Here is a 72089-nt window from a genome sequence, read left to right on the forward strand (position 1 = left end):
CCAGCATCAGTGACAAAGCAAGACCCTGTCTCAAAAAAGTAAAATAAAAATGTTTACAGAGGCCTGGAAAAAAGAGTTTTATCTGGAAATCTCACCATTAGAAATAACTTATCATAGCATTTTGAAGTTTTGTACATGTACCTCTAGGGGAACTAACATCATAAAAGCAAAAGCTGAGAGTTTCATTTCCCCCTTTCTAATCCCTAATGGTAAACTCTTAAAAAATCACCAAGACTTTCCCACTGGCTGTGCCCTAGCTCTGAATTCCTCAGCTCCTCACTCATGGTAAGGTGTTGTTCACCGGATGGAAGTAAGTGGCTAGAGGAAGGGAAGTTTTGTTGAAGGATATGCTTTGGTGATTGCTTCTCCCAATCAATGATTTCACTGACAGGAACTTCACCTCTAAGATGGCACCCACTAGCTGCTGGGTCAACAGCCATTCACATGGTTTTTTTCAGAGCAAAGCAGAGTTTCCCCAAAGTGTCTTGGATCTCCAACAAGACAGAAAAAAAATTAGCAAGGAGAAAGAACCTTCATTCTCTTTCCTCTTCCCTTTCCTTCTCTTCTCCCTTCTTCTCTCTCAGTAAGAATTATTTCCCTAATAATTGTTATTGCCCTAATCTCCTTCCTTCCATGTTTACAGATGCCATTTAGGCATCAGAAGACTTATGCTGAGTCCCAACTTTTCCGTTGATGGCCAAGTGATTGTGGGTAAGTCTTTAACTTCTGTGAGTCTCAGTCTTCTTACATACAAAGTTAGGATGAAAACATCTTACAGGATTATTGGAAAGACAAAATGAAATAATGGATGGGAATCTGTGGTGTGTAATATAAAATGCTGTGTAAACTCTAGTGGGTTTTTTTTTTTTTTGTACCTCATATGAGGGAAATTCTGCATTAATTTTTTTCTATCTTTTCCTGGGAGGCATTGTCTTCTTAATGCATTTAATTTAATAGAAGTAAGGCCAGAGAAATAATCACATTCACCAGCAAATAATTCCCTGGGTTTTTTTCTGGTTTGAGAAGGGAAGAGGTCGAGGCAACAGCAGAGAAGCTTTTCTCCAGTGGTTCAACAGTGGACATTATATGCAGATAATGAGCATAGGGCCAGGAGAAAAAGGCAGAGCATCAACATCTCATCGTCTAGGAGGTCAGTCAGACACTGTACATGCTCTGTGTCAGTCTCCTCTCTTCAGAATTAATAGCTGCTCTTCCCAAAACAAACCTTGTCAAAGGAGATTACAATGTATAACTCCCCTAAAGAAACTTTTTAGCCACTACCTTATAGAAAGGAAATGACATGCATCCTGGGTCATTTCTGGACAATTGTGTGATAAGACTAACTATGGAGGACAGAACAGGTTAGGCATTCAATACACTTATTTGTCATGAAGCGGTTGACTGGCAGAGTCACCTAGCACCATCGGTCAGTTTTCAAATAGTCACAGAGTTATCACTACTCATAGTAACCCTCCAGAAGCATCATCCACACAGAGGGTGAGCTGTGCATTAAGGGAACTGTTCCCCATTGTCATTGTTCATATTTCTCTTAGGGTGCATATTACTTTCTGCTTTGCAGAGTTTCTATTTATTTATTTATTTTTATTTTTTTATTGTACTTTATGTTCTAGGGTACATGTGCACGACATGCAGGTTTGTTACATGTGTATACATGTGCCATGTTGGTGTGCTGCACCCATTTACTGGTCATTTACATTAGGTATATCTCCTAATGCTATCCCTCCACCCTCCCCCCACCCCAAAAGAAGCCCCGGTGTGTGATGTTCCCATTCCTGTGTCCAAGTGTTCTCATTGTTCAATTCCCACCTATGAGTGAGAATATGCGGTGTTCGGTTTTCTGCACCATTTATTAAACAGGAAATCCTTTCCCCATTTCTTGTTTTTGTCCGGTTTGTCAAAGATCAGATGGCTATAGATGTGTGGTATTATTTCAGAGGGCTCTGTTCTGTTCCATTGGTCTGTATCTCTGTTTTGGTACCAGTACCATGCTGTTTTGGTTACGGTAGCCTTGTAGTATGGTTTGAAGTCAGGTAGCGTGATGCCTCCAGCTTTGATCTTTTGGCTTAGGATTTTCTTGGCAATGCGGGCTCTTTTTTGGTTCCATATGAACTTTAAAGTAGTTTTTTCCAATTCTGTGAAGAAAGTCATTGGTAGCTTAATGGGAATGGCATTGAATCTATAAATTACCTGGGCAGTATGGCCATTTTCATGATATTGATTCTTCCTATCCATGATCATGGAATGTTCTTCCATTTGTTTGTGTCCTCTTTTATTTCATTGAGCAGTGGTTTGTAGTTCTCCTTGAAGAGGTCCTTCACATCCCCATAAGTAGGATTCCTAGGTATTTTGTTCTCTTTGAAGCAATTGTGAATGGGAGTTCACTCATGTTTTGGCTCTCTGTTTGTCTGTTATTGGTGTATAGGAACGCTTGTGATTTTTGCACATTGATTATGTACCCAAGACTTTGCTGGAGTTGCTTATCAGCTTAAGGAGATTTTGAACTGAGATGATGGGGTTTTCTAAATATACAATCATGTCATCTGCAAACAGGGACAATTTGACTTCCTCATTTCCTAATGCTTTGCAGAGTTTCTAAAGCTTCACTGCCCAACATGGTAGCCACTAGCCACATGGAGCTAAACTTAAACTTAAATTTGAATTAATTAGTATTTTAAAAAATTTGAAATTTAGACTCTCAGGCAGACTAGTCTCATTTCAAATGCCCAGTAGTTACATGGTCTAGGGGCTACTGTACTGGCCAGTGTAGACAGAGAATATTTACATCTTTGCAGAAAGTTCTATTTAATAGTACTGTTCCAGAATACTCACTTACCATTTCCATCACCCTTCCCTAGCTATTATACCATTCTTTGTAAATACTTCTTACTGCAGTTTGAATATCCCCTCCAAAACTCATGTTGAAATTTAATCACCAATATGGCATTATTGAGAGATGGGGCCTTTAAGAAGTGAGGGAAGACGTCAATGATAGACTGGATAAAGAAAATGTGGCACATATACACCACGGAATACTATGCAGCCGTAAAAAGGAATTAGTTCATAGTCCTTTGAAGGGACATGGACAAAGCTGGAACCATCATCCTCAACAAACTAACACAGGAACAAAAAGCCAAGCACTGCACGTTGTCACTCCTAAGTGGGAGTTGAACAATGAGAACACAGGGAGGGAAACATCACATACTGGGGCCTGTTGAGGGGTGGGAGGAAAGGGGAAGGATAGCATCAGGACAAATGTATGTGGGGCTTAAAACCTAAATGACGGATTGATAGGTGTAGCAAGCCACCATGGCACATGTATACCTATGTAACAAACCTGCACGTTCAGCACATGTATCCGAGAACTTAAAGTTTAAAAAAAATTGGGGCTTGGGAGGCTGAGACGGGTGGATCACTAGGTCAGGAGATTGAGACCATCCTGGCTAACAAGGTGAAACCCCTTCTCTACTAAAAATACGAAAAAATTAGACAGGCGCAGTGGCGAGTGCCTGCAGTCCCAGCTACTCCGGAGGCTGAGGCAGGAGAATGGCGTGAACCTGGGAGGTGGAGCTTGCAGTGAGCTGAGATCCGGCCACTGCACTCCAGCCTGGGCGACTGAGCGAAACTCCGTCTCAAAAGAACAAAAAAGAAAAAAAAATTATGCCGAAAAAAACCCAAGACTGTCAAATTTATGAATATAAAATTTCTGCTGAGTTCATGACAAAATAAAAATGTGTTATTATCTCAAAAAAAAAAAAAAAAAAAAAGAAGTGAGGGCAAAGCCCTCATGAAAGGATTAACTCATGCATGGATTAATAGATTAATGGGTTATCATGAGAAGGAAATGGGTGGCTTTATAAGAAGAGGAAGAGATACCTGGGCTAGCATGTCAACACACTCAACCTCATCACCAAATGATGTCCTACAAAGCCTCAGAAATCTTCAGAGAGCTCTCACCAGCAAAGAGGCTCTTATTAAATGTGGCCCCTTGACCTTGAACTTCTCAGCCTCCATAACTGTAAGAAATAAATTTATTTTCTTTATAAATTACCCAGTTTCAGTATTCTGTATAAGGAACAGAAAAGGGACTAATACACCTCTCTTTGTACATTTACCACATTGTATTATGATTATGTGTTTGCACATGTGACCTTCTGATGAGTCTGAAATTTTCCAAAAGAACAACTTTCCTTCCTCATCACCACATCTCCAGCAACAGAATATGGCACTTGGCAGGTGCTCAACAAATGCTAAATGCAGGGATGAATGAATGATTGAACTTCGAGCAAACAAGTTAAACACGTGTTAGGAACTTAAGGTGTCATTCATATCCCTCCCCCTGAAATTCTGACAGATGCATCACACACATGAAGAATAGGGAAAAAATGTAGAAACAAAATAGTTTTATTAATCTGGGCAGGTATCTGGTACCCACAAAACAGAGCTATAGTAAAAGCTGGGATAGGGAACTCTGGAAGGCCTCCTGACTACTCTATACCTCCTCTTCTCAGTCTATGCCTATTTTATCCCCAATCTCTTAGGTGCTCTTACCACAAGAACCTGAGGAAATACTAAGCCAAAGTAGTCCCATACGTTCCAGAGAAAAGGGAATGAGGCAGACAGCAAGAATGAGCATGCGTGCCCCAATATGGAGTGCATCACTCATCTAAAGGACCTATCCTCACACAGCACCAGTTTCTGGGTCCACAACCACCAATGTGTTTTTTTTTCTCAGAAAAGAGATTTTCTCCAAAATGTCTTGGATCCCTCCCTAGAGAGAAAAAAAAAATGTTTTGTCCGACGGAGCACCTCTAATCTATGGGGTATTAGAGAGTGCTCTAGACACTCTTACTATTCTATATAAGAAAACAAGCACTTTTTTCTAGATAAAATAATGTTTATTGCAATATCAACACATTTACAGAGATAAACTAGAAGTAACCATATTAGTAACCTAACACATCAATCCCTTCAGAGACCCTGGGCCCATACCTACCAGGATATAATATGTCCATCTCTTGTGAAGCTTGGGCTTGTCTGTCACATTAACTATCCCACTGCTATCAACACCACATCTGTGGCAAGCTGGATGCCCTGGAACATAAAAAGCCTCACTTTCCTGATGTTATTCCTAAACTAGACTCTAGGGGGTACCTGCAACAGAAACTGTCAGTTCCTGAAACTATAGCTGAAGTTCTCCCTAGATGGAATGATGTCCAAGTTGCATACAGAGAACTACGTTCTTCCCGTAAGAGTAGTTCTCTGTTAGATTCATATAACATCCTAATGGCTTTGGGAGACATTGATGATAAAATACCTACAATTTTAGGAGGAGTATCTTATTTAGATGTCAGCCCCAACCCTCTGTTCATAAGACTGTGCTCAAGCAGGAGGAAAAAATAAATTTAAAAAAAAAAGTAAAGAAAAGAAAAAGAAAGAAGCGTTTCCTTTCCCATCTGTGAGGAAACTAGTCCTCTTTGTCTCTTCTGATATGGCAAATGGGCAGCTGACCAAGCAAAACCTCCAGACCTCCCAATTTGAGGTTTTATTCCAAAGATTACAAAATTCATTGCTTAAAACTCATTTATTCACATATTTATTTATGTACTCCCTCTTTTATTAATCATTTTATCTTTGCTAGGTCCTGTGGCAAACACGTAAATGAGATACAGCTCCTACCCCAGAGGACTCCCATTATAGCTGGGCTGGTTGATCTAAATGAAAAGGGGACGTTGAGGTATGTTCTTCAAGAGGGCACAGAGTGCTGTGACAGTATTTTAGATGGAGAGCTTATTTCTCCTAGGGAAAGGGAGATGAGAAAAATAGAAATTGGGAAAGTCTTCACTGAGGACAAAAGACCTTGAGTAAGTCCTTGAAAATGAGAAGGTAGGTGAGAAAGGACATCTAGGACTGAGAAAAAAAAAATGTGAAGAAAGACAAAGAAGCTTGAAAATGCTCTATGGAGCCTGCCAAGGGGACTGTCACTGAAGTTGCTGAAGCTTGTAGATGGGTCACAATGGTTACCTCTGAAGGTCACATGGGTCTCCACACAACTCTCTCCTACTTGATCTCTAAGAACCTTCCAGTTCTATATTCTTATGTTTCTGTCTGTTTGTCTTCTTAGTATCCTCAAGGTAAAACTGAGTAGACAGCAAATATTTAAACATATACAATTTCTAGTTCCTTTCTTCCCCATACACCAAGGTTATCAAATTTAGAAAGACAAAATGAATAAATCTGCAAGGGGTCTACTGTAGTGTTCATTAATTCTTGGCCAAACTTCCCCCAAGGCAATGGATTGCTAGGGTTTTGTAACAGTACTTGATAGAAGTGCCTTTTTTTTTTTTTTTTTTTTTTTTTTTTTTTGAGACGGAGTTTCGCTCTTGTAGCCCACACTGGAGTGCAATAGCACGATCTCGGCTCACTGCAACCTCTGCCTCCCGGGTTCAAGCGATTGTCCTGCCTCAGCCTCCCGAGTAGCTGGGATTACAGGTTTGCGCCACAATGCCCAGCTAATTTTTGTATTTTTAATAGAGACAAGGTTTCACTATGTTGGCCAGGCTAGCCTCGAACTCCTGACTTCAGGTGATCCACCCACCTCGGCCTCCCAAAGTGATGGGATTACAGGCGTGAGCCATCGCACCCGGTGATAGAAGTGCTTTTTAAGATTCTCTTTATTGTTGCTGAGTGAGAGCTTTGATTTTGTTTGAAAAACATATGGTTCAACACATTTTCCCTTGAAATTCATTTAGACAAATTAAGAAAAAGGAATCTGCAAATCTCTGCAATCCATTTCACCAAATACCTTTAAGAAAAACGTGCAGGAGTTTTCTAAAGTCCTAAACAAGCACGGTTTTCCCTTCCTGCTATTAATAGAGGAATATCTTATTACAGTGCTGTAAACACAGCCAAACTGAAAAAAATGAATTTTAAATGACGTTAGGGTTTCCAAAGAAAACCACAAAACAAACTCAGAGTTAAGGCGATAATGCATCCCTGTTGTACCTTGGCACAGAAGCAAGCATTTTGCAGTGACCATCTGGGATATGTAACATAGTAATAAGTGTGAGGGCACCAACTCATAGAAAAGCCAAGAGGCAATGATTTTTTTTCCTGCCAACTGTGGTATATTGGAGTATGAATATATATTTTATATATATATATAGCCAGCAAACCAGCATTTCAGCTTTTACAAGATGTTCGGTTATACCAACAGTGTTCTTCACTGTTGTATCCCAAATGACTAAAATGATGCCAAGGAAATAGTCAATACTTAATATTTATTAATTTAATAAATACTGAAATTGCCAACCATTTCTTATGGTTATAAAATGTTTGTGATACTTTGGGATCCTTCTGTCTTTCTTTAAGATACTGAAGGAATCATTTATTTCTCCAAGAATATTCAGGTGTGTTGGGAAGAGGGGTAATTTATCAAGTACTATTAAATGTATACACCTGAAAAGTACCTTCGAAATATATTACTACTACTACTACTACTACTGCTGCTGCTGCTACTACTACTACTACTAGGAATGTCAAAAGGCCGATTGAAAGAGCTCATCAAAATGCTTTGGTCCTCACACCAAAGACATAAACAACAAATTTTTTTTAAAAGTAGATAAATTGGATCTCTTCAAGATTAAAAGCTTCTGTGCTACAAAAGACATCATCAATACAAGTAAAAGACAGCCCAAAGAATGGGAGAAAATATTTACAAATCATATATCTGATAAGAAGCTTATATCTAGAGTATATAAAGAATTATTACACCTCAATAATAAAAAGACAACCTGATTAAAGAATGGTCAAAGGATCTGTATAGATATTTCTCCAAAGAAGATATACAAATGGTCAATAAAGCACAGAAAAATATGTTCAATGTCATGAGTTATCAGGGAAATACAAATAAAAACAACAATGAGACATAACACCCACTAGGCTGGCTGTAATAAAAAAGGTTGATAATAACAACTGTCAGTGCAGATGTGGGGAAACTGGAATGCTCACACATCGCTGGTAAGCATGGGAAATGGTGCAAGTGCTTTGGAAAACAGTCTGGTGGTTCCTCAAAAGGTGACCTCAGAACCTTCCAATTCCACTCCTAGATATATAGCCAAGAGAAATGAAAGTGTATGTATGTCTATGCAATAACTTGTACAGAAATTTTTATAGCAGCATTATTCATAACAGCTAAAAAGTGGAAACAACCCAAGTGTCCCTCAACTAACGAAGAGATAAACAATTGTGGTATATTGATACAACAAAATATTATTCAGCATTAAAAATGAAATATTGATACATGCCACAACATGAATGAACCTTGAAAATATTATGCTAAGTGAAAGAAGTCAGTGCCAAAGACCACGTATTGTATAATTCCTTTGACATAGGTGCCCAGAACAGGCAAATCTATGAAGTCAGAAAGCATGTCAGTGGTTGTCTAGGACTTGGTGATAAGGAAGGAGTGGAGGGAAAAGGAAGGTGACTAATAATGGGCATGGAGTTTTTTTACAGAGTGATAAAAATGTTCTAAAATTGATTGTGGTGATAGTTACACAACTCTGTGAACATATTAAAACCATTGAATTGTTCAATTTAAATAGATGAATTACATGGCATGTGAATTGTATCTCAATATAGGTATTATTTAGAAAAATGTCTTGGTCTTTTTATTAAGTAATTGTAGTGACATAATTAATACGATTTTAAAATATGGACATAGGATGTGTGTGTTGATTCAGCCTTGTATAAACTCAGTGAATTGCAGAGTGATAAACTGCATCATATTATAGTATCTGAGTCTCAGTAGGAATAAAATCATTCAAAAAGACAAGTTCAAGTGTTTTCTTGAAGATTTAAATGTATTTTCAATGGACTTGGAATGATCTCCATATATTACAGTAGACTGCCATACTTATTTCAAAACAAAATAATTTAATGCCATGTAATTAAGAGCATCATGAAAAGGAAATTTTATTAATATCTTTTACTATTCACTATAAAGTAGCAAATACGTTACTAAGTATAGCTTTCTTCTAATATTAAAATACTAAAATTTATCCTATAAAACTAAAGCACAGTTCCATTTAAAGGATAAATTCCACAAAATTCAACAAATCAAAAATAATACTGATAGTGTTATGTTCTTTGTAAAGCCATACAGTATATATATTCAAAAATAAACAGAATATATTCCAAAAGATACAATAGTTTTATAAAACTAGTTTCCCAATAGCAAGCTAAATATTTATATAATAGGACCATATGAATTAGAAACTAAAAGAAATAGTAACAATTATCATCCCAGCCATTCCTTTCACACATACCAAAACTGAGACATAAAGCAGCTAATTTTTTACCCAAAATCATGATTGAGAAATCCATAGTTTGAAACTAAGTTCTCTAATTCCCAAGGCAATGTTGTTCTCATCATACCAAAGTTCAATGAAAAGATAGCACATTATTTGAAAATCTATCAGCATGTAGAGGGATACTAAGTTTATATATCTGTTGAATGTTTGTATACTTGAATATATTTGTCGATTTCTAGCACTGATAATTTTTAAAGTTTGAGCTCCTAGAATGTTGTAATCATGTATGAGTACTTAACTGCTCACATATTTAACCTTACTCTCAACTTATCTGAGCATTTCTTTTTAGAAAGGATGAACAATGAGATTAAAACACAACATGGTAATAATTTAACACAATTAGTTCTTAAGGGAAAGCTTAGAAAAACCTTCATTTAGATGAGCCAATAAATTTCTCATGAGGAAATAACACTGTGTTACACTTTGCAACAAAGCATTCTTTACAAATCTCTCTAATTAGATACAGCATCAGGGTAGCATCCAACAGCTCTACCAAGGCTCCTGAAAGAAGTTTATGAAATGATTATTTTTAATGCTCTGCACCAGGACTTCATGGGACACTGCAGAGTTTAGTTAGGGATCTCTCTTCTTGCACCTTCTCCTTCCCATACAAATCTTTCCAGAATTGTCCTGCTGCAAAAATTACTCTTTTTGTTTCTCCAAGTCAAACCTCCAGCTATCTCCAAAGCTGCTATTTATTAATTTCACACTAAGGTGTGAGTTACTGGTAGGATTAGGTCTGGAGAGGTGATGAAGAGCTATTTACATTTTAAAAGTGAGGTTGCTTTTCCTCAGAATTTTGCTAATTGATGTAAAGAGTGAGTATGATCCTTCCTTATATAGGTTACGCTGTGCCCCAACCTCCTCTGGGGGCCACCAAGGATTCCTGACCCCCTACATTCCAGAAATCAAGGGTCAGCAACTGGGTGCCTCACTTGTGAAAAGCTGTTGACCTCTGGAAGGCAGCTTGTAAGGAAGCAAGTGTTAATTTTCAAAATGTGACCGGTCTTGATAGCAGCAACCTCACCCCATCACGATGTCCCTTGGAATGTTTACTAGTCAAGGGGCATAGAAGTAATCTGTCATCACTAGTCAGTGGTGCAAGCCACTCATTCTTGTAACCTTGCTTTTCTCCCCTGGACTCAAAACAAAACATACCACCCCATCCCTTTCCTCTCACATTCAAATTTTCATGTGTTCAACATTTGTCAGGGCCTTCACCTTCAATGACATGGTCAACACACCAAGAAATTATATTTAACATATGAAGAATGAACAGCAGGCCCATTTCTTTCTGCCATGTGATTGAGAGGTACAGAATTTGCATTTGGGGTATGCATGTGTGTGCTTATTCTAGAAACAATATTTTTAGACACTAAAATGATTACCCTCGAAAATCATAAAAGGGTTTAATAACACTTTAATATAATTTTAAGTACTTTTTAATAAAATACAGATATATAACTATCCAGGTATGCATGTCATTTAATTCAGCAATAAAAGGCTAGTCTCTGAAGTGACATGGTGATTAATATTTACAGTAAAACCTAAAAAACAAACAGCATTTGTACAAGATTGCTAAAATTTTACCACAAAAAAAGGTTAATAAAAAATTATACTCATATTGTAGTATCATCTGAAATTATCAACAGCAAGAAGGAAAATGTTCTTATTAATACATATGGGTATAGAGCATTACTTTCCATGTTCTTTCAAGATGGGAAACTCTCTGTTCTTGAATTATACACCAAGCACTACGGCTGAGATGGACTCATTCTTAATGCCTTTCCCCAAATCTTTGTCAAGCTATTAATGCCATACCCAAACATCTTACATAGATCTACCTACTGCAAATATTTCATGTCCCTTCAAGCTAGTTTTAAATTTAAAAATTCAATACTAATTTGATGAACTGCTAAGGAATCCAAAAGGAAATTTGTTAGTATGTATAAACAGAATCACATCCTGTGCAATTTCAACAGTATATCCCCCTAAATATCTAACAAATTGTATTGTTTCAAAGTGAAACAGCAAATCAGGAGTTGTACCCTTTCCCCACCAAATCCAGGGATGAGTTAAAGCAATTCTGTTTAGCAATGAGAGGAAATCATGCTCTTTTGCTTAAGATATATGAAATGTAATGAATGGGTCAATGCACAGACATGTTATTTTACTTTCTCCTCAGAAGGGGAATGTGCCTCATCATGTATTCTTAGCCTTTTTCATTTATCTCATAATGTGCTCTCAAAGTTACTTGTTTTTAACTATTCAACCATGCATATATTATTTTAGGAATTAAAAACATTTAATACTGATTTTAATTTCTCCAGTTCTGAGGTTACAAATTCTGTTGAGGTTAAAAGTTTTATAGTTCCTTTATCATAATTAGTATCTTCCTCCTTAGTCCTCCAAGAGGGCCTTTATAGTAATGGGCTTTGGCCTTTGCACTATAGCTCCCAAAAGACAGATTGCTGGAGATAACCCACTGAAATTCCTCACCGCGTTATTTAACACCATACAGGCTTAGGAACTATCTGTTTTGGCAAAGACGCAGGCAGACGGACAAGGTTAAGGAGGGGGAAAGGATTGAATGTGTAGAATTACAAGATATAAATAAGTAGCATAAATGCATTTTTTACTTATATACTATGGGTCAGGAAGCTCAAACTATACAAAAACATAAGGTATAGTTAACAAGAGTATTACTCTTGATTTAAAAGATAGACATTTCTCATTGGAATCAATGAATTTGAGGTGGATTTATTTTCCTTTTGCCATTCCATTCATATCACATATTCCTCTCCTGGTGAAAATTGGAATTTAAAAATGTTTATAGAACATTCTTTAACGGTCTATTTGATAATTAAAATAAGCAAGAAATAAAAAATACTGGAAATTTGTTCTCTACAGATGAATAAGAACCTCTTATGTGCCCAATGCAAAGTCAAAAAAATAATCATAAGCCTCTCCTTTACCTTCCTTAAGAAAATAACAATTATTATGGGTTATGATTTTTTATAGACCCAAGGTCATATGGTATCTGTGGTAAATAAGAATAAGCAGGAGTGAAAAAGTTGATTACAAATACCTCAGAACTAACACTAAGACTTCAACTGGCTTTTGTATTTTAGATTCTCACACTGTGTCCAAGAATAACAGAAATCACAAGACTCTACATGCTGGTTACTATTGGTTATCAACACGTCAAGTATGAAACCGTTTAGAGCATTTTTCTGATAAATTAAGTTATAAGTGTTCATCTGGATAGTATCATTGCCAAGTTTTAAGTTTACCATCTTGTTTTTAAGAGTCTGAGAACTTTGCTTAAATATACTACACACATGCCAATACTCTGTGCAACTGGATGAAGCAGGGGAACAATAGGGGCTGTGATACTCCATGTGCTATGTATATACAGCATACATATATACCATAGATAATTACAATCTCACCATGATAAAGTCAAAAAACCCAGTGAGCCTTCATTTTCTATTATATGTACACTTTATAAACTACAGAGAGTTTCCACATAGCTTTTAAAAAAGAAAAAGAAAATACATTAGACAGATTCAAATGTCATTTAACTTAAAGGCTTCATCAGACCATATGTGCAGATACTTGAGATGATGACAGAGTTAAGCTTCCTAGGGTCCTAGAGTCAAAGAAACTCTGCTGACCCCCACTGCTAAGCAGGTGCACTCCTTCCACAGGGGGCAACATCTGCCGATCCGTCATGGTCCCACTCGGTGAGGACCCCAAGAAGCTTCCTTGGGAAGAAACAATTTTCTCAGGACTGGCAGCCAGTTTGGGGGATGTGGAGAAGTTATATCCATACAGTGCACAGGGGCTGTGTAATCTGAAAGTATTATAGGAACCCTGATGGGTCTGGTTAGTGGCGAAGGCGTTGCTGGAGGGTGATGGCATGATATACTGGAGCTGGGGGGACATTCCTGAAATCTGCATGGATAAGCTGGTCTGTGGGCAGCTGAAGGTGTCCCCGTCAGTGCCACCCATGGACATGTTCACGGAGGTGCTGCTGCTCACGCCTACATAGGAGGGAGTCCTGGGTGGGGCGAAGGTCTCACCAGCCTGATTGGTGAGCCTGTTGTAGGTTTCGGCCAAAGATGTGCTGTATCGGTTGAGGGTGAGGCCCGAGCGGGCACAAGCAGAATAGTCAGCAGGGGCCAGACTACACAGCTGGCTGGTGTTGGGCCCCAGATGGAAGGCAGGAGAGGAGCAAGAGGAGCCAGACAAAAGGTGAGGGTGAGTGGCAGGAACGCCATTCCCAGTACCTTGGAGCAAGGTGGAGGAACTTGCATTGCCTACAAAAGAAGTTGAAATGTAAAGAATGACTCCACAGTCATCCTTTCCTTCAATTTTGTAAATATGAGCTAGACACAGCTTGTTACAAGGCAAGGGTTGGGGGGAATGCTACAGAGATGAAAAGGAGATGGTCTCAGCTTTCAAGGAATTATCTGGTTGAAAAATCTCATTTCCAATTAGAAAACAAGTTGTTGAATCACATGCTAATACAAGAGCAGAGGTCCAACAAATAAACAGTCCTGTGAAACTCAGAGAGGGTAGTTAACCCTGTGTCCAACCAATGGCAGCGATGGTGCCCCCTCTGGATCTGCTGGCAGACTGATGTTTGCAAACTTGACAGAACTTAAGGGGAGAGGAGAATTCCAAAGGGCTGGACAGGTTGTAAAACCTTCATTGCTCTGGTGATGGTGTTTTGCACAGTGTCTCAAAATAATCCAAAAGCCCAGTCCAATCAATTATTATCTGAAACCCAGCACAGTAAATTCTCACTGGAAGCTGGGCAGGATGGTGGTAAAAAGCCTAAATGTAGGAGTGAGCTGAGAGTGTTACCTATGGAGAAGACCAGAGAGGAAGCAACATCGCTTTCCATGCAGTTCCCTCTGAGGAGAAATCAGCCCTGGGCTGCTGAGAAATATTCAAAGATGAGCCCAGGAGAATCTGCCTGAATGTGCCTGACCTTCTCATCATTAACCCAACAGGAGAACCCTGCCCAGAGGCAATTCTGCTGAAGAAAGAAAACAAACAAGATGTGAAGAATGGGTGGAGTGGGGGCACCATCAACAATTTCTTGTGAAGAGCACCTGGCATGAGAGCACCTCTAATTTTAATACGAGATTTAAGGATGAGGTAAAGGTCATGAAATATATAAACAGCCTAAGACATCTAAGATTTAATCTGTGACCAAGAGAGCCATTTTTTCCTGATCCATCCCTATACCATGCAGAAGACAGGTGGAATCTGTAGGACAATGTTGGTGATGAGGTCATTATTGTAAGTATAAATAATGACTTGTACACTTTTAGTGCCGGAGTTTCTAGGCAGGAACGGGCTGTATATATGACCCAGGAGACTTTGTGAGTTACCTTGCTTGGGAATTCCAGGGATATCTTCAAAGGTCAGAGTCCGTAGTGATGGTCTCCAGAATGCATATGATTCCACCAAGGCTTCCAAACCCATTCTAAATGGAAGGGGTCAGGATAGGGGTGGACAAAAGAAGTCTAGTTAGGAGCATTTGGAGCTTTCACCAGCAGCAAGCATCTCAAAACAACACTGGTATTGACAGTACCCCCACATTGTCAGGTTAGGAGCTTGCATTGGCAAGAAGAAATGCTTCAGCAATGGGCTAACATTTCTGTTACCAGCAGCAGGAGAGAACTGAAACCACCCACCTAAGTTGCCTGTTAATATTCTCTGGAAAACTCAGCTGACCTAAGGGGTGAAAAGCTGTTCCCTTGGGCTAAGAAGCTGAGGTGAAGAGAGACCATTCTGGCTGCTGTGAGTCCAAGGCTCTGCTGTGATCTGGCACACACCCTCTCTCCTTGTCCTGTTACTTCTCCCTCTAAGTGAGGAAGGCATTGCCACGAAAGCACATTCCTGGAAAACCAGCTCTTTTCTAAGAGGCATTACTGCCCATCATTTGGTGCCTCGGCAGCCAGTTCAGGGGAGCACTTGTCCAAAGAAGATTGATTGACTTCTTTCTCAGGAGCACAATCTCTACCAAACCCAGTGTAGCCAGGCTGGGCTCCCACCAGCAACAGGAGGGCCATGAAGAGACGGCACTGGCCTATCCCTGCAGTGTTGGAGGAGAGCAGGAAGGTGACCTCACAGGGCTATCTGGTATATGGAGTTACTATTAAATCACAAATTATTTTAAAGCCCTGAAATACACTTAATGAATGGATACTTAAAGAGACAGGATAAGTTTGATATAGGCTATTTACATGACATATGTATATTTTAAAACAAGGGCAACTACTCTAAATACATATATCAACCATCTCCTACCATGAATGATTCAGAGACTTCCTTTCTATATATCAAGTGACTAAGTCCTCTGGGTTCTGGGAACGAGGCCATTCACTCAACTAGATCATTCTCAAGACAGCCACACCTGAGACCTCATCGCTCTTCCTTCAACCACCTCAGCCCTAAGTAATTTGTTGATCTAGATAACATTATACTTTTCATGAAACCTGTAGCTCTACTGTAGAAAATACTTGCTTCCTGGGATGTCCAATAATAGACATCTCCTGTGATTTCAGGTATCTTTAATAGTTTGACTCAAGGTGCTACCACCTCTGGAGTCCCTGCACCCCAAGTCATAACCTGCAAACTAAGACTAGAGTAATCCACCCCAGAGAGTCATACCACATACACAATATGGCGAAAGCTCTCTAAACACCAAAGGTAAGTGACTTGTGCTGTTAAAATTATCTTACACTACTTATCCATCTGTTCCAAGGCTTCACACACAGACTTTGCTTCCTTAGAGTGTTCAGGGTATAGTCTCTGTTAATTGATTTCTGTACTCACTCTGGAGGAATATGCCTACCCCATCTTAGTGATAGAATGATGTAGCCATGCATATGTGGAGGGGTGGTGTGTATACATGCACAGACTTGCATGCATGAACACACCTCATGAGGCTGCACATAAGCCTGACTCATCTCTTAAGTCACAGGCTCTGGGGGTGCAGCTCTGGGAGCACTTCAAAGAGATGTCTGCAGCCCCAGAGGGGATAGTGCAGGATTGCCAAAGAAAAGAGCAGAGCACAGAGGGGACCTGCACCTGCTCCACCTGGCCTACCCTGAGAGAGAACAGAATCTGGCTTCTGATGTAATCAATGTGCCACAGAGACAGAATTATTTAGTGGTAAGGATGCTAGACTGGGGTCACAGGGACTGGGCTGGCACTGCAACTCACTTAAACTCATTGTCTGACCTTAAGTAAATTTGCTAATCTCCCTGGACTTAAGTTTCTCACAAAGAGAGGATGAGATTACAAAAGCTCTGAAACCCTTATTAATCCTAACACTGTTTCATTCTAAGTGATTTTTTTTCCAAACCACTCATCATATCTGTGACCAAACTACAAGCCAAATCCAAGTTCATGCCACTTGATAGTATTTTCTGTACTAGTGTATTGATTTCTGGGCAGTTTGGCAGACGTGGTGAGTTCCAAACCCCATGTTGCCTGTGGGTGTGTTTAATACTGGACTAATGAATTCTGGGTCCTGTTTAGAATATCACCCTCTATTCAGTTTATACCAATACTAAATTTTGTGACTTTCTAGAAATACAACTATTTTAAATGCAAAAGAATGTTAAGACACAGCTTAATATAAAACAGCTTATTATTATCACATAGATGAGTTTGAGTAATTGTAGTTTTAAATATTAAAAATACTAAAGTGATTATAGAGCAGTCTTGAGGGAAGTTTACTAAGATAATTAACAAGCAACCACTGGACTTAGAAACTGACTACAGAGATGTATCTTACTGCATTATTTGCTTTAGCAGTGTAAACTTTATTATGATTCAAATACAAATCCATAAACTAAATTCTTAGGGAGAAGTTATTGATCATCACAAATATATAACCCTAAGCTTTAAAGAGATGCTCTGAAGGTGACATATCTACAAGTGATCTGATTTGGAGCAATCGATAATTTTCTTAAGGCTGCTGTTTCACACTGCAAGTTCCAGAAAGGATTTTAGATATTTTGCAGGAAACAGTTATAAAATATTTATTAGCTGAATCTGGACATTTTTTAAAAAGCCTTCATTTTCTCCAGTAATGGAGACCTTTCCTGGCTAGTTAAAGAAAAGATAAAAGGCACCTCCTGCAGGAGTGCAGCCAAGGCGATAATTTATACAAGATGCCTTTGAACAATTTCCACATTTTATCACCACCCTAATTTCTGCTATCAAATGGCCAAGTTTATTTAGTAAAATGGTTATGTTTTTCCTGAAGTATTTAAAGAGAAGAAATTTTTGTACCTTCCTGAGTAAAAAATTTTATAGGGTCAAACCTAAGGCCTAACTGAAGAATGAAACTATTCTCAGCACATAAATTCTCTCTCACATAGCAAATGTCTTGCAGGAGAGCTTTTAAGGGCCGAAGCTACTGATTCCTGTAAAATAGGCTGAGGAGTCATAAATAGCCAGAAAAGGATAATTTTTAATTAAGGCAAATTGTTTTATAAAGTTTAAACAATCCCAAGTCTATGTTTATTTCTTGTCCTGGTCAATTTGCATATTTCATGTACAGGGTGGGGAAAATAAAAATAGAATTTGTTTTAAGAAAAACACTAACAACAGCACAATAGAACTAGGGGTAATAAAGAAATATGTTAAATTTTTTCTCATAGCCTTACTTCTCTACTACTATATTTTAAAAATCATGCCCCTTCATGCCCATGCTCCCCAAACAACTGTGCCCTCCACCAAGTCTTACATATAACTTGGTCTCTTTTTTTTAAAAGAAACTAATACATAAGTTAGAAATGTTCGCTTATGTAATTCAGGTGACTGAATTATCTCTTCTCCCAATGTGTCTTTTGCATTTGTCAATGGGAAATGTTACAATCAGATTTTTAAATACAGGAATAATGATTTATAGATAGTTAGCATTCCAAAGTGAGAAGTATTAGTAAATAGCTTGTCTATAGTAAGGAAGAGAGTTTCAACAAGGAAAAAAGTTGAAACTTTATTTCACTAGCAAGAAAGTCATATATAGGCTCAATGTGCTTTTCATGTAATATAATATTGTTTAAACACTTGGAACAAAATAAAAATTTTAAATTTTAACAAAATTTTAAAAGCATTAAAACATAATTCACTGTCTTCTGTATGTTCCTCCAAAATTTTTAAGGTTTTAGAGTCAGGGAAGAAATAGTAACAAGCACCATGGATGTCATGCCTACATACTCCTGAAATAGCCAAAGGGATAGAAGAATCCATATCAAAGCTAGCATTTTGAACTCACCATATCAAACACTAGGCCTAGTAATCTATATTCAACAACACCACTGTCATTTTCACTGACCAAATTTAAGTAACCAAATGTATTTTCATTATGCTGAATATCTAGAATTCTTCCTGAAAACTTGTCATATGCATCTATCATCTCCCTTCTTGTAGAGGTTCGTTCATTATTATCTGTTCAAAATATACTTCAAAAAAATATTTTAAATGTATTCCTTCAAAAATGAACTGACTATATACAAGCATGTGACCCCTGAGTCAGTAGCAGTGAAGTCTTTGCTTGAGTAATTGATAGCTTGGATATAGTTGCTGGTTGTATATTCTTCAAGCCTGAATATTTCTCTCCTGGAATTTCAGTGTTTTAATAAATTGCTTTTCTGCCTAAGAAAAAAACTAAAAGTAATACAAGACTCTTAAATGGACAAATACTATTCTGCTGTAACAAAAAATCACAAAATAATTCCATCAAAGCATTTGCCAAGGTAGAACAGAAATCATCCCAAAGGTTCTCTTCAGTCACCTCATTAAGTGGCCATTTCCAGTTATTAAATGATGGTTCAATTTACATTTAATTTTCAGAAACACCTCTGAAAAACAAGGTTAACCAGGAGCTAATGTAATAAAACAAAAGCCAAGCAATTTTTTTCTCTACATTGAAACAGACATCCAAAAAACAAAATAATTTCAATACAGCAGACAACTTTCATGTGTTAGGAATATCTGCAAACTTTCCTACAGAGTGAAAAATTTCAGAGGGAAGCCCTGCTATTAGTCTTCCTGATCTGCCTGCACTAAGTTGAAAGCTACTCTACTCTCAGTGCATTTTAGCTGCATTTCAGTCCTTGTGTTGCATGGTGTTTCAATGATGCCACTGCATATAAAAATGACATCACGTCTCTGCAAGCACTTGAGTGTATTCTGAGGAAAGGTCTCTGTCACCCATCTTGTCCAATTAACCAACTGAAAGAACTAAGAATGGCTTATTTTCCCTCTAAAATTTCAGAAGAAACTGTCTCTAAAATAATTGGGGATTTTCAAGAAGTATTAGAATAATTTCAAGAGTAAAGTCATAAAGATTGTTCAAATACTTCTTTTTAAAAACAAGTTGCTTTTAAAAACATTTAAGCAGAAGCCTTACGCTGAAAAGGCATTTTTAGAAGTGTAGTCTCTTATTACTCTCTATTACTATTTACTAACAGTTGCCTTAGAAAATATTGTACTGAACTATATTGGAGTAGAGTCATATCAATAAATTCAAAAACCCTTTGGCACATAGACCAGGTGATCTGCTTTTTGATAAAAGTAATAGAGTGGAATTCATTATTGTGGCTCTACCACTTAGTACAAACACCACAAAACGTGAAACAGAAAAAATAAACAAGTGTGTGGCTGTCAGCAGAGCCAAGACAACTTTGGAAACTAAAGAACATCAGCTCTCTTGGCAATGGAGAGTAGTTTCATATTCCAGCTGGAAAGATGACTTAATGAAAGACCCTATCATACTCCACAGACAATATCAACAGATAGTTGCATCATCACCAAAGAAATTCTATACCAATAGTAGAAGCAGAGAGGATATTTAATTGGGATACTGAAGCTTCTGTGCCTGTAAGGGCAGGCTTCTTCAAGGCCCCTTCAGAAACAGCACGCACTGTACACCCTGAGAGCTTCCATTTTCAGCTCAGCAGCACACATGAACATTCACCTTAGGGTAGGTCACACCGTTACACTACAAAAATAAGTCATCTCCGCGGCACAATGGTCCTCATCAGAAATGATTTCAATATCGTATTAGTAAATTTAGCCATTTACTCTGTAATAGAAAATTCATAATAAAATATCAAATATATTTATCACAACCAGAATGGTCTTCACTAAGACCCACCTGTTGCGCCCAGAGTCTCGGAAGCCTTTAGCAAATGGATTCCTATCTATCTTCAGGCGAGTAATCTGCAGAGTAGAAAAAATATATATCAAATCTTATATAAATGTCAAGCAAGGTTTTTACTTGGTTGCAAAACTACAATGACTAAAAAATTAACTGTTAGAGGACTCTATTGTATACCCCTCTTTTATTCCCCAAGTATTTTAATATCCTAGCAGTAAAGCTAAGGAAAATTTCAGAAATCATCTAAAAAATTGATCTGCTCTAAAAAAGATACTTCACTCCTTTTCAATCTGCATTAATAGATATGTTAGTTTTGTTTTTTAATATTCCTGGAAAAGGAGATTCTGAATCATCTGTTGGTAACTTGCCCTATAACTGACAATTCCCTCTCCCAATTGAAGTTCTTCCCTTTAACTCTGAGATGTGGTTTAATCCTGTTTCTCTCTCGATAAAGGTAATGAGGAATAACTAGTATCCAACTTCTATTTAACAGCCATTGAAATGTTGTTAAGCTTCTACACAGCTTTCTCTTCTTCAAAATTAGGTAATAATATGCACACTCCTTTAATTTTCTGCCTCTGTATTTTTCTTTGTCTCTCGTTTAATATTCTTTGTGGCTCTTATCTGAAAGTTTTATTATTTTATCTGTGGAGTCCTAACCTGGTCAGAGCACTACAGTGAATGTCTAAACAGAGGTAACCACTACTTGAAGGTTCTAATGACATCAAATCTCATACTGAATGGAGTAAAAATAAATGATGCTTTCATTTTAACTTTCTTTCAAAATAAATTGTATTGTGTTATACTGAGGTACACAACATACTATGAGATATGCATAGGTAGTGAAATGGTTCCTATATATGACGTTTTAGTTTTAACAAGAGTTCTAATTTGTTGACTCATAACCAGCTTTTTGCCCATTAAGACACCACGATTTAGGGGGAAAATTTTTACAAATGGTTTAATCATCTCCATTAATAGTTTTTTTTTAGTTATGACATCCTGAACGTGACACTAATAAATACCATCCCATCTGCGTATTACCAGATCTCTACTTTGCCCAGAGGAATTTACAGCCTATTTTCTAAGAGACACATCATGTTTTGGCTTCTAAATTCCTGGGCTTAATGAACTCTACAAAGTTAATGAACATACTTCTAATTGCACCATCTTGGCTAAGGACAAAAACTGTTGGATAAAAGTCATCTGCAGTCCCCCTACATTGCCTGTGCATACTCTCCATTCGGCCATGCAACACTTAAGACATATGTGTTCCATATGATGTTATATTAGTATGTGGATAAAACTACATTATAAATGATATAATGAAAAGGTTTGCTAATTAGGTCATCATGTCTGCCACTCTGTCATTGAAACAATTCTTCTTTACAGATCAATATAGCTCAATTTTGTTTATTTTAATAATGTTTAAAAATCATTAAGTAATGTAAATGTTCATTTAAAATATTGTTTTTTAAAAAGTACAGATTTATATAATGGTGCCTTGTTAAAACAGAGATATAACACAATTGCTGCTATCATCATTTTTATTACTAACATATGTATTGAGTGCATAAAATATACACTGTGCTTAGTTTTATGCACACTACTCATTTAATTACTAGAGCAACTTATATATAGCTATTATCTCAGTTTTGTGTTTTATTTTAAACTGAAGCTTAAGTAAGCCAGGACCACAGGCTGCAGAGCTCATGCTATTAACCACTAATCTGCTTACAATGTTCCGTTAAGTTCTTAAAAATAGTAGCCAGGAAACTAAAAAGTAAATATGATTGCATGTTATCATTATCAATTTCCCCTCTAATCTGTCCATCATCTTAATCAACTTCTCAATGTTAATTAATTTGTGTTAGTCACAACATGTGCCAAAACTGCACTTACTGTACCACTGAGGGTGGAAGAAAATATAGAAAGAGCAGTTAATTTGTGTGTGAGAGAGAGACAAAAAAAGAGGAAGAGAGACAGAAAAAGAGACGACGAATTGAGATTGTTAAAAGAATACTAAACACCTCTGCTATTTTCTCATGTGTTACTTTCTCCCCCAAAAAATCATTTTCTGTCCCTCATATATTTTAATATATAAAATATATAATTATATCTCATATAATGTACTAAATGTAATTATATTAAGCATATTATAATTATATAATATATTATTGTAGAGTGTATTATACAATTTATGTATTTATATAGATATTTATTTTAATATATTTATTATATTAAATACATTACATATGTTACATATAACACATTAAATATGCTATATTAAATCTATTATGCTTGCTTCAGCAGCACATATACTAAAATTGAAACCAAACAGAGATTAGCATGGTCCCTGTACAAAGATGATACACAAATTCATGAAGCATTCTATAAATATATATAAAATATTGAATATATTTCAACATATTATTAAATATATTACATTAAATATATTTTACATATTTTTGAATATACTAATATATCTGATAATCTAGTAGATATATTAATGTATTAATAAATATGCACTACATATATTTTAATATATTATTAAATATATTATCTATGGACCTTTAAAAAATAACATTTCATGTTCCTTCCTAAAAGCTTATAAAAGAGTGGCAACATGAGTGTGAGAGGACAGGACAGCTTCGGTTGTGAGACTGATGTCTCCATACGGATAAGAGCCATTGAGCTTCTCAGCCCAAAGAACACATGGGATAGGATCTAAATCTTCTAAGAAGCTTTATAACAACAGAAACCACAACAGAGAGATTTAAAAGCCTTAAATTTGTAATTGAAATGTATATAAATGTAAAGAGAAATGGAGACCTAAAACAATTCTGCTGACCACTGAAATTAAAGGGAAAAAAAAAAAATCTACCACAGGCCACATTGGCTTATATTACATGGATATTTCTTATGAAAACCAGCTGGAATTCCAGCATGGATTACATATTGCCTCTGATTCAATTCTCCACCTAACTGACCCATATAAACATAGCCTTAGAGAAACATATACGTTTACCCATATAGAAAGGAAATATTTCACTTCTCAAACTATTTCTAACTTTATGAAATGATTATTCCACCATTGCTGATCTCTCAGACTATAAGCATGTTTATCATCTTCTATCACAATTAAAGCATATCTTGAAAGAAATAGCCCTTTGGATATGTACCAAAATGACTATACAGGATGTTTCTGAAATATTTTTAGAATATAGTTTAAAAATAAAGTGAGCTATCAAGTCGCATGCTCTATGATACAATTCATTTTTAATATTTCACATGTCTATTTTTTAGGCAATAAAAATACATTCTAATTTTAATTATGATATCATAATTCAATAGCTCAAAATGGAAAGTAAACCTACACTGTCGGTCATGAGACATGGTTTGTCTAAAGAAGTCAACATTAGAGCAGCCTTACTTGGAAAATCATGGATAAAGAACTGTTATTCACATATATACACTTTGAATGTCATATATGGCAAATGCTTTATGCTAATTCATAACATTTAGAGTGACAAGGATACCTAACTTCCTCTCTTCACTCAAAATGAAAAATCTACAAAGATACCAATTCTGAGAACAATACCTGCTGATTCTGATAGGCAGTGACGGTTGTGAAGACAGTTTCTGGAAAGGAGAATGCCTTTACTCCCTCCCCGGATGGAACAGGCTTGATGGGAGAAAGATCGTCTCCACAGTCTTTACGGATGACGTGCACTCGTGGTTGGTATTTGTGCATAGAATGAAGAATAATCTGTATCAAAGAAGGAAAAGCCAAATTTATCAGGAGCCTCTGCCCAATCTCAACACCATGACAAAATATTTAATGTGTACAATCAATTCTGATTGGAAAGGTGTCAATTTAATAAGATATATCAGAACTGGAGAAGGAAGGATGCAGAGGTGTCAATTTAATAAGATATATCAGAACTGGAGAAGGAAGGCTAAGAAGTTATTTGTAAAATGTACATAAAAATACAAAATAAAAAGCACTATTTTAGTGAAACCCTGTGTACAACCATGTGAACTGAACATCAAATTTTCTGTTGCTAAAAACACAGGAATAAATTAATAAGCATTTTATTTATAATGAGCCCAATGGAGCACAGAGTCCAAACCAATAAAACTACAAACGAGACTGAAATCATCATTTAAATTGTACCACACCCATCCCCTAAAAGATAAGTATTCCCAGACAAGCTTTTTTTTTCAGAGGAAATGTTTCCCCAATTCATGACTACATATGTCTATTCAAGGGCAAAGGGAATTTTAAGGACACTCCAGCATCTGTTTTTTGTGTGGCTCACAAAGTTTCTAGTTTGCTGGGAGCGCCCGGTGTCTGTGCCTCTATCACAATGAGGCTTCCATTACTCAGACTGCAGAGAACAGAAAAGCTGGCCCTCTCAGATGCTGCTAGGGAAATCTGATAATAGGGTTTAACTACCTTCTACCCAATGATTCCACATCTGAGAATTTATCCTAAGGAAGTATTACAAATTCAGAAAAGCTTTTCATGTACAAAGATGGGTATCACATTATTTATAACAGTAGAAAAATTATAAGCCATTTACATATCCAACATGAGTAAATTACTTAGGTGAATGAAATCCACACAATGAAATACAGCATTATTTTGTTTTATGATGTAATAAAATAATACTTTTAAAATCTTAAATTTAAAAAATGACCTAAATTGTTTATAAGCTTGTTACAACTACATAAAAGTAGAGTAAAAATGACCCATAGAAAGATATAAAGAGTGATTGCTCTAGATGATGGAATTGTGAGTGAATTTTTTCTTCTTTATATATTCTATGCTTTCAAGGCTGATGGGGTAGGGTGAAGAAACAGCTTCATCCAATGGGATTTTCTGTTTGCTGCTGGGATTCCATATTCAGGTATTCATTAAGGAGTTTCCTTAAGAAACCTGTATCTTTCCTGAGCTATAAGATTTGAATTCAATTTCTGAGCCATTATGAATTTATAGAACAAAGGTTCACAGAAATCTCTTAGGGAAATGCAGTGGTTGGCCTGCCTTGTGTTTAGGATGTGGGCAGTTTAATAAGACACATTCAGAATATTTGGTCAGCCCAAACACAGATTGTCCTATATATGGAAAGTGTGTTTGCTGCCACAAGAAGATTCTTTACTTTCTGGCAGCAACCAGCACTGTGGCCAAGATTTTTTTTTTTAACCCTGCAGTTTTCCTTCTGTCCGTGAAAGAAATGCCTAGATAGCACATGATCATGCCGACCAGACACACTAAAGGAGGAAGCATGAGTGTGAGGAAAGGACAACAGGGAAAATAACCCTCACCATGCAAATCTGCATGCAAATCTGCAATCTCAGGAAAATGGAGACACATGCAAATCTGCAATCTCAGGAAAATTCTCTTTCTAGAATTCCAGAAATTCTGGAAATTTCTCTTTGCTCTATGTAAAGGGAAGAATTTTAATGATCTATTAGTGACTTATGAAATCAACATAAAGGGTTGCAACAAGAAATTTTTTTAATAAATAAAAGTACAAAATAAAGTAGAAAATAAAATGTATATCTTGATGTGTGTAAAAACACAGAAGCAACATTTAATTATAATGGTTCTAGTGATCAGCACACTCTAAACAGATTTTTAGTGAATATAGAATATTTTTATTCTCATTTCTTTTGTATATTACCTGAGTAATATATTCACTAATCCTCATTTAAAAAGGTATAATCGGCCAGGCATGGTGGCTCATGCCTGTAATCCCAGCACTTTGGGAGGCTGAGGTAGGTGGATCACGAGGTCAAGAAATCGAGACCATCCTGGCCAACATGGTGAAACTCTGTCTCTATTAAAACCACAAAAAATTAGCTGGGCATGGTGGCACGTGCATGTAGTCCCAGCTACTTGGGAAGCTGAGGCAGGAGGATTGTTTGAACCTGGGAGGCAGAGGTTGCAGTGAGCCGAGATAGCGCCACTGCACTCCAGTCTGAAGACAGAGCGAGATTCCATCTCAAAAAAAAAAAGGTATAATCTAAATCTAAATTTATGTTCTTGGAAGCATAATATCTCAGCAGGGTTGAAAGGTATCTTGCAGACATGTGGACCCAGTAGATATTATTTTTCATAACTATATTAGGAAAAAGGAGTAGGCAAGATGGATTCTGAGGTCTGTTTACCGCCCTCTAATTAGAGGTGCCTCCCTTCCCTGTTTGATATGCAGGGTTCTATGTGACATTACCTTAGATATATTTAAGTCTGAAAAAACTGACATTAATACTCCAATTTATAGATAGAAAACTAAGGTCTGCATAAGCAAGAGACTTCTGAATCCTCAAGGCTGAACCTGGAAGCTGGGTCCCCTGGCCCATGGCTCGTCCTCTCACCACCACATTCATGTGCATTCATTATGAATTCATATTTTGTGGGCAGGCATCATCACAGGGCCAGGCCCAGCAAAGGAAACTCAAAAAAGGGTCTCAGCCTATAGAAGCAGTTAATTAAGCCCCATCTGGTGTCTCATCAGTTAACGTACCTTTTAACATACTTTTTTAATATAAATATAAAACAGCAAATGACCAATCATGTCATAGCAACCATTAATGTTAACTCTGCTTTCCCTCTCCCTCTTTATTTCTTAATTAATTTATCTCATTAGAAAGTGATATTCACTTGATATTTTGGGGAGCAGTGGAGTTTAAGGGAGAACTCTTCCTCTTCTCCAAGCTAAGAAACAAAATGCCACTGGTAAGCAAACAACAAGGGACAAAACAATGACATTTATAAACTCCCAGGGAGAATTAGCATATCTTTTAGATACAAATTTCTAAGCAGAAGAAAAACTAGAGAAAAGTTACTTTACATTAAACAAACAAAAATAAATGCATAGCCAATTTCAGAAGATTGGACTGAGTTGTAATTAAAGAAACAAAGATTCATTTGGGTTTCTTTTTACTAGTCAATGAAAAGCAGGTTCTTGTTTTATGAGGACTGTTCTCTCTAGCAGATTTCTCCATATAGTTATAAATATTTTAAAGTTACTTTTCAAAATATCCTTACCATATTTCATAAAAGACTTCAAGTGGGGTATATTGGAGTAGGATACATAAATGGCTGATGTATGTCTTGTTTGCATGTTAAGGAGCAACTATCAATAGTAATCTGAAGATTGCTCAAGAAAAATAATATGCATTCAGTATTATCTACAAGAATTTTGTGTATCCCTGGAATTTTTTAGATACGGAGAAACAAGCCTCAGTTCTTCTTTGTACAATAGCATTAGATGCTTTTTAATGTCTCATGTGGTCCTAGGTCCAGTTAAAGCACTGCAAGGATTTGATTCCTGCAATCATTTTGTGCTAGATGAATAAAAGTCCCAGGTCTATATGGAGTTCTCAAGTCACTATGCTGCACAGTTGCACAGATTTGGCAGAGTAAAAGTAGGAATTGAGAAGAGAAACAAAAGCAATTTAGAAAGCAAGCTAGGAAATCACCTCTCATTTGAGTCTACAGCTTTACTAATTAGAGATCAGTGTTAACTTCTTTTGGAATTGGGGGCTCTGCGGTGGGCAGGGGCACAGGGATGAACTATTTGATTAACTATCAAACTTATAATCATGAATGCTCAACAAAATTTTGCTTATTTAATAGAGCAAATAGAACCAGGAGAAGCACTGGTCTTATAAACAAGAAAACCACAATGATATGATGCCCATCTCCAAAACACAAATAATTCTATGTGATGTGCAATGTTCAATGCTCTCTGATCTGTTCAGAAGGATTATTTTCTCTTGGGTTTAGCTAGTATTACAGTCACACAAGTCCATAAATACAAACTGCATTCACAGAACAGGCTAATACACATTTTTCTACTCTAAGGACACCTAGATTTGTGTCAAAAAGAAGCATAATATTGTATATTTCTCATCCGATGAGTCGAAAGAGCCTGAGATCTCACAGACAGGCAACTGTGTCTAGTCTTACAGGATAGCTCAATAAGAAAACACTCCCTGCTGACTGGAATTTTTCCAGATGACCTAAATTCACATGATGTAATAAGTCAATCAAAGGACCAATGAGAAACAGATAACAAAAACGTTGCTCCCTACATTTTTTGGTAACACCACGTACTGACTCACTTTAAATGGTAGGAGTCAAGGCTATAACAATGGATCACAAACTCCGTAGCAAGGTAGGCTTATTTTTGTTTTACACATTATGCTGTATATAGTGGACTCTTTACAGATAAGTACTTTCGAGTTCATCAGTTCATTTGGTTCACCCTAAATTCTCTGATTCCAATATATATAACCCATTAGAAAATCAAGCCTCAGAGAGTGAAAGTGACTTGCCCACAAACACAAATGTGTCATACCTCTAAGCAATTGCAAGGTCCTTCCACCAGGGAGACCTCCGCAATCTCCCCTATAACATGCTGCTTCCACACCTGATTCTCAAGGAGAAGTGAGAAAGAGTGAAGGCATCAGTATCACTGAGTCCTCAGCAGCTGGGAGTACAAGTCCTCCCACAGGCCCCACTGTGGCTGTCTGGCCAAGCTTCCTTCCAAAGCACCACAGCACCATGGGTACAAATCCTTATGAGGCTTAAGGTACACCACTACCTGTTAAATGTCTTCTAATTTTTAATAAAAATGCTGATCTAAATGTTTTCCTTCAGATGGAAAATTCCAGAGGAATTGGGAAACATGTACATGATGGGAAGGAATTACCCTACTCAAGCATACTAACCCCTCTGCACATGGGTAGCTCAAGGAACAGTCTTGATTTGTATAAAAGCCAGCATAAAGCTGGCTATGGATTCACCAAGGATCAGGCAAACATTAAGGTCTTCAAAACATTCAAAGATTCGCTGTGGAGTGGTGGAACATTTCCACTCTGGAATTTCACCACTATTCCTCTCCAAATAATTCATGATATTTGAACAACTGAAAAGTCACTTTGGGGAAAACCTCAATGTCACATCATCTCATGTCTCATGTGCTCCTATGTCCAGTCAAAGCACTGCAAAGATTTGATTCCTGCCATCATTTTGTGTTAAATTAATAAAGTCCCAGGTCTCCAAGGAGTTCTCAAGTCACTATGCTGCACACTTGCACAGATCTGGCAGAGTAAAACTGGAACTGAGAAGGAAAAAAAAAAGCCATTTAGAAAGCAAGCTAGAAAATCACCTCTGATTTGAGTCTATAGCTTTACTAATTAGAGATCAGCGTTACTTCTTTTGGAATTGAGGACTGAGGGTGGGCAGGGGTAGAGGGGATGAACCTCAACTACGTTTAAGGGTAGAGCGGTAAGTTCCCAAGACATCAGTGCATCAACAAAGGGACGTTTGAATTAGAAAGTCCTACCATAACAATACCACTGTCTTCTTATACCCTGAACACAATCAACAACAGAATTAGAAACAAATTCCTAATATTTAATCTAGCCTCATTTAGGGTCATCAAGCTGAGTAATTAAACAGATTCTTGCTTCACAAAGCCTTTCTCATCTTTTCTGGCTGGAATACGGTGACACTGGCATCTGTACTTCTCTGAGCTGGCAGGATGATAATCTGTGTGCACGACTTCTTCTCTCCCCACCTAGGCTAGAAACTCACAGAAAGCAGAGATCATGGCTTTTATCTTATTTTTTATTTGTTGAAGCAGAGTCTTACTCTGTCACCTGGGTTGGAGTGTAGTGGCATGATCTCAACTCACTACAACCTCTGCCTCCCGGGTTCAAGTGATTCTCCTGCCTCAGCCTCCCGAGTAGCTGGAACTACAGGCAAGCACCACCATGCCTGGTTAATTTTTGTATTTTTAGTTGAGACAGGGTTTCATCATGTTGGCCAGCCTGGTCTCAAACTCCTGACCTCAGGTGATCCGCCTGCCTCAGCCTCCCAAAGTGCTGGGATTACAGACATGAGCCACCATGCCTAGGTCAAGCCACCGTGCCCAGCTTTGTATCTTTTACCACACTGGATAACATCTTCAGAAGTATGTTTTCTAAATGAATAATGGAAAAGGGCACTTTCCCTCCTACTTCTCCTCTAGTATCAAGTAATACGTATGTACATTTTTACCATTACCAAAGGCAATTCACTTGCTTCCAAATTGCACAGATACATCTCTCTCCCTGCTCCCCACATGTTAATGTACCTCCATTTATTCAACTAGTACATTCTGCTACAACTTTAAAGGAAAATTTTCAGCAGTTAGACAATATACATCTCTATCTTTTGCCTATTTTCTGCTATGTTTATTTCCCTAATAGTAAAATATTATAATTATTTCGGTTTAAGTAACTGAATTTCAATTTGTAATCTATTATTTTGTGTTGTAAACAAATGCTGTGTGACAGTTAATCTTATGTGTCAAATTGGCTATGCCACAGTACCCAGATATTTGGTCAAACACCAGTCTAGATGTTGCTGCCAAGGTACTTTTTAGATGAGATCAACATTTAAATCAGCAGACTTTTGAGAAAAGTGGACTACCCTCCATAACGTGGGTAGGCTTCATTCAACCAGTTGAAGACCGTATGAGAAAACAGACTGAGATCCCAGAGGAAGGGGGAATTCTATTACAAAACTACCTTCACACTCAAGCTGCAACATCATTTCTTCCCTAGGTCTCCATTTGGCTGTGCAGATTTCGGACTTGTCAGGACCCAAATTTTCCTGGTAAGTTCCTTAAAATAAATTGCTCTCTCTGTCTCTGTTTTTCTCTCTCTTTTTTTTTTTCTCTCTCTCTCCACACACACACACACATCCTATTTTCTGAAGAATGCTGTTGTAAATAAAGTCTACTGAAATCATAAAGTTAGTATCACACAGGTTGATAAATTACTAGATCTACATCTAATATTTGGTACATCAGATATTAAATAGAAAACCAGTAATTCGAACTGAAAGAATTAGAACTGTAAAATGACTATATTGATTTAAATTATTAAGAAGCTTATACCTTATACATGATGGCATATAGTTTTTATCACCACTTATCTCTTTAGAGCATATGTTTTTTAAACTGTAGAACTCACGAGAAAAGGTAGTGTACTTAAGGTTTTGATAACAAGTAATGCTAAAGACATTAAGTCTAAAATGTTCTATTCCAAAAATGTCCTTCAGTGGATGTGCTGAGCATATTTCACAGTCAGCTGCCTCAGTGACACAGAAGAAACCAGTGTTATTTCACTGAATTCCTGTGAAAAATAGTTACAACTGTGTTAAACTGTAAAAATAAGGAATAAAAATAAGGAGAGTGAAGAAGTAATGCACTAAAATATAGGACATGAAGTTGGGTGCAGAAAAGAAATCTACTATGTTACTTTTTTATTTCTATTTTAAGTCATAAAAGGCAACAATCAAGAAATAAAAACACTGGCAGTGTGAGATCTTACTAGCTACATCTTAAAAATCCACCTACTGCATTTGTATCACAGTGAAATTTATACTGGAATGTTTTCATTAAGGTCAATTTCTTAAGATACTGTTTGGCAACTTCCAAATCATATCCTGTCATCACTATTTTACTAGTTTATGACAACCTGCATTTTGTTTTAAAAGATATTCTCATAAATATGCTATCTTTATATCACTCCTTTAAGAAATAAACAAGTTGATATTTCTTTTATGTATGACATATTCTTCGAAAGGCATTTTAATCCTGCCTTAATCAAAACTCTCTTAAATAACATAAACCTAATTTTAAAAATGCTGGCTTTGAACAGAAATCAGCAAGTATCCAGTTACGTATTTATTAACATAATAGTGTAGAAATCTTGCCTGGGAAGAATACTGCATAAAAATTACTAAGGTGTTAAAAATGACTGCATTATTGGAATGACTGAACTTTGATTTATGTATCATGTTTCAGCAGTTTTAAGAATAAAAGGAATGACTGTTGCAACATTTTGACACATTAGATGTCATTACAAAACAACTGGAAACTTGCAGATGGAACACACAAACAGCATAAGCTTAGGCAATTACTGAGAAGCAATGAGTCTCCGCTGACAAAGAGCTGGATGCAGGCAGGACACAATAAATCATTATCCTTATTAACCCAACTCCAAAGTGTTCATATTCACAGTATAATAATTAACACCTCATGAGATTTCACACAAATATTTTGCCTAAGAACATCTCTGCTTCCAGTACTTTCATTCCAATAAAAATGCAGTACCTAGTTTTAACCTATTAAATGCCCCATAGGATAACTCAGGCAACAGGCACAGTCTATGCAAATATAAACTTGATTTTGCACAGATTATGTACATACTAATCAATCAGGCAATGAACATTATGATCTTAGAACCATCCATTTCCTTCAGTCAGGCACAGTGTAGATGTGGCTGTGCCATCTATAGATGCAATAAAGAGGCCATCTACTCACATGGCCTTGGTCATCCAGTTCATTGTTGGTGAGCTTCAGCTTGTCGAAGCTGATCACTTGTCTCATCCAAGTCTCCCCCGAGGCAGGCGAGTCTGGATGAATGTACACCCGGGGTGGCACGGGGGAGTCAGCATTACCTGCCACCATCCACTTTGAGCTGTGGTAAACATACCTAGAAGGCAATGACCAGGCGTTCAGTATACTATTTGTACCTTGGAATGTCCAACTCAGTAGAATCAGACAAAATGTGTGCCTATTTTGTTTCAGGTTTAAAATAAATCAATTTCCTCTTAACACTAAAAATGAGATTTCAAGTGCTTTTCAAAACCTTTCTAAGGCAGCAGTGGCCTGCTGACAATTCAGACTAAGGGGCGTGTTAAGGGCTTCATGAAAAATATGTACACTATCACGACCATAAATGCAAGTATCTTCATTCTTATGAATGACACTTATTCACCCGTGACATTCCAACTCTGATATTTTCCATTTTTCTTCTGAATATTCCATCAACATGAAAAAACAAATAGCTTGTCAAGCTCACCTTTAAGGAAATCTCAAAAATACTTGAGAGTTACATTTCAAAGTGTCCCACTTCCTTCAAGATCGCTTCCCATGTTAGACTATGTTCAGGCTTATGGAACAGACAGTAGAAAGGCAAGAGGAAATAGTCAGAAGTTCTAGAAACTTTTATTTTAATAGGAAAAAATGTTTTATCTGTTATCATTTGGTATTTTTTGCAATACTATGACACTATATATTGAGGTATATATTGAGGACAAAGTATTTGGTTTAATTGGAACATTCTGTATTATCTGTATTATCATAAAATGTAGGCCCTTATTCATCTCCTATATTTCTTTCCTGAGCCTTTTAAAAAAATTCTTTCAAATCATTTTCAAATATTACTAATCAAAAAATAAATCAAACTTTGAAAATAATGGTATATCTAATTAATATTACTTTTCTAATTAGGAAACAAAACATCCTATTCTATTTCTTTATATGACAAATATATTGACTCAGTAAGAATAATACATTTAAATAACAATGCCTCAAGAAATATTAATATTTAACTATATTAAGATTACCATTTAATAATTTAAAATAAGCTAATTAAAAAATTAGAAACTAGTATAACAATGAAGAAAAAAATTATAAAATAAAATTCTATACTTAGATATTTTCCTTCCATTTATGTTAAGATTAGCATACAATTTAAAGTCGTAATTTGCAAATAGTCTCAGAAAAGTCTACCTGTGTTATATACACGTTTCTTTTTATGAGAGCATAAAATATTTCAGAACATCTCTGATGAGGCCCTTTGTTTCAATTATCCGTCACATAGTTCATTTTGGGCTCAATACACCTTCTAGTCTTTCATTTCTTTTCTTGGGAAAAAAATATGTAATCATAAAATTAGGGATACTCTTTTAGAAATCTTCCTTTAGGCCAGGGACTGTGGCTTATGCCTGTAATCCAGCACTTTGGGAGGCTGAGATAGGCGGATCATGAGTTCAGGAGTTCGAGACCAACCTGTTCAACATAGTGAGACCCCGTCTCTACTAAAAATACAAAATATTAGCCGGGCATGGTAGCAGGCACCTGTGATCCCAGCTACTGGGGAGGCTGAGGCAGGAGAATGGCTTGAACCTGGGAAGCGGAGGTTGCAGTGAGCTGAGATCACGCCATTGCACTCCAGCCTGGGCAACAGAGCAAGACTCCATCAAAAAAAAAAAAAAAAAAAAAAGAAAGAAAGAAAGAGTGAAACCTTTCTCTTTTAATTGGTATGATGTAATTTCAGTAAGTTCCTAATTGTGGGCTTTTGTGAATATTAATTTTATATTCTAACAAGTGACAATAATTTTTAACTTGACCAAATACCACTCTAACATTAGAAAATGAGCCAAATTTTTTCCTAATGTTGCTGAAAACATTGATAAATGAAATAAAAATCTTAGAAATTCAAGAAAAATTACACTGTGGAAATGAATTGAGTTACTGCCAAAACAAATAGAGTAATATGCTCTAACAAAACCTTGAAAAAGTATGCAATTAGAATAGTCAAAACTCCACACCCACTGACAGAATAAAAGCTACAAGTTACACATTCTTTGTAAAACATTCTAAACACAAATAGTACAAATAAATTTCTTCCTGGGAAGCAATATAAGTGAAAACAAATTACGTTTTACAATTTGATCTTTTAAAATCTGGCATCATAATACTAATTTCTGAAATGTCTTTATTTCTATACAGTAAATTTGAATCAATTAAGTAAAATAAACCAACTGAAATGTAGGGAAGACATTGGGAAAACAAATAAGAGACAAACTTAGAAAAGAAAGAATAATTATTAAGCTTATTAAGAATTACATCATCTTCCTCAGCACAAAACCCCAGTTTAGAATATGGGTTTTAAATCAAGTATATTTAAATAATGAACTTTAATGTTTTCTAGCTTCTGTCATGTGGTAGATCATTTTAGCAAAACTCCCTAATGACTTATTTGATTAAAATAATATAACTTATACACAAAACAAATAATAAGACTGTCTTTTTTATTACCCCTTTTTGTAGTATTCCATATGTCCACGGACTAATTAAAATCTGTGTACTTTTAGTAGGCTATTTCGAAAAAGCAATTCCTTAAATTGCTGAAGTGATAAAAACCATTTCTGATTTTGTTTAAAAACGTATTAAAAGCTCTGTCCCATACAACAACAACAACAAAAAGTGAGAAATGAAGACAAGCAAAATTTAAAACAGTATCTTCTAATCTTCCAAACACACAAAACGTCCTTATTTAAATGTTAATGTTTTTAACGCTTCAGAAAAATATAAAGCATTGTCACTGAAAATTGCTGATTTGTTTTCTTGCAGAAAAAAAAAAAAAAAAGAGTAAAGACTGGTTTGAAACTGAAGAACATATATATTTTCAAAATTTACTTGATCTTTACATAAATACGTTCCCTTTCAAAATCCAAATATTAAAAGTTTTTAAAAGTTACTATAACACAAACCAAAAAAACAACAGAAAGGAAAAAATTTATTACTAGTTTAGTGATGTCCTAATATCACATAAATTATATGATTTTTATTTTTCTTATTTGTAGAAAACCTTAAATAATTTTCTGAAATTAAAAAACAGTCTACAAACATTGATGGTTTTGTATGTAACAAGATAAAGGAAATTTACATGACAAAAAGATCACAAAGAAATTATGACTTTCCATTTAATATAATTTATATCTGTAAACATTACATAACATTTCCTCTCAAAATTCGCATTGAAATGTAAGTCAATATAAAAGACACATTTAGTTTAGCAACACCAAATCATCCCCTTTTAAAAGTTCTCAATATTTGAAAACATTTCTGTGTCTACTAAAAACAAAACAAAAATTAAGTTTCCACATTTGCTGCAAGAAAAGGCACCATCTGGGCCGCTGGCACCCATGGGCGTTAAAGTACGGATCTGGAAATTCTACAGACTTCTGGAAACAAAGATCACAGTCCTCACAGATCAAACAGGCACTAGCCTGCAAAATCCTAGTGGTTTTTTTTTTTTTTTTTTTAATCGTTCAGTATCTAATCACTGTACCTGTATCTTTTGTTGTCCACTGGTACAATATCCATGGCAATGTAATATTGCTGGTGAGGATCTAATCCAGAGATCTTCACTCTCATTGCTGGAAACATGCGCCTATTTAAAAAGGCGAAGAGAAAGAGGGTTTGGGGTTTCTGGTTGTGACTAAGGATGGTGACTGAACAAGCAAAGAAACCTCTTGGATCTCTATTTTTAATATGGATAAATTTATAGTATTCACTTTGCCAATGTAATTCAAGGAGTCGGGACATAGAACATATCAAAACTGATATTTTTAAATGTAATTTGTTACGCCCTGTGTACATGTGTTCTGTGTTTACTGAAATGTCAGTATAGCTAAAAGTAATTTTACACTGAGGGAGTAATGGCACAAAAGAAAGCATCTTATTTTTTAAACAAAATCAATAAGCATATTTACTTTAGTAATACGACTAATAAAATGTAACAAATGGTAGAAATACAAAATTTGGATCTCTGAAAGTGATAAAATACATTATAATGTGAAATTTTTAAAGGGTTATAAAAAACCACAAGGAGCCAATGTGCCATGCTATAACCAAACAATATGTTCTTTATTGAGACAGGACTTCCTGTCTGCAGCATGGTAAAGGTGAAGTGCAAAAGTTGCTTTAAATTTGAAAGGTATAGTAAAACTTCTTTATTGAAAGCAGAAACTAAACACAATGTATATTTACCAAATCATTTCTTCCCCCGCCATACCATGAAAATGTTTTCTTACTTAACCACACTTACTCAAAACTTTGCTAATTAAAACAGATGAAAATGTGCATTTATCCTGGCTTCCCAAAGATGTATATCAAAGGAGATGCTAGCGTAAATGCACCCATCGTTTTAAAAAGGCACAGCAGCAAAAAATACAACAGTAAATTAATGTATATAAGAAACAAATATAGCAGTTTGATTTTTTTTAAATCATCTAATGATTTACGTTTAAGTCCCTTCCAAGGAAATCTAATTTTTGTTAATTTAACCTTTTAACAGAAATTTTAGTAGTTATTTACCAAATTTTTTTCTATAACAACCATGAAAGACTGCTTCCAGAAAAAAATAGTCTATTACTCTTAACTAGGTATGAGAACAATTTAATACGCTGGCTGTTTTAGTGTTATTTCAGTGCACCTGTAAGATAAAGAGTAAAGGTCTTTAACTACATCCTTTATAAGACAACTATTGCTTTGTGTTGGTGAAGACTGAATTTGGATCATTAATAAAAGCTCTGTGAAAATGTAGAAGGTAGCATATGGATTCAATAAAATATGTTTTTTTTGTAATTTCTAATAAGTTTGGATACTTTTTATGCTATCCAGGTTTTTACCATGTGTACTCCCTGAAAGAGTTGTGTGTGCTTTTAAAAGTTCCGTTTAAGGAAGCTTATTATTCATAGATTTCATTGCACTAAATAAACTGAAAACTTAAAATGCAAATATTCATGTACCTACCTTAAATTAATATGATCTGCCCAACAAATCCATTTATTTTACTAACCAATGGATGGGCGAATTTCACACTTTTTAAAAAACCGATGTAAGTTTTTATTTAAAAAAAAAAAATGTAAGTATTCCTTAGCAAATTCAGGCTGTGTTGGATTCCATTTAGGACAAAAAATAAATAAAATAAAATAACCAGGTACTCCATAAACAGGATGCTTTTTAAAAATCAGGGTAATTATTCTTGCACCTATACATAATTAAACATGTATTGTGGGTGAGTCCAGTGACTTTTCTTCCTAGTCTAATATGAAATAGCAGGACAGATCATGTTATCAAATTGCCAGGATATCTTCTGATAAAGAACCAATCTGCCTGGGAGTTTCAAATCTGAAAAAGCAAATCATAGTTTACTGGAGTAAACTGCTGTTTAAAAATAAAAGAGAAAAGGAAAAACAAAAAAGAATTTGTTTCCTAGTTCCAGAACTGACAACTAGAGCCTAAATAAATACCTGGACAAGGGTAAATACGACCTCAAATTTATAACCACCCTGAACCCAGAACATCAACCGCGACAGCTGTGGCATCAGCGGCGACAGTAATTTTCTTCCTGGCATTCAACCAGAGAGCAGTTGGACTGTGCACCGACTGCACTCGTGGTGGGTAGCCAAAGCTAGCCTCCAAAGTGAACCACGGTCTGGGGCCTTGTCTCGTTTGACCGAAAACGCTAACCAGAACCCCTGCGGAGCTGCAGTCCCTTCTTCCTGACTGAGCTAGAGGTGGCTGAAGACAGGGTCTGGGGTGGGGAGGGGCGTCCACGCCAGTTTGCCCTTTACCTGCCGGCCTTGGTGATGATCATCTCAGTGCCTATCTCATGAAAGCGCTTCCAAAGCTCGGCTCCCTGCAGATCCACCCGCGGGGCCTGCGGCGACGGCAGAGGGGTCCCGGGCCGGGCCAGGGAGGGCGCCGGGGACCCCTTCGGGGAGCCTCCCGGTGACGCCAGAGGGGAAGCTCCCTGCTGGAAGCCGTCCTCACAGCCGCCTGGACAGCAAAGGAAGAGAGAGGGTACCGGTGAGGGAAACAGAGGGGAAGGCAGCCGCTGAGACGGGCCCACCAAGTGGCTGAGAAGGGGAAAATGACCGGGAGAAAAGGGGAAGCTTTGGTGCCATCGGATCCTCCTAAAGAACAAGCCAGTCGATAGACACCCACACTGTGCCTGTCGAAGGGGCGCATTCGGGGCTCCAGTGTGGCCTGTTTGGTCCCCGAGAGTCCTGAGCCTGGGAGAGGCGCGCGGGCAGCGTCCATCCCACCCGCTGGGCCTCCGCAGGGTCAAGGCCCCAGCAGAAAAGGTTTCACGCCGCCGCCGGGGTCTGGGACGCTTGCCCGACGGAGTCAGAGGAGCTCCCGAGTCCAGAGTCCCCAGTGCAAACTCCGATGTAACCTGCGCCTCTAAGTGCACGCAGCAAAAGCGCCCGGACTCTGGTCCCAGGAGACTGGGCCTCCTTAAGCCATAGGCGTCTGCGGCGCCTCGTTTTGCGCCGGGCCGGAGGCATCTTCTAAAAGGCTCTGCAGACCCCGCTTTCGCCAAACTCCCGGCCGCCCTGCGCTTCCAGCCCAGCAGAGAACGTGTGAAAAGCAAGCCCGAGGTCGCCGTCGGCCTTGGCAGAGAAATCAAGAGAAGGGAAGGGAACCGCTCAACTACCCTCCGGGAAACCAAGTTTCCAAATACGCCGCCCTCTTCCTGGTTTGCACAAACGGTTTAGGGCATTCGTTCCGGTTTCGGGGTGGGGTATGCCGTCGCTCCCCTCCTCCCCGCCCTGTGCTTTTAAAAGTTAGGAAAGAAAAAAGAGCACCCATTGGCTGGAACCCCAAGGGAGGCAGACGCAGGAAGCACACAGAGCTGCACCGCCAGACGCCGCAAACAGCCGCGGCCGAAGGCGCGGGTCGCCGAGTGGGCGGCGGCCGCCCGCGAGGCAAGGCTGGAAGCAGCATCTTAACTGTCTGGAGGGTGACCAGGTTGCGCGGCGAGCTTTGCGCCTGACACGGCCAATGCGCTCGCGGCTGAGTGGCCTTGGCCACATAGGGACGCGGCGCACACGCACACCCACAGACTCGCAGAAGTTCAGGTTAGCGCCTGAGAGAAGTTAGGCAGAAAGGGGCCCACTCACCCGCGGCTCCGCGCTCCAGGTCTGCGCCACTCCGAGCCGGCCCAGACGCCGCCCCAGCCGGCGGCGGGAGCGCAGTGCCTTCGTCTCCCTCAGAAGGGCCCTTTTCGCCCGCGCCGCCGCCGCGGCTGCAGCCTCCGTCGTCCACGGCCCCCGCCGCCTCTTCGGCGCCCAGTTTTCGCCGCTTCTTCTGAAGCTGTTGCTGCTTCTCGGCGCCTATCAGCGCCTCCACGGAGAAAGCGTGCGCCTTGAGGCTTAGCATGCTGCACGGCGAGCCCCTTCGCTTCTCGGCCATCCCCCCCGCCCCGCGCCCGCCCGCCCCTCTCTCATATACACTCACGCGGGCACACGCGCGCTCTCGCTCTTCCCCTACCAAAAACTAATAGGCTCTCGGGGCCTCCCGAGATCTGCCCCCTTCCCCACCGCGGGCAAAAAACAGATTTGGCGTTTCCTCTTTCTCGCTTGTGTTGGGATCCGAGGAACCGGCGACGCGCCGGCCAAGTCTCCTTCCCTGGGTCTCTCGCGTGCTCTCTCACTGATGCACTCCTTTGCTCCCACCCCTTCCACCTCCTCCTGCTGCTCCGAGGTCTGCCTCAACTGATGCGCCAGAGAGGACTAACATGGGTAAAAAACACTCTGTGGACACAAATTAGGGATTGTAATTGAAATTTGTTGCCTTGATCTGTCAGCACTTCCAGGCAGGAGAGCGGTGGGAAGAACTTGCTCATTAGTGTCAATAAAGCGGCGGGGGCGGAGCCCGGGACCCTGTCCATCACTCAGACGGCCGGCCAATCGGGAGGCGCCGACTCCGCGCAGCCCGCGCCCACTTCCTTACAAGGTAGCGAAAAACCAGGAGTGAAAAGCGCCGCCGTCTGGCTTGGATGTGCCAGCCCCACGCGCGCTGAGCTCGATCTGTCTCTCTGACGTCCATAGCTGAGTCCAGCCCCGTAGTCTCCAGTTTTCCTCATCAGGACCTGGAAAGGCGGAAGCTCCCGGCTTTAAACTAGACGTTCAACAAGTTAGAATATCAAGAATCTTTCAAGGTTCCGTAATTGCCGTCCCACTTCCGTGTCACTTAATGTTGCTACAACTCAGAATATGAGGAAGCTGGGAAGAATTCGCAGGCCCCTCCTTTCTCATTTAAACGTTCCTGCTTTTGGCAGCACTCAATCTGCGCCAGATATGGCTTAGGCTTATTTAAATTTTACTCCGTGATTTTTTTCTTGGGGGATACCAGGTTAAGAAATATGTAAATTCTTTAGGAGTGTAAAATGTTACGTTAACGCTCAGTCCCTCATATAAATGTCAGAAAAAGCGCGCCCTTTCCGCAGCCCCGCTTTTCTTTCAAAGAGTGGTAGTTATTTTAAAACGTAGGTCATGAGATTTTCATTCTGTATGTCTTTAACGATATGGACAACTTTAAAACCCCTTAAAACTTCGCAAAATGAAATAAGTATAAAGGCGCAATAAAATTCCCCATTTGAAAAACTTCTCTGTGATTTAACTAACTTTGTATTTGTCCTTCTTTTGACAATTTACCATTGTTACTTCAGGCTTTTAAGGAGTCCACTGATATATTTAAAACAAATTTAATAAAATCAGTGATTTTTAATTAAATGACACCAAACATATATATGTACAATTTATTTTGTAGTTTCTACTCGACTTTTGTTAGGATTAACAAAACTTATATATATGTTTGGTATAAATGGAGCAAATCTCTTGTGGAATAAAATTAAACATGCACATTACTCCATCTTTAGTATAAAATACACACGGCAGGCCGGGCGCAGTGGCTCATGCCTGTATTCCCAGCACTTTGAGAGGCCGAGGCGGGCGGATCACGAGGTCAAGAGATTGAGACCATCTTGGCCAACATGGTGAAATCCCGTCTCTACTAAATAAATAAATAAATACAAAAATTAGCTGGGCGTCGTGGTGCACACCTGTAGTCCCAGCTACTCAGGAGGCTGAGGCAGGAGAATCGCTTTAACTCAGGAGGCGGAGGTTTCAGTTAGCCGAGATCGCGCCACTGCACTCCAGCCTGGCGACAGAGCAAGACTCCCGTGTCTGTGTCTCTCGCTCTTCTCTCTCTCTCTCTCTCTATATATATATATGTATACACACACACACACATACAATCCTTTGTCATATATATATGACATCTCTCTGTATATAATCCTTTGTCATATATATGACATATATATATATGACAAAGGATGTTTGTCCTCTCCCTCGTCTCCCTTGTTTAATTCAATCTCCGCAACCGTTGGCTGCCCTTTTATCTCTGACTTCTCTGTAAGCTTTCAGTAGAGTAGTATTTGGGGGTAGATTCGCCACTGAGATTGATCCTTTTACTGTAGAAGAGAACGCGCGGTCCCTGGAGGCCAGACACCACAGCAGGGGCAGGAATCTGGCAGGCGATGAGCAGAGGCACGAGCAAGCCGCCCAGCCAAACCTGGCAGCCTTGAGGTCAAAAATGATTTTGTAATATCCTTGCGGAGGAAGAGTCCTCTAGACGCCTGAGAAACAAACTTAATTAGGAGGAGCTGTTTTGCATTTACAAAATGAAGGCTTTGCGACCGGTTTAGAGCTGTCTCGTCCCTGGTGGGTCTCCAAGCTCCGGGGTACCCTAGGCCGGTATTATATCCTTAAAAAGAAACGCAAATTCCATTTCTGAAACTTAGCCGAAGGCGGGCGCCTGCGGGGAGAGCTGAGAGGCCACTTAGAGAGTTTGGGCCAGGAGTGGGAGTGGGACAAGACAGGAGCTAACTTAGCAGGAGTAGACGCCCAAAGTTGCATTCAGCTAAGGTGCCCCGCCCCAATCCCAGGCTCTCCGGGACCCCAAGAAAGGAGCGACCCGGTGCTTCTCCGAGTGGTCCTTACAGCTTTAGAGACTCGTAGACGCTGCTGCCCAGGGGTAGAGTCGTCGGAGCCCTCGGGCCTGCTGGGGCTCAGCGGCCAGGGTAGGGGGAGCGGAAGAAACTGCCAGGGACAAACACTGTTTGCTGACGCAAAGCCTATTCCGCAAAGAAGTTCTCCCTGTATATGTCCTGCAGCTCAAACTGATTTAGAAAGGGCTACACAGGCCTGCAAGGCACTCTCAGGATCATATAGCCTCACGCCCTCTTCTTTTCCTCTGCCATTTCTTTATTTTTTTCTCCTTCACCCTTGGCAGCAGACCCCAGAAGGGGCGGACACCTGGGGACTGGTGTCCGCACAGCCGAAAGCCTGGAAAGGAGGGCCTCGTCGACATCCACGATGTTTCTAGAATGTGGCCCTTAGAAATAATTCAAGTGCGAGTAGGGCACTGAGGACAGGACAAGGCGTTTGCCCCCTAGTCCTGGTACTGGCTAAGGAGAATCATAGCAGTAGAGCCACACCGCTGCTCCCGGCCGCCTCCGACTTGGGTAAAGTTCGGCTCAGGCTACTGGATTGAGCAGGACCAGCTAACCCAGGTCCCGAGGGGCAGTGTGTCACAGACGCCCACTCAGGCCTTGGCTTCTGGAGAAGGGGCGTCGAACCTCCCTTGGGCATGGGAGGGAAAGACATACCGAGTTGACTGACGGGAGGAGTAGCAGCCTTGAGAGTGTCCACAGCAAAGCCTCCTCCTAGCAAGGCCTTTTACCAACAGCGTGGCACGCCCTTGCAAGGAGAGCGCCAGGCCCTCGCCCTTTGCAAGTCAAGAGAGCAAAGAAAGCAGGGACAGGTCACGTAATCTCCCGGGAAAATTCGGCTATATCCAGTCTCGCGTGTGCACGTGTCTCTGTGTGCATGTGTGCGTGAGCGTGTGCACCTGCTCAAGTGTAAATGTGTCTATTGGCAGTTGGGGTCTAAATACCTGAGAGTGTGTGTCTTCTGTTGCTTTAGGAGATAAAATGTCTTTTCCCAGTATTGAGCTACATTGAGGAAACAAAACTGAAATCAACTGTCAGGCCTCTCTCAAGACCAACCGGATTCTATATTAAATAAAAGTCAGCCAGAGGAGAATATTGTCAGAATGAATCAGTCTCAGGGACTTGGGGAGAGAGGGAAGGGCAAAAGATCCTTGAGCTCCCAGATCTGGGACAATGGTATATGGTGGAATCCATGTCCTGCAACACTAACTGGTGGGAGGGGGCGTGCAGGGCCAGGAGATGGACTTTTAAAAAGCATATCCGGTCTCTTCTTTATTTTTCTTGGTGCAGTTTAAAATTGGACAGTTCCGAAATAGTGTTTTTTGTTTTGTTTTGTTTTGTTTTTTAAAAAAATTCTGTCGGCTTCCACTCTGCTTTTTAGGCTGGAGCCTGTTTACCTAGCATTGACACATGGCCAGTTGTGTATAGTTTGCCATTTCATCTTACCTGATTTATAAGATACTTACATTTTATTTATAAACAATTGTTTCTTTTTAAGTTATAAATGTTAAAGCTCTATGAGTCTGGTCTTCATTCTTTCTTTCGAAAGACTGAATTTTTTTTTCTTTTACACTTGACACTCGCTGTATTTAACCCCTATATTTGATTTCTCAGACTTGATAAGGTAAGCCCTGATTCTGTTCAGACAAGAGTCTGTTCTTTGTCCCTGATCTCAGGGCACATCAAATGGTCCCCGAGTCTCCAAATAATCTGGACCCAGACTTCTTTGCCACACGTAGAGAAGTTTATTATTAGTAAAAGATTAAGTGAGCTAGAAGCAGAAATGGGAGGGAGAGTAGGGGTGGGCAAGGGCCAAATCCAAACACCAAGAGGGGTACTTATTTGGCTGCGTTCCTCTATAGTTTAATCTGGGAAGGAGCCATAGCCTAATTGGGGACGTGAACTTCAGCCTCCGTTCTGAGTCACCAGGCAGCGCCGCACAAATGGGCTAGGGCTTCCCCTCTCTGCCATTCCCGTCCCTACTCTTTCCCACTCTTTCTTCTCTTCGCACATACTCTTCTCGCCTCTCCTTCTGATCTGGGTTAATGAAAATATTTTAACTTGTACAAGTTTATAAAGGCTATGGGAGTAAATTCAGTAGTCCCAGGGCTCAACGACTGCACTCTTGCGGATTTCTCTGCCGGGTCTGCAGCTGCAGCTGCAAACCCAGGCCCCGTGAAGAAAGCGATCCGGAGCTGCAATTCCTCCCTGCTCACTCCTCTGGCTAACTTGCACACGCCGACATCGCCTACCCACTTGCTGGCGACTGTTTTCCATTCTTCACCCTGAACAATTCGTCCTTGTCAATTCCGATTAGCTGAGACTGCGGCCCTCTACAAAGGACCTATGGAGCTCACGGAAGAACTCCACAGTTCTCAGGTAGAAGAATCAGAATCAGGTCTGAGCCCGCGGAGTTTCTCTTTAAGCGCTGTTTTTTTTTTTTTTGTTTGTTTGTTTGTTTGTTTTTTTAATCAATGATCATTTCTCATTGGGGTTCCAGGGAGGTGCGCGGTTTCTGGAGTGTGGAATGAAGAGTATACTCCCAGGGTAAGCTTGTCTTCATTCCTCTCTCCCTCCAACCGCCCCCCACCCCTACACACCCAGTTTTCCAACTTGGAGAAAGGAAGGGGAGAAGGGGGCTTTTGGTCCACCAAGTCGAGGGATATTGAGGAAGTAACGAATCTGTAATGCGTCCAGAAGAAAATTCACCCTCTGCGAGAATAAGCTTCCGTATTCATGCATGGCCTATCTCCAGCGGTATCTGCTTTACCTCCAAACTACACTGCAATTATTTTTTTTTCACCCCGTGGGTGAAAAACCGCTACCCTATCTCCCTCATTTATTGACTCACACCCCTCCCACAACACTACAGTGTTGAGGGATCAGTAACAGAAATGTTTAAGAAGGCCACACTTGTCTCTATCACTAATATGTGACATATAAGATGGCTTGAAGGAGGTACTGAAATTAACACCCAGATGTAAATGAATACTCGAAGATGCCTAGCTGGACATTGCTAATACCAACATTGCAACAGATCAATTTGGACATAAAGCAAACTATTGAATAGGGAAGCTAACTAATATTCTCTAATTAGTTATAATGAGCATTTTAATAGTCTATGCTATATAAAAACATGTTTAAATTGATATTTAAAAATACACAGCTTCCTATTCTTTGAATTAAATATTTAATGTTATCTTTCCTTATAGACAAAAAGTTACCTTGAGTCTGCTGGTTTTATAAAATGAATTGAAAATGGAACTAAATGTCCCCGTTTAGGCCCCATTTAAGGGTCACTAGATTTAGTGTTTTGCTTTTAATAAAAATTATTACACCCTCTAATTGGCTGTAAATTAGGTCCTGTTCTCATATTTTACATCTGTAGATACCGACAGTTCTTAAACAGTGGAAATTTTGTGCACATTCATATAATCTACTGAAAGTATAAACAATGAAAAACGTGGCTGGAATTTATTCATATTTTTGTACTGACAGATGAGGCATTTCAGTTTAGCTGAATGAAACGATTTTTAATGGATTAATTTAAAGCCAGCACTGGAATTATGCAAAAAGAAATAAGCTATTGAAAAATTAAAAAATAGTATTAGCATTAGGAATGAACCCTGCATTTAAACACATGAGCAACAGTTTGACAAGAAGTTATGACTTTGCAGCATGACTTTTGCTTTGGTTTTGTCTTCACTTTAAATTGTGTAAACTCTTCTGTCCTTTAAAAAGTGTATCATAAACAATTAAGAAAAATTAAAAAATGAAAGAGCTTAGGGATTTTTCCCACTTCAATATAAAATTCTTAAAATTTATTTCAAATGCAATAATCATATTGGAATACATTTCCAAGCTGAATTTTCAGAAATAGTCAAATGAGAATCTTCAAGTAAAAGGCTAAAGAGTAGTCATAATGAGAGGAACTCTACCAAAACATCAAATTCAGTCACATGAAGAAAAGGGAATGAAAAAAAACAAAAAAACAAAAAAACAAAAAAAAATACTATCTCAGGCCATGCATAACAGATGATGTAAATTTAGAATAACTAGCATTTCTAGAAAGCTTTGTGCTTTTTAATGTTCACCTTTAGTCTTCAGTGCGGGTTCCTTCTCAAATTACATAAAATGTACTTTAAGAAGCACTCACTACCTGCTACAGATGTCCAGGAAAACTGAATTATGGAAGTCGGAAACATATGGCAGTTGCCTATTGCACAAGGAAGGTACATATGAAAGTTATAAATTTCTTTCTTTAAGTCAGCATTGTAAACGCATTTTATAGGGTTCACAGTGTGTATTACATCTGTAGATCTAATTTTTGAAATATATGTTTTTTGAGATATTCGTGGTCTGAGATTCTAAGATAAAGAACTCATCTTGTTGTATTTTTTTAAAATCAAGAAAAAAATCCCTAACAAATAAATATGTGGAGTGGCAAATATTTTTCTTTTATTTCTCAGCTTGTTATACTGAAAAGGACATCAGGCCATCCATTGGCAAAGAATTACTCACACACAACACGGGAGGTACCCGTCAGCAGGGCGTGCTATATTTATTGAATTCCCTATACAAAGAAGCAGATATATCAATTGAGCAAAGCCAGCTTGGGGCTGATATTAAAACCATCAGATTAAGATCTGGACCATGCAAATGTCAAAAACACACCAATTAAACTTGCTTTTGAGAAAAAATTCCAAGTACTTGCTGACTTTTTTTTCCATCAAAATATTCAATTTAATTATTTAACACGTTTGAAACCACATTTTGATTGCAATAATAATGTAATACTACGTATTCAGTATTATCAATGGATATCAAGTACTATCAACTACCAAGACATCTCACTTCACCTTCAAAGTGATTAAAAAATAATCGCTCTAATTTTCTACCTGAAGCACCCTGTTATCTTTAAATATACATTTAATTTTGTAGATTTTAAGATTCAGAGTTCTCTTGTTTCAGTTTATTTGGAGAAATGTTTGACGCAAGTTATCTGAATGGTCTCGGTCAAAAATGGGTTCAAACAAATAAATACCCTGAAAGTAGGCAGGTGCCTACAGGTACGTTCGCTGTGAGTTCACTTCAAGAAAACCATCTTTAGATTTCCATCGTGGAGGCATAGGGAAACACGCAAGATTGGTCTCCACTTTGTTGTAGAAGAATGAAATGGATTTGCGGAGAGAATAATGCAAAATTACAGCAGATGTTCCCTACCCAGGCAGAAGTTTTATTTGGTTGTGTTTTGAATTTCCCCTTTGCGATCAATCGAGTGGTCTGCCTGTATTGGTTTTCTCTTCTTTCCCAGTTCCTGCCTTGCCCAGTGCTCCCCATGGCCAGGCATTAGATCACTGGGTCCTTGTGAGACAGTGAGGAATCGAGCGGCTCTTATTATGGACTTCCAGAAAGACGAGGGAGACGAAATGAGGCGCAGAAAAACCGATCAGTTTCTTTTCCATCTGCCTACGGAAAGGTGGAAACAAGGAGAGCGCTGCAGAAATTTCTGATTTTTTTATTTTCCAAGTTTTTGTTGCTTCTTGAGCTCCTATATGGCCCTGTACAGGCCATTCCACGTCCCCTTGTTTCCACTTATAATTAGAACTTTGTAAGGGGACCCCAACCTGACTCCACCCGAGAGTAAGCTTAGTTCGGGATTATTCATTTTTATGTAGCATTTATTACTTGATATTATTTAGTAACAAAACTCTGAATAAAGTAAAAAGAAAGAAGTCTAGTTTCCGGGGACACCCTAAAATCCCTGGGGCTGTTCCCACTGGTAAAATAATAAGGAATTCATATTTCCGATGAAGTTCCACACCTGAAATTAAAATCCAGTCTGGGTTTCTGAAGCTCATATTGTTTTGGGCAATATCTGCGTTTTCTTTCATTTAGTTTTCGTTCTTTCTGGTTTTAGTGCTTTTTTTTTCTTCTTTTTACATTGCCGAAGACAATCTGATTTACAGTTTGACTGAGAGTTGCATTTCTGTTTAGAAGGTGAAACGTCCAAATCGGTTAGCCAAATTATTCCCCGACGGCTCCAATATTGTGCCAGGTTCCAGAGTCAGTTATTTTTATGTCTGACTGTATTTCACATGTGCAGGGTGATAAATAAAATCCGTCTCAAGCTACAAACTATCTGAGTGTGATGAGGAACAATCGACAAAAATTAACCCAGCCAAAGCGTTGGGGTTCAAGCGAGCGACTGGACCATAAATCAGCGTCGCGGTGGCGTTGGGAAGCTGAGCGCTCGGAGGCGCACTCAGCAGCCTCTAGGTTCGCCTAGCCCGAGAAAGCGGGGCTTGGCCGCAGGAGCCCGGGCAGGAATCGGATTCCGCCAGGGGTTCGGAGTCATCTGGGGAAAGGGCGTGTTGGGAGAGAAAGGCAAGACTACGCAGGAGCGACCTCCTAATCAATCCATCACTGAGAATTCTCCAGTGGGCTGTTTGTGTGTGCATGTGTATAAAATAAAAAAGACTTGGGGGGCAAACTTGGGTGGGGAGCACTGAGGAAGGCGAAACAATTCGCAACTTCTCTCGATCCCAGAGTCGTCCCTCTGATTGCTTAAGTCACTAGAAAAGGAGATTCGTCTCAGCGATTAACAATGATACCCTTTTTAAGAGAGATCAAAGAAGGCGCCTAGGAAGCTCTACAGCGCGGCTTCTTGAAGTTCTGAGGCCGCCTGCTCATTCACTTTCCAGTGTAAGCCCCCGCTCCGGAAGCCCGGCTCCAGCCCAGCCCGCGCCCCCTTCCCGGGAAAGACCTAGCCGGCCGCGCCCCCGAACCCCCGAGGCGTGGGTGTCAGCCTAAGCGGGGCTCGTCCGACCGGTGGCCTCCAGCTCTCTCCACCTGTTGGAAAGCGCAGGCCCAAGAACCGCGCCAGCGACGGGGGCACGTCACTCGGCGACCACGGGGAGTCAGGGGCCGCGGAACGCGGGTTTCTGTTGATAAGTGCAAAGTACAGCCCTCTCGGTGCTAAGTGCACAGTAAGTGCGAAGAATAAATACATCATCTCCCGGGGCGGCTGTCTTGAACAGGCCTCTTAGCCCCCTGCGTTTCAGAGCCCGTCAAGGGTTATAGCTTGGTGCCGGCGTCCGCGCCGCGCCTGCGCCTCCCAGCGCCGGCCGAGACGGGTGCGCAGTCACGGCCGCGCAGTCACGGCCACCGCACACCACTAGCCACGCAAGGCGCCGCGCTCCTCCAAGGGGAACTCGTAATGCTCACCAAAAGCCTCAGAAACCCTGGAACCTATAAGACCGCACCACCGCGCAAACGGTGTCCCGGACTGCACTCCCGCACTGCACCGGCAACCTGGGAGGCGAGGCCAACCGGGAGACGGCGCGCGGCGTACGTGCGTGCGCCCGCGGATTCGTCTCAGGCGGTTGGTGTCGAATACCCGGGGAGCTCGGGTGGGAATGGTGTTGCGGAGAGGGAGCTGTCATTGTCTTCTAGATATTTGAATAAAGAGTTGCTTTTTAAAAATAGGTTCAGAGCCAAGTGAGTGAAAACTTAAAAGTCCCCGTGAGGAGCTCTAGTTCCTGGGCGCGCGGCCCCGGCTTTCTCGTCGGTAGCGCTCTGACGTTGGGCGCACGCCGCTTTGGCTGTGAAGGTCCAGTGGCCGCGTCCCGGGGAGCTTGGGCCTCCTTGCAGCTCCGAGCCTCAGCGGCGCCCGCGCCCGGACTCTCCGGGCCCGGCTGTCTTCGGTCCCTCACCGACTTCGCCAGCCACACCACCCACCGCCTTCCCCCGCAGACGTAAACCCGAATACGCCCCGGCCTCGGGCCTCGGGCCTCGGCCTCGCCCCGACCGGCGGCCAGCCCGGCTCTACAGGATTCGGGGGCGGGGTAGGCCGGCAGACCTCAGTTCGCGACGTGGGTCCACATGTTTTTGTTTCGTGACCCTGACCGCGTCCCGGCCATAACCTCCTCTGCGTTACAACGGGGATAATAATCCCCGGCCCGCCTGCCTGGTGGTGGCGGGATAATATATCCCGGTGGGGGAAGGACCGGGCTTGGGCAGAGACACTTAACTATCCCGCTGTGTGGCTGTTCACAATCCGCCCAGATTTAGCGGTGGGTTGAGAGGTATTCGGGCTCCGGCCTGCGCCCCCTCTCCCCACCCCGCAGAAAGGGATTCGTGGGCAATTTAGGTTCCGCCAGACTCCCCGGGCTGCGGGCGGGTGAGCACGTGGCGCCCTCTGGGGACTGTCCGCCGCACTGCCTGGCGTCCCGTCTGGGGAGGCGCAACCTAGCGCGGCACCTCCCGGCGCCTCAGGCTCGGAGGAGCTCTGTACCTGGCGCCGCGCCGACCCCTCCACCTGGCTGAAGGCAGCAGCCCTGGGAGATTGTGGCACTCTGGGCCGGAGCAGGAGCTGTGCCCATGGCAATCCAGACTGAAAGGGAAGCCCTGTCGATTGCTCTGTGCTGCGGACTCGAGGGAGGTCGTCTCAGAAGCGACCTAAAGAAGGCACTGCCCTCTGCGTGCCGAACCTCCGCGAGATAGACTCTAAGTCTCCCAACTGTTTACAAAAATATGAAGCCATTTGGAAAAGCTAGCAACCACATGCATGGAGGGAAACAATTAAAAATAAAAGGTAATTAGGAGGAGGGACCTGAAAGGAATATTAACGTAAGTGTTCTTTGCGCTTGAGTGTGAGGTAACCCCAGATTTTATTTTATGATGAAGAGGTTTGTGTAAACCTCAGAATTTTAATGGAACAAACGAACCAACTGACAAAAATGCCAAGTATCCCCAAGCCCTGGTCAGCTAAGGGATATTTCCCAGTCAAGTTCCCACGATCCGTTACCATTATCATCGCTCCATATAGTGTTTGATGAATGAGCAACTCCTCCATTGCATTTCCATTTAAAATCCCAGGGCACTCCACCTAGAACTTTCTTTGACTTCTCTCATTAGTGAAGTTATTTTTGCCCCATCTTTTTTTTTTTTTTTTTTTTTAGAAAGGCACATTTCACAAGTTTGTAAGTATATCAACTGTTTCAAACTGCCCCCATCTAGAATGATAGCTGACCAAAAAAAAAAAAGCGCAAAGTAAAGGCATATAGGGGTGGTGATCTAAAGTGCTTACGGACTCTCAGTTGCATAGTTATTTCTGAGACTTCATTTTTTACTAAATGAAACATTTTGGGGCAGTTACAGTTACATTAGTACATGTTGTGGAAATAAGCTTGCATTTAGGGAAAAATTATTAGAAACAGCTGTGATGTTAATGATTCAAACCCAAAGTACTCAGTATGCTCAGTATCTACTTTTCATCATATTTTTTGTGTGCATCCACATAATGCATACTCTCTGTGTGTAATACAAGACACTTGTTTAATAAAGCAAACGATTGTCTGTGTCAGGGAGATTTGGTCCTCTCTCCCTCTCCCAATCCATGTGCAGAACAGATCAAAGACCCGAATTACCTCTGTCTTTCCAAAGGCAGCCAGATGGTGTCTTGATTTTTCTTCAGAATTTTTTTAGCAATAGAATTCAAAGGATTAAAGAATCTGTGTGATGCTACAGATGAAAGCCCTACCCAGGTAAATTACTTTTCTTTTTAATGTCATGCATACCTTACCTTATTCCACTAAGGTTTTGCGAAGTCTCTGGAGAATACATATAATAAATATGTAAATGGTGAGTAAAAGATTAAAACCAGGTAAAACTGAAATCACAATCCAGAGTCAAGATTAGAAGAAAATGAGAACTCTGATATGCATAGAAATACTAGATAGTTGTTAAAGAGGAACTTCAAATTTGTCTCAGAGCTTCCTAGCAGCAAAAGTAAAAAGCAAAACATGACCCTATCAAAAGACAAGAAGAAATCATATCAGTTACTCACAGAAAGCAATATATTCCCTAAGATGATGACGATGATGATGATGATGATGATGATGATGATATGATATTTGCTTCAGTAGCAATAGTATGTTTAACATGCTGCTCTATTTGGGAAACCAACTGTCCCTGCCTCACCTCAACACACACAGCTATTCTTCCTGGACTATTTTTACTTTGTGACATATAGATTAAAGCTGCTTCTCTACAGAGAGGCAGTTTGCTGTTGAATTTTGGAATCAGACAGACCTGGATTGAGTGCCAACTTCCTGCTCCGCTGTAACCCTTGGCAAGGCACTTAGTCTCTCTCTCTCTCTCTCTGTCTCTCTCTGAGACCCAGTATTTTTTATTAAAATGGAGAAAATCTATCCTATTAGCTGAAAGAGAGATTATTCTATAACCTGACATGTCAGAAACTTTTTATCAGTGTTAGGCTATTATTGTTGTTTTAATTGTCATCAATGTACCACAAATGTTAGTTTCCTTCTTCCTTTTTCACAGTTTCATAGCATTCAAGGGTACTGCTTCTTTTGGGCCTCAGAGCAAAGCATAACGCCAAATTTGAACTCAAAGACCTGTCGGTACAGTAAGATGAGCAAGATCTCTGAGCTCCCTCACCTTCCCTGCTTGTCTGTAGTAAAGAGTGGAGTCAGTTTCTGGTAGAGAGAAGTGAGTGCTGGTAAGATGTGCATTAGATCAGCAAGTACAGGAGAGGCCAGTCCCTGACTGCTCTCTGTAGCAGCCACACTGCTAGTCACCAGTGGGGATGGCAGCTGACTGAATTGCCTTAATATTGGGATAAGTCATGGCATGAATTAGTTCCAAAAGGAGGTAAGTATATCCAAAAGAAGGTAAAGAATATTATTTTGGAGTGGGAGGTTTTGCATGTCACTACAGAAAGTCAATATTCTTTTACAGTATTAAGTACTGGGGATTTGGGCAGCCTAAAAAATGGTCACACTCTCTTCCCCACATCCTTCCTCATCCTGCCACTTCCTGTGTAGTGCTTTTAAACTGAGTACTTGCTGAGACCCAGCAGTGGTGCTAGGTTTTGTGGAGACAAGTTTTCTGTTCTGGTTCCATCACCTAAGACGATCCAGACAATTGGCCTCCAGAGAGGTCTTCTGTTTTTGGTCCTCTTCCGTCTTCCCTTCTTTCACCTGCTAAGCATCCACTAAACTCTTACCCTTCTCTTCCTGCAAAAACTTGTGGGTTGATAATAGATTAAATATCAATCACATGTATCTAAGACCCTATATTGTATTTCTCAAGGTTAATGGTATCTTAGAAAAGTATGGAGAAATGTATGTGCATGTTTGATGTATTCTAGTAAATTGTAAGCTCCCTAAGATCAGAAACCTCATGATGTTTATGTACTGATTGGCCAAATCTAGAACAGCAGATAATTTGTTTCAGCTTGGTGTAGCCCCATGACTAAACTGCCAGGAAGCCACATGACAGCAGGGAGGACAAGGACTTGGAGTCAGAAGAGGGTGCCCAAGGCTTGTTGGCTCCATCACTACTGGCTCTATGAACTTGAGTAACTACTCAACATCCTGAGCTTCTACTTGAAGTATTTAGACAAGATGATCCCAATGATGACACATAGCACCAACATTTTATGATCCTGAATCCACTTTATAGCTGAGAGTAACTTTGTCTTTCTCTGAATTAACTGCCATGGCATTTTCTGTCTTCCTCTTTTGATGGATATAGCACTCCTACCTTGTATTATAGTGATTGCAAACTATTTCTTATCTTCTCTGTTAGGCATAAGCCCCATGAGTTCAGGACAGGTGCCTACATCAGTGTTTCCAAAAGAGCTAGCTCCGTGTTTTTCACAACTGTGCTCAATAAGTACTTTTGAGTGAATAAAATCTGACCCTTTATTTATAACATACACTAATTTGGTATAAAAAGAGGGCAATGTCTGGGCACAGTGGCTCTCACCCGCAATCCTGGCACTTTGAGAGCCTGAGGCAGGAAGATTGCTTGAGCTCAGGAGTTGGAGATCAGCCTGGGCTACCTAGTGAGACCCTGTCTCTGTTTTTTCAAAAAATAGCTGGGTTTGGTGGCATGCATTTGTAGTTTCAACTACTCAGAAGGCTGAGATGGGAGGATCGCTTGAGCCCGGGAAGTTGAGGCTGCAGTGAACCATGGTTGCACCAATGCACTTCATCCTGCATGACAGAACAAGACCCTGCTTCAAAAAAATAAAAATAGTTAGAGAGCAAGCTAACACTCTTCCATTGTTTGGCAGAGACAGCTAGACTTTGGGGGCACTGGTACACATAGGTTCCTTCTCTGTCAAGTATTATTGTCTTGTCTGCATGTCAGCCAGGTATATACAGTCATGCTTGTGCTTGTTATTTTTGTTTGAAGGTACAGGCCGAATGGTCTAGAGCAATTATTCAGCTCTTTCCCTTAGCTAATGTAGAGAATGTGGCAGAAAAGAAGCAGGCTTTATAATGGCAGAAAGGAGAAAGGCACATGGGGGGAAATTTTTTCTCATCTGATGAAGATAGGTAGTGGGTATTGAGTTGTGTCTTCCTAGTCCCCAGTATGGGCAGACAGAGAGGCCTGCCTATTCCTGTGGCATGGTTTTCTTGGCCGTATTTGCCAACTCTGTAAAACTCTCCAAGGAAAATGGAGATTTTTAAAAAAAGGAGTGAGAAGACAGCTCTACTCTGTTTGAAAGGTATCCCTCTAGATTCCTCTTCTGTAATGGATTCCAGAATAACCAGTAGACTACTCTTTAGATCTTTAGAGTAATCCTGCTAAGAGAAGGACACAATAAATCCCTATAGTCCTTTTTTTTTTTTTTTTTTTTTTTTTTTTTTTTCTGCTTCTACCAGTGAGGTCTTTGGGACTGCAGCCCTGCCTCCTCCTCCTCCAGGCCCTTATACTCACCTTAAACTGAAGTTCCCCCAAGCAGCCTTTTATGCGGTAGGCAACCCAGAGCCTCAGCCTAGGCCAGCTGGCCCAGAATTCACACACTTTTTCCCTAGAAGATTGGTGCTTCTAGAGCTTCTGCTGCTACTGCTGAATGCCACCAAGTTGCTGAACTTTGCTGTTGCCTCTGTTACTGATGCCATCTCCATGGTCAACCCAATTTCCCGTTGCTGAGCCTGGGTACAAGCTTGGATCTTGCATGTTGGAGGCATTGCTAAAGTGGTCCAGTTTTGTTGCCTTTTCCTCCTGCTCTGGGTTCTCCTCCCTTCCCAGCCCCATCCTCACACAGCAGTGAAAGTCCTTTTCAGTGAGCTAAGGCACTCTGGCTATTCTTGCTGAAGATCTTTCCTTGACTGCCAGGTCCAAGGGTGTGGTGGGGTGTGATATGAAATAGTACTTCCTTTGTACCTGTCCTTGTAGCTGTAGGAGTCCCCATGTATTGACACATGGAGACTGGTCTCTGTTCTCCTTCAGGCCAGTTAGGTTTCCTTGAGCTCAGTTGGATATATGTTTATTCCCATTCATGTATCATCTAAATTCTTTATATGGTACATTTTTGGTACATTTATCTTGAAAATCTTAGGATTATTTATTTTAGGAACTATCAACATTCTAGCAGTTATTTATTAGTCATCAAAATTAATGCTAACTACAATATAACATAATCCCTGAATAACTGTGGAATAACTCAATAGTTTTCTTCTCACTTAAGAGCCCTGAGTGAATCAGGTGGCTCTTCTGTGCATCCTTCTTTCAACTGGTGACTCAGGGACCCAGAAGTTAACTCCTTTTTGTAGCAATGCCATTTGGAACTTGACTTTCATGTTTGCAGTGGAAAGGGAGGAAAGAGTATAGAGAAAGTGCACCTGTTCTTAATTACCTCAGCCTGGAAGTGACATTGTGACTTCTGTTCACATTCTACTGGCAAGATATCATCCCCAAAGCCCATTGTACCTGCAGAAGAATCTGAAGAAATGTAGCATGTCTTTGTGCCCAGGAAAAAGAGAATAAAACAATTTGATGACTCCCTAGCTTTCTGTCGTAAGTTTTGAAGGGAAACTTTTCTCTTTTCTGTGCTGGAGAAACACTAAGGCCAGTATGCCCCTGGACTCAAATGACAGAGAAAGTGGAATCTACTGTTGAATCAGGTGTAAAAGCTAGGTTGGGTGCTGTAGGCCATTATTTGGCTTTGCACTTATGGAACTGGTTCAAGGCCAAAGTTCTCTTTGAGGTCAGGGAGAATTATATTTCATGGAATTGAAACAAGGTGCCCGCAGGAAGTTGAGGATGTGAAGAACCAAAGGATACCCACTTATTGTGGTAACTGCCATATCAGTGTTAAAAGCCCCAAAGCCATTCTATTACATATTTCCATAGTCTTTTTATTACCAGAGTAGTTGCCAGTGACTTGAAACTTGGGATAGTTTTGCCGACAACCTGTAGTGATATTCCAAAATCCAGGATTTGATCACCTCCTTTCTGGTCTTTTACTTTTAGTCCTAATGCATGCTGTCAGCACTCATCCTTCAAACTCTGTCTTGGTTAACACTTTATTTGTATCTTTAATGATTTAACAGATGTCAAATCTTGTTATTGGTTTGACAAGGGCTGACATTGCTCTAATGTCTTTGCTCAATTCTGGTTAATTTATGAGAGGATAACAGACCACTGATGTTATTTTCATGTGCTTTGATGGAAGTTTTAGTGTCCCAACTACCCTGTGGAAGGAGCTTTATACTTCTAAAGTGGTTACAGTGTTCTTGTTAAGTTTTTTTTTTCCATTACAGTCTTGCATTTTACCTTCTCACCAAACAGTATATTGTAATACCATTTAGGATAGTTGGTTCAACACCAGTACCATCACATTTTCCAGATGATAAGTACAGCAGAGAAGAAAACTAGAAATCTTTCTATTCTAGGAGAGACAATGGACATTGCAAGCTAATCTGTATTGGGTCAAAGAGACTAGAAAAACATCTGTGTTGTCTGTTTTTAGAAAAATTGCATTTATTGTTTAAAATAGCTTAACATTATTCTTTTTTCTGAACTTGTATGGGAGTCTTAAAAGTCCTCCAAAATCTTAGAAATTGCTGAATTGGCTAATGTTCACTGGCCATATTGAAAACACCCAAGGAGGACTCTAGCCAAAGAAAATAATTTAATGGAAATCCACTGAGTGACAGGAGATACATGCTACAAACTGTACAGACCACGGAGAAGATGTGGCCTTGGCCTTCAGGAGTTTATAGCCAAGTAAACTGTATGGTAAATAAAAAATCAATTAACTCTACTAATAAAGCAAGGAAAGCATAGTCAGAGGCAAACCAATGAAAATACCTAAAGAAAATGTAGGTAAAAATATGTGGCTAATATTCTTTTAGGGAAAAATGTCCAAAAGTGCCCAAGTAGGAGTCAGGACAAAGCAAACCATAAGAATTGAGAGGTTGTTTCTGGTACAGATTCTTTCACTCACTACCTGTATGACTTTGGGTAAGTTCTTTAACTTTTATGAGCCTCCATTTCCTCAAATGAAAAATGAAGAGTGTAATGTGGGCCCTGGCAAATGCATTAACTGACTGTGCAGGTTGGATGAGACTATACATTTTAAAGGGCTTTAGGATGGTAAAGTGCCACATAAAGTAAAGGCAAGGAGAGGCCCTACTCTTTTTTTTTTTTTTTTTTTAAATTTATTTATTATTATTATACTTTAAGTTGTAGGGTACATGTGCATAACATGCAGGTTTGTTACATATGTATACTTGTGCCATGTTAGTCTGCTGCACCCATCAACTCGTATACCTGATGTAAATGACGAGTTGATGGCCCTACTCTTGTACTTCCTCATCTCATTCTCTCTTCTCTGCTTTCTCCTTTCCCCCCTCCACACCCCCACATCCACAGACAAACTGCTGTGACTCTTCATTTCAGCACATGGAAGAAGCCAACAGGAAACAACACATTTTGGGGAGGTGGGATGGGGGTGAGAATTTTTTGATATGCTATTTGGCATCCTGAATATATGTAAAAACAGTAATTTTGGTGAATAATTTTTCCACCAAACATTTGCTTGCAGGCTGCTGAAAACATTTGCTTTGTGAATGAAGACATAATTTAACTATGAGAGGAGGTAGCCTTTGGTGGTGAATCTAGATCAGTTGTCTGAAAATCAATTTGCCAAATTACCAATTTCAGGGTAACCATCCAACAAATACATTTTACCAGAAAGAGGAGAATTTTAAAAGTCTTCTCACGAGCAGAAGTAGAGGCAAGCATGGGGCATATGCCACTGGGAAAAGAGAAGGCTATAAAGTGTATGTAAAGGAAAGATTGTCTGCTCATGTTTTAAATGTTAAATACTGGAAAAATGCTTCAGCATCGGAAATGTGAATCACATGGGAAATTGACATTGAACTGAACAGACATATGAAATCATCTGTGAAAACTACTGATGTGAACAATCACTAAAACTAACATTTTGAAAAAAAATCAATAACAATTCAGTGAATTAGTTATTTAACAACTTGGTCAGACCAGTAAAGGGTGACTATTGATTCAAATGAGAGTGGGTTGTGTCCAAACTGCTTTCTTCACGCGCGCATACGTCTGTGTGTGTGTGTGTGTGTGTGTGTGTGTTAGGGAAGGGGGAATACTGCAGTGGTGTCATTTAGGCAGTGGAAATTTTTAAAGCTGGGTAAGAGAGTCATACTTTTCTACAGTTTATGCAGTTTGTAGAAGGATATAGAATGGTGTTGACGGTAAAAGATAGGAGTGGAGGCAAATGCTGGGGAATGCATCCCATAGAACTCAGATGTGCAAGAGCCATCCCAGGAACACTGAAGTCTGGATATAAAGAAGCCAATCAGATTTCAGAAGTACCCACAGTAGGTTTAGAGCTGTAATGAGGAATGGCTATGGAACCCCCGAGGTGGTCAGAGATGTGGATTGGTGGCATAAATGCCAGCATCTGAAGAGTTAAGAACCTGACAGCTAATGCTGGTCCAGAAGTGAGAAATCCCATGTTCTGGCCCCAGATCTTCCCTTAAATTGCCTTAGATCCATGCTTCTCAAACTCTATGTGAAGGACTAATTTAAAAATTTTCCAATTCTTTTTGGACTGATACATGGTCCTAGTATACATGACTTACACACAGCTTGTGCCACATATGATTTACTGAGAGAATTAGATTACACTCAAACTGGTATGTAGTCTATTCAACGAGGTAAGTATACTGATCATGAGCTTAGATGTTACAGAAATGTAAAATTTCTGTGAATTTTTAAGTGTTTATTCTCAACTTTTGATCTTACCTCTTTATGGACTAGTAACAAATCACTTATAGACTATCACTGGAGATGATCTCTAAGGTATTTTCTACTCTGACAGTAAAATGCTGATGTGAGAGGGCCACTTATCTTTCAAGTACAGAAATGCTTCCTTTATGTATTGTTGGAGAGTGAGACTGAGACTGTGTATTAGGGAATTCCTCCGAGAATGGAAGCTTGAAATACTGGGTAAGAGGATGCTGATGGTCTTGCACCTTTTATTCCTCCTTCTTCCTTAGTATTGGAACCCATAATCTTTAGGGGAACTCATAGCTCCTGGAATAGAAACTACATTTCCCAGATTCCTTGCAATTGCTGCAGTTATGCACTAAATTCTGGACAATAGGATGTAAGGAGAAGTGGTTTTTTCAGTGGGCTGGTTCAGGTTCTTGACTTCATCACACAAAATTTGAGAGCAAGTCCAAAGTGAAGGTAGGTAAAGAAGTTTATTGCAAAATGAAAATACACTCTGATAGTTTGGTCAGAGCAGACTGTTCTAGAATAAGACATTACCATCTGGCACTGAGGAAACTTCCTTTATGGGAATCTTGCATCATTATTCACAAAGGGATGGGAATGAGCATTGTTGTTAAGTATATTGTGGGTGCTCTCCTGGATGTGCATGTGATATTGCTGTACGTACTAGTACATATATCACGTCTCATTACATTTTAATTCTCCACCCAGGGGTGTGTTTTTTATTATTATAGTGAGCATAGGTCAGCCCAAGGAGACTAATCATGGGTTTCTGTACTTGCGTGAATATGAGGATTTCCCTTCTGCTCTTTTACTCCCTTGTTGCAGGATGTTCTAGCCACAAATTCAGGGTGCAATTTGTGCACTGTTGAGCAGTTTGTTCTCTCCATTATTATAGCAAGTTTGTGCCCCTTTAAGAGAGGCTATGATCACCCTTTCTAAGCTACCTTATTGTGACAACTTATGGGAAGCCTCCTGAAAGGAAAATAACTGGAATGTGGAAATAATTGCTTTATAGGTTTAGCTGCCTTGGGAATGGAGGCCATGTAAAACACAGCAACAGGATAGATGGAACCTTGATACCTTCCACCACAGCCTAGTGTGTATGTGGGAAAGGTGAATTTAAAGCTACATTCAGAACTTTAAGTGTTTCATTTGTGAATTTTGTCTTTGTGGGCACTTTGGAGCATTAAAGTGATTCATTTGTGTATTTGGGTGTTTTTAAGCAGAGTAATGTTGTGACTTTCAATATTAAATCTTAAATATTAGGAAAATAAGTCAGACAACACTGTGAAAGATATATCAGATGGAGAAAAGAATGGAAAAGCAGGTAGTAATATACTGCAGTCTATTATATACTACAATCTACTACAGCACAGATGAGAACATGACACAGGCATCGGCTGTGAGGAAGGGAGATGCATGTGAGACACGGTTTTACAGAAACAAAGAGACTTGGGTATTGGGCAGGTATGTGGGATAAAGGAAAGTGAGGAGTCACATAGTTTCAACATAGATGATGGTACTTTTAACTGATATTGAACTCAAAAAGCAAAGTTTAGGGAGAAAGGTGATTTTAATAACTTGGGGAAAGCTGAGATAATGCCCATAAAACATGAAGGTTTAATGGTCATGCAAATGTTTTGTCAATTTCTATAATCTGCTTCTGAGGGCATGTTTTTCTTTTTTCCTGTAGTGTCCCTAACAAATGGTGTTAATGACAAAGTAATTTACTAATTGAAAGTTCTCGGGAGGAGATGGGAGTTGGAAGTCAGTGATATATGTATAATGCTCAAGGCTGTGAGAGCTGGTGAAATGAACAATCATGAGCAGAGGTAAAAAGAGAATTTAGGAACCTTAGGAAATCTCCTCCTTTAGGAATAAAGAGGAAAACTAGTGAAAGGATATTTCAGAAGGGGTGACCAGACAAAAATGTGTTCAAGAAAACAGAGTTTCAAGAATGAGATGTTGGTGAGTTATATTAAATGCCACCAAAGAGACAAGTTTCATAGAAACTAAGGTCAATGAATTTGGAATTAAGAGTTTGACAGTGATCATTGAGACAGCAATTTCTAGAGTGGTGATTCTTACACTTTAGAATCATCTGGAGGGCTTGTTTAACACAGAATACTGGACCACACCCACCCTCCATCCTCCTATTCTGATTCAGTAAGCCTGGGAAATTTGCATTTTTAACGAGTTACCAGGTAATCCTGCTGTTGCTGGTCGAGGACTATACTTGAAGTATCACTGCTGTAGAGCACCAAGAATGGAAGAGTTGTTGGACAAAAAGAAAAAGAAGAAGAAGAAGAGGAGGAGGAGGGAGGAGGAAGGAGGAGGAGAACCAGGAGGGGGGAGGAGGGAGGGATGTGGGGGAGAGGGATGGGGAGGGGAGGGGAGGGAAGGGGAGGGGAGGGGAGGGGGAGGGAGGGATGGGGATGATGGGGAGGAAGGATGGGAGGAGGGGGAGGAGGATGGGGGAGGAGATGGGGAGGGAGGGGAAGGATGGGGAGGGAGGGAGGAGGAGGATGGGGAAGGAAGGAGGAAGGAAGGGGAAGGGGGGGAGGGGAGGGAGGGAGGGGAGGGAGGGGGGGAGGGAGGAAGAGAAGGGAATGAAGACTTAATAATGGAAGGATGGAAAATAGAATAGAATGGAAGAACTTTGCCAAGACACAATGAACTTAAGCCATAAATAATAATAAAGAAAAGAAATAATATTCCAGGGATATGGATAGTGACCACGAAGATGGAAACTTAAATAATTGTGGAATGAAGGAACAAAGATGAAATAGCTTACACAAATTAATGTAGTTGGTTATAATAACTGCCTATAGAAACTTGCTGCAGCCCTCCAAAAGGTGTCTTTATAATTAGCACTCTAATGCCATCTATAAATTAAAAATTCAGCAAATACACAAGACATGATGACAGTTTTCAGAGACAATGGAATTTTATAGTACATGCCACAAAACTTTTTCCTTCTTTCTTTTTTAACATGTGCTGTTTAAAAACTTCTGTCTCCTGAAATACTATGCTCTGGTATTTTTTAAAATAAACATTTTAATTAATTGCTTATCATTTATTTTATTAATGTGATGAGTGAATATAAATCACTAAAACATGTTTGAGGAAAGACTATGAAAATCCATTTAATAAAAAAGTGAATGTTTGCTAAAGAATTTATCTGGATGCCAAAATAAACACTGTCAATATTTTTCATTAAACAAATCAAGTATATATTTAAGTCATACTAGGTTTAAATAATTAAACCCCACAAGGATAGGTAAATAAACCAGGATTTTGAAAAACTGAATTTAAATGATTTTAACAAATAATCTAATCCAGTAATTGTCTTTAGCCAGGGAGTGGTTATTGAATGCGTTTTGTTTGTTTGTTTGTTTGAGACAGAGTTTTGCTCTGTGGCCTAGGCTGAAGTGCAGTGGTGTGATCTCGGTTCACTGCAAGCTCTGCCTGCCAGGTTCACGCCATTCTCCTGCCTCAGTCTTCTGAGTAGCTGGGACTACAGGCATCCACCACCACACCTGGCTATTTGTTTGTTTGTTTGTTTTAGTAGAGACGGGGTTTCACTGCGTTAGCCAGGATGGTCTCGATCTCCTGACCTCGTGATCCGCCTGCCTCGGCCTCCCAAAGTACTGGGATTACAGACATGAGCCACCGCTCCCAGCCTGAATGCTTTATTTATGGTTATAGAACAATAATATTTTTAAGTGTTCCTGAATTTTGAGATAAGGAAAATATTATCTATGATAATATTGGTTTTATATAATTTTCTGAGGGTTTAAATTAGATAACATAGACAAACAGAATACTTGGAACAGAGTACATATCGTAATAATAAAAATAATAAACATAATAGCTATTACTATTTTTGTCTGAAATTGCAGCCAAATCATTACTCTGTTAGCCCAGTTTAATCACTAGTACATCACCATATAGTAGATATTATCCCTAGACTCATTTTACAGGTGAGGAAATTAAGCCTTAGAAAAGTGAAGTAGCATCCTAAGCAACCCAGCTAATTTGTAGTGAAGCCTGTGTTAGAACCTAGGCTCTCTTGCTCCAGAGTGCCTCCTCCTTACATAACCATTACGGTATACATGTTTCCACCCTCCATGTGTTGGTGTGTACAGTATGCATGACTCTAACAGAACTGTTAATGAGGGGAAGGAAAATACTGAATATGTATCCAACACATCTAATTTTAATTCTAAGGGTTTAATTACAAAACATGCTGAAGTTAACTTGAATACAGTAAATGTGTCTCAATGGAGATTGTGATCATGTAGAGAGTTACCAAAACATGCCAAATAAAATTCTACACATATTTTTCCACATTTTTGCAATTGTGAATTGTGCTGCTATAAATATGCATGTGCAAGTATCTTTTTCATATAATGACTTCTTTTCCTCTGGGTAGATATCCAGTGGTGAGATTGCTGGATCAAATGACGGTTCTGCTTTTCGATCTTTAAGGAATCTCCACACCATTTTCCATAGTGGCTGTACTAGTTTACATTCCCACCAGCAGTGTAGAAGTGTTCCCTGTTCACATCCATGCCGACATCTATTATTTTTTGATTTTTTGATTATGGCCATTCTTGCCAGGAGTAAGGTGGTATCACATTGTGGTTTTGATTTGCATTTCCCTTATCATTAGTAATGTTGAGCATTTTTCATATGCTTGTTGGCCATTTGTGTATCTTCTTTTGAAGATGTCTATTTATGTCCTTAGCCCACTTTGTGATTGGATTCTTTGATTTGTTTCTTGCTAATTTGTTCGAGTTCATTGTAGATTCTAGGTATTAGTCCCTTGTCACAACTGCAAAAATGTGGAATCAACCCAAATGCCTGTCAATCAACAAGTGGATAAAGAAACTGTGGTACATGTATATATGATGGAATACTACTCAGCCATAAAAAGGAATGAATTAATGGTATTCACAGCAACCTGGATGGGATTGGAGACTATTATTCTAAATGAAGTAACTCAGGAATGGAAAACCAAGCATCATATGTTCTTACTCATAAGTGGGACCTAAACTGTGAGGATACAAAGACATAAGAATGATACAATAGACTTTGGGGACCCATAGGGAAAGGGTGGGAAGGGGGTGAGGGATAAAAGACTACAAATAGGGTTCAGTGTACACTGCTTGAGTGATGGGTGCATCAAAATCTCACGAATCTCCACTAAAGAACTTACTCGTGTAGCCAAATACCACCCGTTCCCCCAAAAAACCTGTGGAAGTAAAAACAAAATTCTACACATATTTTTCAAATAATATTTCTGATAAAGGTCTTGCATCTAAAATACACAAAGAACTCTTACAACTGAATAATAAAAAGACAACCCAATTTAAAACTGGGCAAAAGATCTGAACAGACATTTCTCCAAAGAGGATATACAAATAACCCATAACCACATGAAAAGATGTTTGACATCACTAGCCACTAGGGAAATGTAAATCAAATCTGCAATGATATAACACTTCACACCACTAGGATGGCTATGATCAAAAAGTCAGATAATAACAAGTACTAGTGAGGATGTGGTGAAATTGGAACCCATGCAATGCTGGTGGGAGTATAAAAGAGGGTGTGACCATGTTAGAAAACAGTCTGGCAGTTCCTTAAATGATTAAACATAGAGTCGTCATATGAGTCCACAAGTTGACTTCTAAATATATACCCAAGAGAGAAGAAAACGTATGTTCACCCAGAAACAAATGTAAAATTTACAGCAGCATTATTCATAATAGGCAAAGGGTAGAAACAACCCAAATACTAACTGGTGAATGGATGAATAAATGTGGTATATCCACACAATGGAATATTATTTGGCCATAAAAAGGAATAAAGTACTGATACATGCTACAACATTGATGAGCCTTGAAAACTATTCTGCTAAGGGAAAGGAGCCAGTCACAAAATACCATATATTACATGCTTCTATTCTTATGCAATGTCCAGAACAGTCATATCTATAGAAACAGAAAGTGGATTAGTAGTTACCTAGGGTTGGAAGAGATTGAGGGAGAGTGGGGAGAGATGATAGTTAAGGCATACAGGGTTTCTTTCTGGGGTGGTTAAAATGTTCTAAAATTGACTGTAATGATACTCACATGTATCTGTGAATATGTTAAAAACATTAAATTCACTTTGGATGAGTCAATTGTGTGATACGTGAACTATATCTCAGTAAAAGTGTTTTAAAAATAAAGTGTGTGCGCATGCATTTGTGTGTGTGCACGCATGCATTGGGGCAGAGGGGTGTTTGTGTGCATACTTAAAAATATGATTAATGAAGAGGAATAGGTCCAAATGGCACCAAACACTTCATAGCAACATAATTAAAACATGAAATTGTGTTAACAAATAATTTTTTTACAAATAAACTATGTTTTTAAGATTCTTAATGTTTCATTTTAAGGCATTATCTACTGACTTTCAACACTGGGTGGGGGGGAAATTAGTTCTCTCTCACACCTCTTCTTTCTCTCCCTCATCACTCACTTGCAGACTTCCCATCTCCCCTCCTCAGATATAGTTACATCACAATTTTACTTAGATCTATATTAGTATTTGCATTAATATAACTATGGAAATGGTATTGCAGGTGAGCTTATTTGATACCTAAATGTTAAATCCTCTCTTCAATATATTCAGACACATTACACTTTCTACTAGGTTTGCATCTCAGAGTCTTTTGACCTGTTCTAATCTGTCCTAGTTACTCTCTAAGCACAGTTCTGGTTCTGGGATCTAAGGGAGTCCTGGGGAGTTTCTTTTTCTCTCTCTGTTCTTGGATTTCTGTCATCTGGACTCAGTGTTTTCTATTTCTTGGTGTACTATTTGATTTGGTGGAATACCTCTTTCCATAGCTTCTTGATAAAGTACACACACTGAGTAAAAATGTTCAGAGCTTGAATGTTTTAAAATGTATTTGTTTTACTCTTGCGTTGTTTATTCCTGCAAAAACTATTAGTTTTGCTGATATTGAATTTCAGGTGAAAATCAATTTTCCACCAAATTTATTCTATCAATTTTTAAAGTCATTAAATCCATTATTTGTATCAGTTTTCCTCTAGCTTCCATCTTGCTGTAGATAAATCTGATTTTCTGATTTTTGATTCTTTGGATGTAACTTGTTATTTCCTACTGGAAGTCCTATAATTTCTTTCTTCCCAGTGTCTTAAAATTTCATGGTGACATATCTTGGTGTAGATCTTTTTAAAATTCATTATGTTGAACATTAGATGGGCTGCTTTCAATCTAGAATTGCAAGTCCTTCAGATACAAAAAATTTTCTGAAATTACCTGGTAGATTTTCCCCTTAGCTTTGTATCTTTTTTCTTTTTTTCTAAAACTTCTTTTGTTTAACTGTTGGACTTCCTAAACTGACCTTTTATTTATTTTATTTATTTATTTTTTACTTTTTCTTTCATATGTTACCTAGTCCTTATGCTCTACATTCTTGGAAATTTCTTCAAATTTACTTCCATTCCTTCCATATAGTTTTCATTTCTGCTATCATATTTTATTTGTGAAGAGTTCTTCCCTTTTTCCCTGAATGTTTCTTTAAAAAAATCTTCTGTTTTGCCTTACAAATGCACCATCTTTTATCTCTCACTTCACTGTAGACTAATAGCCTTCATATTTCAAGATTAGATCATGTAACATTGCAGAAAAGAGACTGATATAAATTACTCTAGAAGATATATGACTGAATTGAAGTTTCAACTGAAACATTTAACACTTTCTATCAATAATAAGCAATATATTTTCACTTACCTTATCTTCTCTGCAACTATTAATAGATTTTGTAAAGTTTTCACCTCACTATACTGCTTATTCTAAGATGCTCTTCTTCTAGATTTACTTTGGTTAATGTGTTTTATAACAGAGACTTTCCCTGGGTGTCTGGGTACGATCCAGCAGCTAGATATGGTCTCATGGGACCTGAAGAAACTCTGGCTTCTGGGGTGGCTGTGTAAAGGGGCTAGGTAGTACACCCAGAAGTGATGGGAAACTAAAGCCTCTTGTGGCAATCTTTGACCGATAGATAGGAACCAGAAATGAGTCAGCACATAAATTGCTCACATCCCCCCATTTCCTCCCAACAACAGGCTCTTTTTTTCAAATTACTGTGTTTATATGTGGTCTCCCTGAAGAAATACCATGTGACCAATTATTCAGCCTGTGATTTCCTGAGGAGTTATGGTGAATTGACAATGCATTTGCTTTCCTTTTTTTCTGCCTCAGTTTTCCCTTTGTCTGGTTTCATTGGGATTGTATTATCCAAAAAAGTGGCAACATATAAGCTTTGTTTCAGGATCTGTTTTCTAGAGTAAACCTCCTCATATGTTAATGTTCATAAAAATTACCTGAGTAATTCAATGAAGTACAGATTCTGATTCAATACCCTTGGGCTGGGGACTGAGATTCTGTGTTTCTAACAAGCTCCCAAGTGATGCCATGTAGCTGGTCTGTGGATCACATTTTGAGTTACAAAGCTGTAAGAAACACAGTATAAGGCAATTGGTATAGAAGTGTCATGGTACTAACCCCCGGTATGCTTTACTATATTAATATGCTTTAATATGTTGTTAAAGCTGTTACATATGGTTAATTTGGCTGAGGTACAGGTGAGCGACATAGCATTAGAACATGGTATCTCCTGGACTTGAACATTATCAGAGAAAACAATAATTATAAGGATTGCAGTGTTGGATGGCTGCTTCTGACATCAACAGAAGCCTTGCAAAAAATATATATCTATATAGGCTTAAGACAGCTAACTGACAACCTATGTCATGCTGTGACAGTCAGAGGACCTTACGGCAATTTTAACAAAACTTTCATCTCCTGCAACTGCATGACTGACTGGGCTGAAATTCAGTCCCTCGATCTGTTTATAAGATGGCAAGTCTGTTAAAAAAAAAAAAAAAAAAAAAAAACTAAATGTGCAGCCTCAATAGTTCCTTTGTGTCTAAATGAGAGTTCTGATTAGAAAAAGAGTTCTGAGAATTGGGGTACAGATACTTGGATGAATATGCCTGAGAGCTATTAACCCCCAATTTTCCTGAATCCCTTGGCCATTGGAAGCAAGTCCTTGCCAGGTGTAACCAGTATGTGTAACCCTTTGCCAGGCCTTGGAGACTATGTGATTACTTCGAGTAAGTCGATGCCTCAGAAGATGATGTTCATGGTCATTAAGATCTGTCCCCACCGTATTTCATTGCTTCCAGACAGTAACTGGGGTTAGGTGCCAGCATAGCCTAAGCAGGGAACTGATTCAGAAGAAACAATTACTTACCAACAGGATTGAAGAAACAGGATGTGTGTGTGTGTGTGTGTGTGTGTGTATACACACACATATATATGTATGTGTGTATATATATACATGAATACACACACACACACACACATACACCAGCAGGAAAATAGGAATACATGCAGGATGGGATCTTGAGGGGGTTAACTAGGGTGAGGTGCAGCATATGGGTTGGGTAAGAGAGAATTCATAGGGATTTCACACAATTCAGTGTTCTAATGAGTATGTCTCTAGCTAGTCTTAATAATTTGTTGAGATAACTCCTTGAAGTTTGGATATGCAGTGGCCTACAGTAAATAAGGTAGTAATGTCAGAACTTTTTTTCCAGAGTATTGAAGAAACGTCAGAAGGCTCGGTGCGGTGGAAATCTTAGAACTGAATTTGCACATGGGACCCCTGACCATGTTCCTGAGAGGCAAGAGGGAAAAATCCATTATCTAAAGCAGTAAGCACTGGTGAAGGGAACCCCCAAAATCTTTGAGACCTTTGGCTGTGGTTGTCCTCTGAAGGCCACAGAACTTGGATCCCAATATCAATGGCGATGGTGTTATTATATAACCGCTGAGGCTGGTAGCAGCATTAGTTATCAGAGGTAAAAGGGACATGATGGCTATAATTGGCAGTAAGACAAGAGTAGCAATCAGTGAGCCTTGACCACAGATCTGTGGTGATGGCTAATAGATTATAAGTTTCTTAGAACCAAGAGAGAGGGTAAGTTGACTTGAGTGTTTCTTGATTTGTATAACAAAAATAATTGATATCTAAAAAGCAGACAGCCGACATCAGTTATAGCCATGGAAAAATCATTACCTATACCCTTCGGTTTCCAGACTGGGTATAGTTCACAGCACCAGAGTCTAGTGAAAAAGGGACTATTCCTCTTGGAAAAACAACCTGAAGTGTCAACTCAGATACATATGATAAATATATACAGGTCTTTTTCTCAAAGACCCCGTGAACAGGGTAATTTTACTCTGGGAAAAATGGAACATCCAGACTTTTTGAAGACTGCAAGATACGGTGGCTGAGCTGACACTCATAATAGGAGATCTGAACCATGCTGGTTCTCTGGGTAGAGTGGAGATTTATGACGTTCAGATACTATATGGACTGGAAATGTAATGTGTGTGTTTGTGTGTGTGTGTGTGTGTGTTAGTGGTGGTGAGTATTGTTAGCTTCATTTTCAGCTACTACAGCATCAAGACACTTGGTATGCAGCTATTAATTTGGGGAATGCTTTCCTTTGATCTCCAGCAGTAGGAAGAAATAATAGCAATTTCATTTACATAGCAAAGATAGTATTTCACCTTCCCTACTTTCTTTCACAGTTGTTAGACCTGAATTGCACTCTCTCACTGCTTATTCCTGTTCTTCTTCCTTTTATCCACCACAAGCATTTTCCTTAATACATAAATTGAACAAACAATACCATCTTGGAGTGGTAGAAAGTATTTCTTGAATGATGATACAAATTAATATAAGGTGGAAGTAGGACTTATCCATTCCCAGTAGTCCATTTATGGAATTTCTGTTTCCCTGACCTGCCTCTTTAGGCTCTGATGAGTTAGAGTTCCTGGGTCACAGATGGTAGTGACTTCTTCTAGGAGACAAAGTCAGATCCATTGACCTGAAAGCTGTAATTATTACCTGGCCATTTTTTATTAAGCATAACAAGACCAACAAAGCCTGGGATAGTTAATCCTGATTATCATTAGGACCTTGGGTTGTGATTACAAATTTGGGGACATGGAATAATTATGTCTGATAGCCAAAGGACTCACTAGGTTTTCTACTGGTGTGCTTCTGTGGCCAGCGATAAAGGGTAGTGGGCAATTCCATCAACCATAACAGTATAATTGAAGGCTTTGACTCCTCAGGAATGATTGTCTAATTCCGGTAAGTCAACACAATGCCAGCCAAGGATGAGGGAAGTCTAGAATGAGGTAGAGTAGGGAGCTAACTATTAATTATTCCTACAGGAGCAACTGCAGCATTAAGGATCAAAGTTTAGCTCAGCATTAAGGATTAAGCATCCGCTGTAATGGCCAGTGAAATCTCCTAAAGAGACCAATTCTACTGGTCTCTTTACCACTTGCCATTATACCTGAGGTGCAACTCAGAACATTTTAGGTGTTCAATAAATGCTTGTTGAAGAACAAAAGATATAAAATCAGCAAGTTGCTTCTACTCATGATGGCAGCCCCTAAACAGACTTTCCTAACAGCTTTCCTGTCCTTAGTGTAAATGATATGCTATACTTCTAATAATAAATCATTAATTTGGGGTTTTGCTATAAGTTACTCTCATGACCTTCACTTGTGTAAGTTTTCCAAAATTCTGATCACTAGAGAAATTGTTTGATCACTGATGTTCCAATATAAAGCTTTGACAAACTAAATATATTAGAATATAAAGGCTGTCTGAACATCTTTTGTCTCCTCCAGGTCTTCTCTAAGTTTGAGAGAGCCTGGGCTGTTTCTGACACTTGCAGTGTATTAGACAATAAACATTACATGGAGTTAAAATAACCGTAGTATAT

At 39.3% G+C, this 72089-nt stretch overlaps 1 protein-coding gene and 1 pseudogene across 1 annotated transcript; one reads left to right on the forward strand and one right to left on the reverse strand.

Annotated features, from left to right (window-relative positions):
• Positions 1-7815: 7815 nt before the first annotated feature.
• Positions 7816-40496, reverse strand: TBX18 (T-box transcription factor 18). Its single transcript, XM_003897861.5, has 8 exons — positions 40205-40496; positions 38873-39077; positions 36583-36684; positions 32982-33153; positions 24191-24358; positions 20587-20651; positions 14798-14892; positions 7816-13714 (listed from the first exon to the last, which is right to left on the reverse strand). The coding sequence occupies exons 1-8, from the start codon at positions 40494-40496 to the stop codon at positions 12990-12992; spliced, it is 1824 nt and encodes a 607-aa protein (XP_003897910.1). The 3' UTR covers positions 7816-12989.
• On the forward strand, positions 22891-22990 carry LOC116275506 (annotated as a pseudogene).
• Positions 40497-72089: the final 31593 nt, after the last annotated feature.

The sequence above is a fragment of the Papio anubis genome, chromosome 6 (genome assembly GCF_008728515.1).
Source record: "Papio anubis isolate 15944 chromosome 6, Panubis1.0, whole genome shotgun sequence".
Classification (NCBI taxonomy): Eukaryota; Metazoa; Chordata; class Mammalia; order Primates; family Cercopithecidae; genus Papio; species Papio anubis.

What these genes read in the sequence shown, in the direction of transcription:
- TBX18 (XM_003897861.5), bottom strand. Translation starts at nt 40,496, where the DNA reads ATGGCCGAGAAGCGAAGGGGCTCGCCGTGCAGCATGCTAAGCCTCAAG. An exon ending in ATCATCACCAAGGCCGGCAG is followed by an intron (nt 36,685 to 38,872) that starts GTAAAGGGCAAA and finishes CTTTTTAAATAG; the next exon opens with GCGCATGTTTCCAGCAATGA. An exon ending in CCCTGGAATTCCCAAGCAAG is followed by an intron (nt 13,715 to 14,797) that starts GTAACTCACAAA and finishes CTTCTTTTGTAG; the next exon opens with GCAATGCAAGTTCCTCCACC.